Source organism: Eretmochelys imbricata, chromosome 1 (assembly GCF_965152235.1).
Source record: "Eretmochelys imbricata isolate rEreImb1 chromosome 1, rEreImb1.hap1, whole genome shotgun sequence".
Taxonomy (NCBI): Eukaryota; Metazoa; Chordata; order Testudines; family Cheloniidae; genus Eretmochelys; species Eretmochelys imbricata.
This window is the reverse complement of record NC_135572.1, coordinates 105115597-105187685: the sequence shown is the minus strand read 5'-3', so window position 1 is coordinate 105187685 and position 72089 is coordinate 105115597.

Below are 72089 nucleotides of genomic sequence, written 5' to 3'. Positions count from 1 at the left end.
GCTTAAACACTTTCCCTTGTTAAGGGGTTCCACTACTGAACCTAATGGATGATTAAGGCAATAAAGATAATAAAGTAACAGGATGCACCAATACAGCACTGAGTCAATGGACTGCAGACAGTGTCGTGAAAATCTGAGTGCTGCTGATCGGCCCCTTGTTGCCTGTGCAGGATACAGAGAGGAAGAGAGGAAACCTGCATCCACGGTATCTCATGCAACCCCCCAAATGGTGTCAAAAATAGTGCAATAAAGGAGAGAAAAAGAGAAATAGCAGCCCCATCATTCTGTTCCAGTTCATATTCACAGTACATGAGGCCAGCTGTCCAGAGGGGCCTTTGTATTTACAAAGAGGGACAGGTGGCCAACATTTTGGTAGATCCAAGCATGGTAGAATGTTAACTAGAGCTGAGCGAATCCTTCAAAAAACAATACAAATATTTGTTTGAATTTTGTAACAAGTTTGCATCAACTTTTCCCTTTCACTGAATTCTAGCAATGAGTTTACTGAGATAAATGTTCTTGGAAACAGGACTTTTATACAAATATTGGTGACTATTAGCATAGAAATGAATCAGATTAATAAATCTGAGTTTTTGCACCAAAGCCTGATTTGAAGAGAGATGTTTAGCCTATCAGAGAACAGGAAGGTATGAGGTAACATACCTCAAAACAAATCAAAACAGCTAAAATATTGTATATTATAAATGTTGTAAAATCAAAACAGTTGAAATGTTGCATATTGAACACTTACAATGCAATAAGATATGCAGGTTCAGAATTGTTTGTAGAAATATTCCACAAATAATTAATTTAGGAAAACCACTCATACTGCTTACATTTCATAATTTAAAAATAAAGAAGAAAGAAAAGAAAAGGAAAATATGAAATAATCACCTAAATCCGTCCCTGATTGAACCTTAGGCTGACCCAGTGCTTGAGGTTTTGTTATGATAGTGTCAAGGTTGCTCCTCCTAGCATCCACTTCATTCCTTCAACATCTTTTCTGACTGTGTTTTTAAACTAATGTTGCTCATATTTAAAATACTGCACAGGACTGGAAATCAGGAGACCTGGGTTGTATTCTTGGCTCTGCTACTAACCTACTGTATGACCTTGGGCAAGCTGAAAAGGAAGGGTGGTCCAATGTGTGACACTCTATACCTTGGTGGAGCATCCTGTAACCCCCATATTCCTTATTTATATATAATTGTGATATTGCACACAAAGCAGAACATGTGAGGTATCGGGGAAAGGTTATGATCTGCTGAAAGTCACTGTCCTATCGAAATATGTATATCATTAATGCATATGAAATTATGAGAATTGTGTTGTATAGTTGTCACTAAAACATGTTGTGGGTTTTGGAAGCGCCCAGATACTAGCTCTCCAGAGACAATGCCAAGGAAAGTAACCAACTCCTGGGTGGTTAACCATTAGCAGCCGTTGTCCAGCATCTGAGCCTAAAATGGGACTTAACTACCTAAATCACAAGCCTTGTAACACTGAACAGAGCAATGCCTAGATACCTTTTAAAATTTGGAGCTTTTATTTCTCATTGCCTCAGTTACCCATCTATAAAATCAGGATACTACTACTCCCTACCTTGAAGGGGTATTGAGAAGATAAATACATTAAAGATCATGGAATGCCGAGATACAACCACAATGGGGGGCACATACATACCATAAATCCTGGGTAAGTTATTTAATCTCTCCGTGTCAAGTTTTCCCATCTGCAAAATGGAGATAGTAAAGCTCATTGCTAGTGTTCAAAAAAGAACTAGATAAGGTAATGGAGGATAGGTCCATCAATGGCACATCATCCTCCTACTGTCCCCAGCCTCTATTTGCCAGAAGCTGGGAGTGGATGACAGCGGATAGATCACTCAATGATTGCCTGTTCTCTTCATTCCCTATGAAACATACTGGGCTAGATGGACCATTGGTCTGATTCAGTATGGCCATTCATATAGACTTTAAGGTCAGAAGGGACCATCATGGTCATCTAGTCTGACATCCTGCACATTGCAGGCCACAGAATCTCATCCACCCACTCCTGTAATAGATCCATAACCTCTGGATGAGTTACTGAAGTCCTCAAATCGTGATTTAAAAACTTCAAGTTACAGAGAATCTACCATTTACACTAGTTTGAACCTGAAAGTGATCCATATCCCATGCTGCAGAGGAAGGTGAAACCCCTACAGGGTGTGTGCCAATCTGACCTGTAGGAAAATTCCTTCGTAACCCCAAATATGGTGATCAGTTAGATCCTGAGCATGTGGGCAAGACCCCCCAGCCCCATCTCTAGCCGTTGTTCCATCTCTAGCCGTTGGCGATATTTGCTGCTAGCAGTTGCAGATGGGCCACATTCCATGGTAGGCAGTCTCATTATACCATCCCCTCCATAAACTTATCAAGATCAATCTTGAACCCAGTTAAGTTTTTTGTCCCCACTGCTCCCCTTGGAAGGCTATTCCAGAACTTCACTCTTCTGATGCTTAGAAACCTTTGCCTAATATGAAGCCTAATTTGTTGATGGCCAGTTAATATCCATTTGTTCTTGTGTCCACATTGGTGCTTAGCTTAAATTACTTCTCTTCCTCTCTGGTATTTATCCATCTGACGCATTTATAGAGAGCAATCATATCTTCCCTCAGCCTTCTTTTAGTTAGGCTAAACAAGCCAAACTCTTAATTCTTTGAAACATCCTAGTTGCCCTTCTCTTCGCCTTTTCCCATTTGAATGAATCTTTCTTAAACATGGGAAACCAGAACTGCACACAATATTCCACATGAAGCCTCACCAGTCCCTTGTATAATGTTATTAACACTCTACTGGAAATACATTGCCTGATGCATCCTAAAATGGGATTAGCCTTTTATATAGTCCTTAGGTTCTTATACCTATCTTTGTAAAGTGCTTTGTGATGTACAGATGAAAAGCACTATATAAGAGCATATTATTGCTTATTTTATATAGTTTTATTAATGTTTTATGTATTTAGCTCAGAGCAGAACCATGAGTAACTTGATGGAGCCATATTTAGAAATATGATAAAATTATTATTTTTGATCAAATAGTAAATTTACTTGTATATTTGGATTTTTCACTTAACTATATTTAAATTCCATGTTAAAACACATGAGGTAGAATACTCTTTCTAGAAGCCATGTTCAGGGTATCCATTTTATATATGGTGTCTGAAGAATAATACCTTAAAGATGTGTAGAAAATTCTGGAATTCCTCTGAAGAATAGGATTCTAACATTTACCAGTATCATTGAAAGAATCAACAATAAAAAACAAATAAAATGATCTTGAAGCCAGTGAGCCAAAGGACGCAAGATCAGATTTTAAGGGCCACATTTTCAGAAAATGGTGTTTCATTTTGTACACACAATTCTCTATATGTTGTCAGTTATCCTGCAAAATATAATGTGCATACAAATGATATTTGCATCTGCAAATCAGTTAAGGGAAAACAGTGCTCTTCAGAGAAGACCTGTACAGGTTTACACACAACTTAATTCCACTTAAGCCTTATCCACTTGATACTGCAGGCATACACACATCAGCGTTCTTATTAACTCTGTGAGTCCACTCACATAAAGGCTCCAGGATCAGGACCTTTGTCTTCTCCATGTGCAAAGGGTTGTCCATGCAAACTTGCGGATACATATTTAGAAGCCATTATTAAAAACTAGTAGCTGAAAGGCCATGCTGTCATGAAGCTGTGCAGAAAAAAAAGCCAAAAACGGATGAGAACTTTTAAAAAATGGATGGTAACAGACTGCAAATCCAAGTGATGACTGACCTTGGAGAACTGTTGCCAATGGGCCAAGTAATCCAATGTGGGGAAATTTAGGCATGGCGATGCTGAGGGAGCAACAGCTTCAACAGAAGAAACTGAATGAGTCCCACATTGCAATATCCCATAGCTGAGTTGTTAGGTCACTCACCTGTGAGGTAGCAATGCCCCATTTAAAACCCTTCTCCCACTCTGGTGGAGGGGGGACTTGAACTGGTGGTTTCCCACAATCTAACTATTGGGCAAAAAGTTATGAGGGATGGCCTCCTCCCATCACATCTGGCCATTTAGTGTAAGCTGACCTATAGGGGACCGATCTGGTAATCTGGTAGGCAATGTCTGAACATGCTTATCAGTTTGGGTTCCACAGGTGAGTTAGGCAGTGGAATGCCTATCTTCCCTGGCTCACCAATCTCTCTGGGGATTAGACATCCATACACCTCTCCTTGGGCTAGAATGTGCATGCTTAGAGGCAGAAGGTAGACAGCTACGGAATTTTCTCTGCAAGAATTTAAGCCCTTTGCAATTTTAGGCACCTACAGGGCTCAAGGACGTTAGTGTGGGTTTTGTGAATCCCAGTAGGGCTTAATTCTGGGATTTAGATGAATAAAGTAGCAGTTAGGTGCCTAAGTCCATTTGTGAGTCTAGCTCCATCTGTGAAGTTTCCCTTATACAAGCAATGGAATTGTATACAGCTGTAGAGTAAAGGTGATGACTGATTTTGTTACCTGTGATATCACAATGGGCTAGGACTCTTGGCATGGAATATATACACGTTTTAGAATCAGAGAATTAGAGAAGATTAGGGTTGGAAAAGACCTCAGGAGGTCATCTAGTCCAACCCCCTGCTCAAAGCAGGACCAACACCACTAAATCATCCCAGTATGGGATTTGTCAAGCTAGACCTTAAAAACCTCTAAGGATGGAGATTCCACCACCTCTCTAGGTAACCCATTCCAGTGCTTCATCACCCTCCTTGTGAAATAGTGTTTCCTAATATCCAACCTAGACCTCCCCCACTGCAACTTGAGACCATTGCTCCTTGTTCTGTCATCTGCCACCACTGAGAACAGCTGAGCTCCATCCTCTTTGGAATCCCCCTTCAGGTAACTGAAGGCTGCTATCAAATCTCCCCTCACTCTTCTCTTCTGCAGACTTAACAAGCCCAGTTCCCTCAGCCTCTCCTCATAAGTCATGTGCCCCAACCCCCTGATCATTTTCACTGCCCTCCGTGGAACTCTCTTCAATTTGTCCACATCCTTTCTGTAGTGGGTGACCCAAAACTGGATGCAATACTCCAGATGTGGCCTCACTAGTGCCGAATAGAAGGGAATAATCACTTCCCTCTATCTGCTGGCAATGCTCCTACTAATGCAGCCCAATATGCCGTTAGCCTTCTTGGCAACAAGGGCACACTGCTGACTCACATCCAGCTTCTCATCCACTGTAATCCCCAGGTCCTTTTCAGCTGCAGCTGAAATTCTGTGCAGTAGCTGGATGTAATTCATAAAGTCAACATGTCTGAGAACGTAAAAATTGGATGGTAACATGCTGTGAATCCCAATGAGGATTCAACCTGGTGACATTCTGAACAAAAAGAGCTCTCAGTCATACTTGTGGTTGTTTCCATTGCTTCACACAGACTCAACAGACATTCTGGGCTTCAGAGTGACACACAGACAGAATGATAATCCTGGAATTTTATTATTCATATTTGGCTAGACAAAGAGAATCTTAAACAACATTTTAGGACTGGACAGGAATATATGTGCTATGTTTTCTATTTTATTTGGTAGACGGTGTTTACCACCCTGCCTTTGTATTACTGAAATGGCCAGGATGTGAGCTCCAAAAGGTAGCACAGTGCAGCATGTCTGTTATTTTAATTGGCTATGAATTAGCTGCTGACCTGGTAGGATTTTGGTTTTCAGCCCTGAATTCTACCAGAAAAGATACTATTTGGTGAAGTAATTATAAAGATGAGGTTTTGGGGTTTTTTTTGGGGGGGGGTTGTTTTGTGGGTTTTTTTGTTTTGTTTTTGAGACAGGGTGTAATGCTGATTGCTATATTTAATGTTTTGAATGACTTATATGAGTGGATTCTGGCAGTGGGAGGAGATGGGGGAGGGAGGAGTGTGAAAAATTGCCATCTTTCACAGCTTTAAAATGTTGGCTCTGTTGTCTGGCATAATTAAGTCAACAGGCTGCTGGTCTGCTTCCAGGCACTTTGACAACTGTTCTCTGACTGCCACCAATAAATTAACAGAACTGTGCTTTTCCCAAGGGGCATTATATGCAGAACTAGCATTCTCTGTCCCTTGTTCTATGGCTAGTGAAGTGGTAATGGACAGTGGTGCTCAGTGACCAGAAGCTGCCAGGTCATATGCTGCACAATCACTGGACCATTTATGCTATCATAGTTAGTTGTGATAACACTTATACCCTTTATCATCACGGGTTGGTTATAACCCAACTGTTAACATTCTTTCTGAGGTAATCGACAACAGCTGGGGAGTGAATTTCTTTTTCCATAAAATTACGGGAGGAGGCAATCTCCTTGGCCGTTTCAAAGTTGTGAGTCAAAACGAGAGCTATGATACTAGGGTGTGACACCCAGCAGCGTTTCATGCAGCTCCACAGGGTTTCATAAACAACATTTTTATTTTGGTTTCAATTTGTGTGGCTTTGCATCCCCTGAGTTTTACTTTGAGCTTCAGGTTTAAAGGAACCCCAAATCCCTTCTTTTGCATGGACTCAAAATCAAACAAATGCTAGAGTTTCCCATTGTTTCAGGGGGATACTACACACCAGCTCAGATTTGCTTGAAAATGTAACAGTAACCCCAGGAGGCCATAGAAACTGACCTTGTCATGCAACAGGGAAATAACCTTTTGTAACCATAGTGACTGGGGCCAGGACTAGTACTCTGCTCTGTCCCAGTTTTATTACACAGCATCACCAGTAAATGAATTATTTAGCAAAAATGTAGCAAGTGAAGCCACATTACTGAATTCCTCCCTCTAGAATGGAAATTGGCAGACAACAGAAAGAGGCAGTTGCAGAGCTTCCAGATTTTCCTGGAGGCAGGTGGCATTAAAGAGAAATTCAAGAGGGCAGGCTCAGAGACACTGGAAAGCATGAAGAGCACTACAAACTGCTGGACAAAGTAATTAGGAAGTTTCAAGAATGCAGAGATTCATAGAAGAATGTGTTTTTCAGTTAACAAGAAACCAAGAGACCATTGACAATTATGTTACAGACCTACATTTTAAAGCTAAATCATGTGAATTTGAACACTTAGCAGATGGACTAATTGGGGCCCCTTATTATTTTTATACACCTGGGCAACCAGTCAGAGCTAGGTTAATGTGAGAAATAGACTTCACTCTGCAAAAAGCAGTGGCTATTGACCAAGATGAGTGTACTTCCCAAATGAAAGTATTAGCAAGTAGTGAAAGAACTGAAGAACATCTAATTAAAGCATTAAGATTCAATACATGGGTAGGTCTATTTCCTTTCAGTACCATGCTTTTCTACGAGTATTTTAAGTATATGTCAGTTAGTAAGTATTGTCCATTGTTATGTAATATTTATGTTCCAGTAGCATCCAGACACTCCATTCAGGACTTGGGAGTCCAATATGCTAGTTGCCACACAAACAATCCCTACCTTGAAGAGCTGACAAACTAGAAAGACAAGGAACTGACAGAGGCATGGGGAGCAGAATACAGTGTAAAAGCAAAGTGGACTAGATGATGATAAGCACAGGTCTGGTTATTTCTACCTTCTCCTACTCTCCAAAGAATGATGAGCATGCAGGAGAAAGGAAAACAACCAAAATACTCCATGTACAAATGTATATATTATATACGTTTATATACTCATTACCTGCCTCTTTATTTTTAAAAAAATAAATACATGTCAAATTAAGCGAGTCAACCGTTCAACCCCTTTGTAGTATTACTAATTTTATGCCTGTCACTCATTATGCACACAGAGAATGTTATGTAGTGGGAGCCAATGTAATCTGTGGATTTACTCCCTCATTGTAGTTAAATTTTGTGCTATACGTGTGGAATTTTTCATTTTAAGTGGAAAAATAATGTAAATGATGCAATATAGAAAACATCCTTTGTCTGATGGCACACACTGAATAAATGCTAAATAATTAATTGTTTTCTGTGTCTTGCTAAATACCGTTAGTGAAGGATAGATTATAATCCTTCATTTCAGATTTCTTAGATTTTGCAAGTTTGCGCCAGAATTGTACAGTAACTTAATTTGAATATGAAATACACATAGAAAATATAATAAATATGAAAATAAAGTTAGTTGTGAAGGCTGACACTTTCATGTGCATTATCAATTTCCTCAAGAATTATCCATCAGAACCTCCCTTTAGCCTCAAAACACTGCTGTAACTCTAATAAATATTGTAATAAAGATAAATAATCTGGAGAAAATGTTACAGTTCCATCTGAAAATCCTTTCTCTGCAAATGTATGCAAGGCTTTATCCTTTCTGCTAAGTACAAGTAAGCCGACATTCCACTCTTCTCTTCATGTCTCCCAAGTGAATTTGACCAAACCCCTCTTTTATTGTGAGCTTTGTTCAAATGTATATTAGTGCTGGCAGGGAGCCACTTTGTCTTCCAAACACACTGTAGAACTGAAGTCAAACATAAATGGGAATGGGGCTTACAGAATAACTAGTTTGGAACCACTCAGGAAGGCCTTATTTGCTTGGAGTCGGTGATATTTAGCTCTGCGTCATCAGAAGATACACTGAGGCCTCCAGATTTCCCTTCCTGCATTCATGTACGCAAATTAGGAGGCAATTCTGATGCAGGAATACTCAGAATAAGATCAGCAATCTGTGCTAATCACTCCTCATCCTCTACAAATGCCCTTCTGTACTGACTTTGAAGCATTCTTCTTACCCTGTTTCAGGAGGAAGAGGGTCTCTTGGTGCAGCTGGAGGCTTTCTTGTGCTGAGACTGATGCTCACACCCTCAGGAGTGAGCACATCCAGAGAAAACAACTCTGGTCTTGAAGGAGGAATGGGTTAAAACACAGGCACTGTATGCCAGTGCATACAGCTCGAGCCGCTGGAATTGCATGACGAGGTCATTTAAAAAAATAGCCCCAATTTCCCACTATATCTGAGCTGTGCTCAAGCATAGTGGAGACAGGGCCGCTCTTAGGATTTATGGGGACCTACACAGTATTATTAAACTGGTGCCCCACTGACTCCAGTCGAGGAGTTACAGCCACCACCTCTGCCTATGGACCCCCAGAAGAAACTCCTGCCCCCATTGCTGAGGTCCCAGAAGCCAAGTGGTGATTCTTGTCCCTGTGGGAAGAGAGAGGCCAGCTGGAGAAGTTGAGCGAACTTTGCCCGACTCACCCCCGGAGCTGGCCATGTCGTAGGGGTCTGCAGGGCCCCACGCCCCTCCCAGCTCACTGTATTCCACCTCTGCTCAGCCCTTCCAAGATGTTGTAGTCTCTTGTCTGCGTGGCCAAAACTGCTGCCGGCATCACAGTGAAGTGCGGCATCTCGGGGACCTGCAGCAGCTCCCGCCCTGCAGGGCTCCCCCCGGATCACTGCCAGCCGGGTGAGACGCACACCCCAGCCAGCTGCACATTCCAGCCCCGTGCGGTCATTTCCCCGCCGGGCCACCTGCTCTGCAAAGGGGGCTGCACTCAGAGCTGGGGAAGGGGACTCCATTGTTCAATGGGGGGCTCCACTTTGCAGAGGGGGAGGAGGAGAACTCAAAGGATACTATTGAGCCGGCGCTGCCTGTCCTGCCTCCCCTCATGGTGGTGGAGACAGTCACAAGTGAGTACCCCTTCCCTGCAGAACCCCAGCCATACCCCACTAATGCAAAATGTGCCGTGCCGGCTCATTTGGCTCTCTCTGACCCCTAAGGAGACTGCGCAGCACGCGGTCTTACCTGCTTGCTGTCCCAGCAGTGGTGCCCCAAATTTTCAGGTGCCCTACGCAGCCGCATGTGCTGCATATGCCTAAGGACGGCCCTGAGTGGAGAGCAGCAGCCTTAGGGCGCCAGCTGAGGCAACCTGAACCTGAGCTGCCCAACCCTCATAGAAACTAGAACAGCAGGAAGCCTCCTCGAATGTCTGCCACAGATGGAGGGTCAAATATACCGGAATTTGGCTCTAATATACTCCTTCTCTGCCTAACACAGCCCACCATGTTTCAGAGTAGCAGCTGTGTTCATCTGTATCCGCAAAAAGAACAGGAGTACTTGTGGCACCTCAGAGACTAACAAATTTATGAGAGCATAAGCTTTCGTGAGCTACAGCTCACTTCTATGCATCTGATGAAGTTAGTCAGAAGTCCTCCTGTTCTTTTAACAGCCCAGCATGTTCCTTACCCTTATTCTAGGGATAGTAGGGCAGCTAGTATAAGCCATTCAGCCACAGTATTTTCTGCGGGCCGAGATTTCCCCTAACCAAGAGTAATTCTCCTGTGGCATTTTGCTACCAGTTTAAGTTCTCTTTATGCTGCTTGTGCATACTTGGTGGCCTGGGGAATATGGTTTTATGTTGCTATCCCTCATGGATGCAAAGCAAAGCTTGAAGACCTAAACTAAGTGTACCCAAAGCCTGGCTGAGCACAGAGAGAACTTAAAACAGTAACTCTAAGAGGTGTGAACTGTGCCATCCATTTAAACTCTGAAATTTGCTGCTGTGCCAAAGGTGTGCAGCCATGGCATATGTTGGGGCCATCGGGCTCTTCATAATGGGCTATGATTTGGGCACCAGAGTACCTTAATGTCTGAGAGTCAACTGCGGATCCCATACATACAGAGACTATAGATACTTTTTTGGATCATTTATGATGCTTTCAGCCTCTCTCAGCTGCTGGATTTGGGGCAGACTAAGGATCAGGATGATAAGGGCTGTTATTTGGTTTCAGATGAACAAGAGGACTCTTCTGACACCAGGTATTTTTTCCACTATGGAGGAGCACTAATATAGTGACTCCACAGGAAGAACACTACTTTAGCCTAGTTTTCTGTAGAAGGTGCCCAAGACCACTGATTCTGAATTGAAACTTGCCAAGGAATCCACTAGATTCACAACTGAATAGAGAGGTACCTTGTCCAGGAACTCCAATGCAATTGGGTTGCCATAAATTACACCCTATATTGGACTAACTGATGAAGAAGGTGTGGCTGACCACTCAAACAACTGTCCAAGTCTCCAAGGTGGTCAAAGAAATTTATATCCTCCCTGCCAACGCTGCCAGCAACATCTCCCACTCTCCATACTAGAGTTTGATGGTAGAGGAGTGTTGTATTAATTTAGATGGAATATATGGGCCCAAAGAGTCAAAGATGATTACATAATCCAATCCCTGTCCAGCACTAAACAGTTCATACAAGGTTCAGGGTTTGATATACAGAAATATCAGCCTGCTTAGTACCATGGCAAACGCACCATTAATAATTCTTTTTAACTTATTATTAAAGATACAGAAAAGAGAAAATGGTTAAAGCATTTGAAATGTAAAGTATTAAGTAAGGCTTTCATTTTAATAACATCCTTTGTTCCCTTTCCCTCTAGCAGGAGAGAGATTTTAGAAGGTGTGGGGGGGGACCCTGTCTGACAATCTCTTAGATGGTATTAAAGTTGGTAATAACTGTCCTTTTGTGGGGGGGAGGGGGGTAAGAGAGGAAGTTAGCTGAGATGAACTGGAGTTTTTGTTATTTCTGTTCTTGTAAAAGTTTGATCCCATTTCCCAAAAGAGAAAACAAAGTGAACACATACAAAAGGGGAGAGAAAAGAACAGCAAAGAGACAAAATGCAGCTTCTGACTCTGGTGCTGACTTTCACTTGCAACCTCACTGCTGGACAAACTACAGGTATAGCACATGGTTTTTAGTTGCCTCTCTGGTCACAGGTTTACAGCAGTGTTGAAAAATATGAAGTCTTGGCCAGCTAAGCCAGACTTTAGACAGAGGGCAAAAGGAGAAGGATAGGAAAAAGAAGAAGTAAAGCAGGGAAGGAAAAGAATACACAAATGTCAGGGACAGAGGAGGAGAGAAAGACAAAGTTTCATATCAGAGGTAGTGTTCAAGATTTAGCTGGAGCTGGTGAGGGTGGTGATGTCATCTGATTCCTTCTTTCTGACTCAGTCTAAATCTCAGCATTAGGACAAAAAAGTCTTGGGGTCCCAGGAGATGATCTGGGTGGCAGCCATCATGGTGAAGTTCACTCCTGTAGGTAATTCCCCTCCCTCCAAAGTGTCTTTCTTTAAGGACCCAAAAAGGGAGTGATGGGTGCAATAGTCATACCCTCATTATATTATCCACCAATTAAGTCTAATTTCCAGTGCACCAATTTTTGTTAGTTGATTTCCAGTTTCAATTTTTTTTGTTTACCAAGTATGATCTCAAAACAGTTCTTGAGTTATATCAGTAGGCCTCTTTGTTTGGACTAATTCAGTCAGTCAGTCTGTCTGTCTGTCTCATTTTTGCATCTTTTCCCATTAGCATGTATTGTTATAGCATGTCATGAACTTACACTCACATTTTACAGCTGGGCTTACAATAGAAGGCAATGGCTGAAGAGAATGCAGCCCTTACTGTGCTAAGCTGCAGTGCTGGGATTCATTTAGGTTTCAGAGTAACAGCCGTGTTAGTCTGTATTTGCAAAAAGAAAAGGAGTACTTGTGGCACCTTAGAGACTAACCAATTTATTTAAGCATAAGCTTTTGTGAGCTACAGCTCACTTCATTGGATGCATACTGTGGAAAGTGTAGAAGATCTTTTTATACACACAAAGCATGAAAAAATACCTCCCCCCACCCCACTCTCCTGCTGGTAATAGCTTATCTAAAGTGATCACTCTCCTTACAATGTGTATGATAATCAAGGTGGGCCATTTCCAGCACAAATCCAGGGTTTAACAAGAACGTCTGGGGGGCGAGGGGGGTTGGAAAAAACAAGGGGAAATAGGTTACCTTACATAATGACTTAGCCACTCCCAGTCTCTATTCAAGCCTAAGTTAATTGTATCCAATTTGCAAATGAATTCCAATTCAGCAGTCTCTCGCTGGAGTCTGGATTTGAAGTTTTTTTGTTGTAATATCGCAACATTCATGTCTGTAATCGCGTGACCAGAGAGATTGAAGTGTTCTCTGACTGGTTTATGAATGTTATAATTCTTGACGTCTGATTTGTGTCCATTTATTCTTTTACGTAGAGACTGTCCAGTTTGACCAATGTACATGGCAGAGGGGCATTGCTGGCACATGATGGCATATATCACATTGGTGGATGTGCAGGTGAACGAGCCTCTGATAGTGTGGCTGATGTTATTAGGCCCTGTGATGGTGTCCCCTGAATAGATATGTGGACACAGTTGGCAACGGGCTTTGTTGCAAGGATAGGTTCCTGGGTTAGTGGTTCTGTTGTGTGGTATGTGGTTGCTGGTGAGTATTTGCTTCAGGTTGGGGGACTGTCTGTAGGCAAGGACTGGCCTGTCTCCCAAGATTTGTGAGAGTGTTGGGTCATCCTTCAGGATAGGTTGTAGATCCTTAATAATGCATTGGAGGGTTTTAGTTGGGGGTTGAAGGTGACAGCTAGTGGCGTTCTGTTATTTTCTTTGTTAGGCCTGTCCTGTAGTAGGTGACTTCTGGGAACTCTTCTGGCTCTATCAATCTGTTTCTTCACTTCCGCAGGTGGGTATTGTAGTTGTAAGAATGCTTGATAGAGATCTTGTAGGTGTTTGTCTCTGTCTGAGGGGTTGGAGCAAATGAGGTTGTAGACAATGGATCATGTGGTGTGGTCAGAGTGAAAGCTGGAGGCATGTAGGTAGGAATAGCGGTCAGTAGGTTTCTGGTATAGGGTGGTGTTTATGTGACCATCGTTTATTAGCTCTGTAGTGTCCAGGAAGTGGATCTCTTGTGTGGACTGGACCAGGCTGAGGTTGATGGTGGGATGGAAATTGTTGAAATCATGGTGGAATTCCCCAAGGGCTTCTTTTCCATGGGTCCAGATGATGAAGATGTCATCAATATAGCGCAAGTAGAGTAGGGGCGTTAGGGGACAAGAGCTGAGGAAGCGTTGTTCTAAGTCAGCCATAAAAATGTTGGCATACTGTGGGGCCATGCGGGTACCCATAGCAGTGCCGCTGATTTGAAGGTATACATTGTCCCCAAATGTAAAATAGTTATGGGTAAGGAGCTTTTTCTAGTTTGTGTTTACAAGGCCTACTAAGCCTACATTGCCAAAGATCAAGTGAACTGTGGATGAAAGCCACTCCCCGCCCACAATTCTCTTCCCCTTAAGAAAATGTAGGTGCTTAAACTACCTACAGGGATCTAGGGCTGTCCCAACATCATGATGGTTGCTCCATGCAAGTGAGATTATGGTAAGAGATGCTGCCTCAGGAGTGGATGCCCTATATGTATTCCCTTGGCTGCAGGCATCCAGAATCCACTAAGAGATCAGATAAGAATATCTGGAAAAATCATTTTATGGGAGCAGGAGAAGGCATCTTTGCATAAGGCAAAGACAACTGTGTCACAACCCTTGGGTCTCTAATTCAACATAGGGATGAGAGAGGCTCTACTTTGAATCTCTGTTTTCTCTTCAATCATTGACTGGTAGGGAGAAAAACTCCTCCCCACACAACTCCACATCAACAGAAGCCAAAGGCTGCTGATAGCAAGCACTAAAAACATAAAGGATTCGAAGAGCATTTAGACAGCTTATCAGCAGCAGCTGGTTGGAACTTTTCTGAGAGCTTTCACGCCATTTCTAAAGGAAGATGACTGGGTATCCTTTCAGTACCCTGTGGAGATATAGATACGTGCATATAAAGATACTTCCCAAGCACAAGAAGCATCAAGAGATCTATCTGTCCAATCAAAACTAACCAGCACAGCTTGAGTGTTGAATGAGCTTGAGTGTTGAATGTCAACTGCTTGCAGTGAACTACTCATGAGTGATTTACAGGCCAAAAATTATTTGCCAACATTATTCAGCAGATAATTATGAACGTGACTGCAAAAATTGTACACTACTCACTAACAATTTGTGAGCAGAAAAAGAGGTTATGTTTGTTAAATATGTTATTTGGTGTGAATTAATTGCCTAGCTCTACTTATAAGATGATTTTTGTGTGTGTTTTTGTGTGAAAATAGAAACAATATCCTTGATGTTTTTTCTTTATATTTTTTGGTATCCAGGGTCAAACTCTATTTTAAGCATATGTTGTAGAGAGTATGTATTTATAGAATTTTTTGTCTACTATTTTATACCAGAGTAATGTCTCTCTTCCTAGCATGGTCACACGAAGTTCAGTCTCTTAATTTGTATCCTGGTACTAAATTACCAAGCAGTTCTAGGTAAACCCTTTGTTAAATTCATAGAACTAGATTTAATAAGAAAAATGACAGAACTGAGTTTCCACTCTTGTTAAAACTGAGAAGGTGAGGAATGGGAGTGTTTTCAATCAGCTACATTTATTCATGTAGGGTCTGATCCACACCCCATTAAAGTCAATGGAAAGACTCCCATTCTTCAGTGGCCTTTAGATAGGCCCATTTAGCAGAATTCTGAAAGGAATAGAAATAGAAATATCTATTTTCTAAGGTCTGATTTACACTGACCAAATAAAAGACTTACAAAAACAAACAAACAAAAAACTGCACAACAGAATGAGTCAAGGATAGACAGTTCACTTTTCTTTTGGGCTCCCTGGCTTTCCTCAGTTTCAGCCATATCTATTTAAGCCTACATTTTAGTATGCATTTAATATGGAAAAAGGGCCTTAACAGCATTTCTATTATAAACTCCACTCTCAATAGGTTTGTCATGAGGCTGTTTTAATTGGCACACAACTCCAGCCCAGATGGAGTTAGTTTAGTTTCTAAGGGCCAGTTTATGTACTCTAGAGAAGCCTGTGGAGGGTGGGAATGCTGTGTAATTTTCACAGAAAATGGACCAAATTTTGTTAGGGACAGGGAGGCTGAGCCTAAGTGCTATCATATCCCCACTTCTCTGCATTTGTATCTCTGCAGTTCTGGAGTCATGGAAGGCCAGGGTATAAATCATGCTGAATAGAACTACTTTCTGGGGGATCATACTCCCTGAAACTTGCAGGGATTTTGAAGAGAAAGGTAATGATGATGATGGATTAGTTGTATTGTAGTAGTGCTTAGGACCAGGAATCCATTGTACTGGTGCTGTACAAACACAGAACGGCTACCTATGGTGACTCAATCATCATAATTATATCCACCTTTAGTGTTTGCATATTGAACTGTCTCTTCCACAGGGCAGGTTGAGGGGTGTCCTTGAGGGAGACATATTGCCATGTAGATTGTGGAAGCAGCAGAGGAATAATGCAGACATAATGAGTCTCCATGAACATGCTCCAGATTTGTTGGTTTGCAGTGTCAGGCTCCTTGCCTGCTCTGTGAAGCGGATTGAAATCACATGAGCCTTAAGCAAATAATTACACAGGAGCTCAGAGTTCAAATTTAAGGAATATCCTGGCCCTTCTACAGGATTTTCTGGGAGCTGGGAAGATTTGGTCTTGACTTTGGCCTACACAGGTTATGTCATTCTTTAAGATAAAAAGTGGTAAAAATATATATTTGTGGTGCCTTGGGGTAATACTCTTCTTACACCAAAATTCCCCCAAACCTACCAATGTAGACATAGGTGCTCCCATGGCTTCTCCAAATGGACTGCAGCACATTGTAGCAGATCTGAGTTAGAGAATAGGTGTAAAACGGAAATGATAGTTCCACAGTCAACTCCTCTCTCTCTCTCTCTCTTTCTCTCTCTCTAACGTCACAGAAGCTACTCTGTGAGAACTCGGCAAGCATTGAGATCCACCGGTGAGGAAAGAAATGGAGTAGAAACTTCTCCTGAGCTCATACCGAGCTCTTCTTCAGGTCACAGTTTGAGGTGCTATCCAGACAAGTAAGGGATTGTGTCACCACCTGCTCTGCAATCCTGGATGCTTTGCTGCTGTAGCTACCAACCTTGGATGCTCACAATCAGCCTACAAGCATGCAGGTTACACTGAATGTCCATGTGTTAAGACAGCCCCGGTTCAGCTGCTTTGACCCCAGCTGCCTGTCTACAGTCCCACAGCCTCACTCTGGCTTCCACCACCCTGGGTTACTACTTGCAAGGTGACCCCAACACCCTCCCAGCCCTGAGTCTTCCCAAAACCATGTGCTCTATCATGTTGAGCCCTCTGCTGGACAGTTCAGAGAAATAATAAGGGTAGTTTGTTCCTCTAAAGACACAAATGCACAGTTTATTAGCTGGGATAAATACACCTTTCCATGTAAGATTAGCACTGAGTTAGTTTATATTAATAGTAAAACAAGAAGAATTCTCTGTAAACTCAAAAGCTTGTCTCTTTCACTAACAGAACTTGATTAATAGAACATACTACCTCACCTACTTCATATGTAGATGAAAATGTTTAAAAATTATTTTTGTCAAAATTTCCCACAGAAACAAAGCCCTGTTTTCCAATCAGCTTTATTAAATGTCTCTAATGGTGCCACTCCCTGTTTTGGTACTCAAGTGCAGAGACCAGTATTCTATTGCTCATCTGTGAGTCTGTAATCTAAGGAAGGTCTTTGCAGACACCCGTGAGCATCTGTGCTGGATCCCTCACCTTCTAGCTCTAAGTACGGAAGCAAAAAAATTAGATGCATTCGTCAAGAGTGTCTCTGTTTTCCAGTTTCATTTTGGCAAGCATTCTTTTGAAAAATCTACTGGTAGGTGTTGCAATTTGGGCATAATTGTTGCCATGGATCTGAAAGAGTATAGTTAGAAAGGGCTATCAAGTATGCCAGCCATGATATTCAGTGCTCAGAGACTCAACATACCTGATGATTTAACGTACTATATAATTACAAAGTATTATAGCTAAACTACTCAGAGATAGAATTAATATTTTTCGCTTTTTGACCTGGATACCTTTGTGCAGAATTTCAGGCCTGAGGTGAACTCTCAGTGCTCTTACAGCTGGCAGGATGATAGGGATAGTGGCATCTCTGGTTTTTAACTCCTAAGTTAACTCTTCAAAGAGGTCAAGGATTTGAATGACAGTATGTGCCAGGTTCCACTGGCACTGAGTGAAAAAATAGTATTTAAGTCCTCAGAGCAGATTCCCATCAGAACCTGTTAGTTGTTCATCAGGCACTGTAACACGTAGGAGGTTGAATTCCAACAGGTCACAGTATCTTGGATTATAGCTAGTTCAGAGTAAAAAAAAAGTTCTATTTGCGAGCTGTGCAATTTGGCAACAGCAGAAAAGTAGTTTTTGAAATAGTCAAGCAGCTTCTGGCTAGCCATAAGTAGGCTGTCAATGGAGGGTTGTTTTAACTAAGGATTATTAATAAGAAATCATAGGAGGTGAGCAACTTGCCTTAAACTGTACACCATATACAGTCAATGAAAGCGTTCTCCATGTTGATGCTATTACCTCAGAGCACAGAAGTGATACTATATTTTGTAATCTGCCTTCTATTTATCAGGTGCAACAACCTTCAACACGATGCTCCTGTAGGACTGAACCCAGGACCTCTCTCACAAAACTACCATTAGAACAAAGCACATAACTTTTGTAGGCTCTTATGCTATACATGAACCAGCCTCTAGAGGGGGATATGACACACTCTGGTAATGTGTTACATGTGCTCAGAAAGGCATATGATATCATTGCTCCCATACGCATAATGGTTAAAATCGTCACAATGAAAAATCTCTAATCTGCTTTTGAAACTCTTGTATACAGTGGGCTGTAAGCCTGAGAAAAGACTGGGCCCTTCTCTCTCACTTGATAGTTCCATTAGAATGCCTACACTTAGGAGCTCACTCTTTAGCCATACCCTTTTCACTTATCTACTCTGCCAACCAGTCCACAAGAGTTCCCCTGGGAAAAGTACTCTAGATGCTCCATATCCAATACCAGTGCACAGGTGTGGTGAAGGCATGGACTCTGTGCTGGACAGCTGGGAATGGATGCGTGTTACAGGGACAGCCCTGAAGATACCATTACAGGACTATTTTTGGCTTCAGTGGTCACAAAGCCTGACCAGCCTGTGCACTTTTATTGTGCTCTGTACTGTGAAGACACCATCAAACTTCATTTGACCATGCATGCCTAGAAAATACCATACCCTTCACCTTTATGACCAAACATTTCCAGAAGATCAATTTATTTATTTTTTAGAAAAGACATTTCAGGTTGGCAAACTGATGTCCAAATGGGAGTCACTCATTGGTAGACACATACAATAGTTAATTTATCAATTGCTTGTAGATATTAAAACATTTGACATTATAATTGCAGTAAAATAACATCAAAATTCTGCCTCTTCCTGCTGCGGTAATGCAGCATCTGAGAGCAAGAAGGCCATGGGAATTTCTATATTTGAATATAAGATCCAATGCACAAAGAAAAGTAAATATATATTTTATAATCAAAAGGGATGTAGGGGGAAGGGATAGTGGCCCTTTCTCATGTAACATCTTCCTGAAATTAGACTTCGGCATACATTTGCTGGTAAAATAATAATTAACATATCATGCAAAGTACCCAGACTCTGCTAAGAAACTGAATTCTGTTTTTTTTTTTTTTAATATACCTATATACTATGCATGAGGCTTGAATTTGAACAGGCACTGAGAATATAGAACAGTAAGTCATGTCTAATGTCTAAAAGATACAGATACACACATTTATTTATTGACCTCCAGATAATTTGAGCAGATACTAGATACAAAGAAACATGAGTCATCTGAAAATTATGTGTCTCAAACACAACTCAGAAAGCATTGCTTGAAATTTACATAATCATTTTACGAAGCCAAATATTAGACAGACAGACAGATTAGATTAGATAATACTTACTTTGGAAAGGAAGTAGCTTTCACCTGAATTAAAATGATCAGAGCAGATTTAATTACATGTACGTGTTATAATTAAAGTCTTTTCTAGAGCTTTTTGTTGCTCATTAATGTAATATACAAAATTTATTTTAACTATGCAAATTAAGTGTGGTCGAATACAATCAATTTAAAATGTGACAAAAGAATCAGTGTTGTTTTCTTTTTACTCACTATCAAAGGTGTTTTCTTATTTGTTTGTTTTTGTTTGGGGTTTTTTTGGGGGGGATGGAAGCATAATAGAGATTATTCAAAGCATATCAATTTTCAAAACCCTGCACAAAAGTGCCCAGTTAGATTTTACAAGGTTTAGGCACAGCATAGACAGAAGGAAAATATAAAAATAGGTATTTTTGAAAAAAAATAATTCTGACAAAACATATGAAAGTACCAATTATATTAGAAATTCTGGTCAGTGGTTTTCAAAAGGTATGAAAAATAGCCTTGTCTACGGAGTTTAATATGGCCAGAAATTGGCCAGAATAAAGACAACTGAATGAATGGCCAAATTGTGGCATCCAAAACTCTAAGTATCTAAAAAAGATATGTGGAATATATATAAGGTTGGTTTTATGTTAGCTATATAATTTAAACAGAAATGCTGCTAGTGTCATCCCCATATTTTTCCAGTATTGTTCTAGGTGACAAATGGAAGCTGCTATATGACTGGAAAAAACAATAAGAACTTGACACAGTAGGCAGAATCCAGATTCTAGGCACGAGGAGCTACAAATTAGTCTGATTAAATGTAATTTGTGGAATTTTGTTTTTGTTTTTATTTGAATGAGCTTGCAGTATGTCAGTATCTGAGAATATATAATAATAATGTTCTCTTTTGAGTACCCTCTTTGTATTCATAAGTGCAAACATTGGGAATATTGTAAAATAGAACGATGGTCTATGATTAAGGCTACGTTTTAGTCACGGGTATTTTTAGTAAAAGTCATGGACAGGTCATGGACAGTAAACAAAAGTTCATGGCCCGTGACCTGTCCATGACTTGTACTATATACCCTTAACTAAAACTTGTACTGGGGGAGGGTGCGAGTGCTTGGGGAGGGGGAGTGGTCTGGGAGTGCTGTGGATGCTGGCTGGGATGGCCTGGGACCCCCGCTGGTGCTGAGGGGGAGGCGGGTGGCAGCGCGCAGCCTGGGACTCCTGCTGGTGTTGGGAGAGGGGGGCTGGGCAGCAGCACGTGGCCCTGGACCCTCTCTAGTGCTGGGGGGATCGGGGAGTGGCACGCAGCCCGGGTCCCCTGCTGGTCCTAAGAGGGGGGAAGGTTGGCAGGGCTGGCAAGCTCCTTACCCAGCTCCGCGCATCCCTGCACCCCTAAGGGGGAGGGAAGGCCGGGGGGCTCCACGCACTTTCCCTGCCACGAGCTCTGGCTCCGCAGCTACCATTGGCCAGGAACAGCAGCCAATGGGAGCTGTGGGGGCAGTGCCTTTGGGCAGGGGCAGCCCGCAGAGCTCCCTGGCCCCTCCACCTAGGAGCTGCAGGGATATGCCAGTCGCTTCCACCCCACACCCCAACCCCCTGCCCCAGCCCTGAGTCCCCTCCTGCCCCAAATGCAACTCCTGCCCCACCCAAACTGCCCCAACAGTGGCCGGTGCGCCTGTCCCAGGAGCTGCTTAATCTGCTCAGGCAGCCCCTGAGCCAGCCATACCAGCTGCTGCAGAAGTCACAGAGGTCACGGAAAGTCATGGAATCCGTGACTTCAGTGACCTCCATGACAGAAACGCAGCCTTATCTATGATTCCTCTACATCAGGGTGGCCAAACCATGGCTTGCAAGCCACATGCGGCTCTTTTACAATTAAAGTGTGGCTCACAGAGCCCTCCATTCTCCATCTACCAGACTGGGGTGGGTGGGAGCTCAGGGCTTCTGTCCTGCGGCAGGGTGGTGGGGTAGGGGCTTCTAACTTGAGGGGATGGGGGACTCAGGGCTTCAGACCCATGGGAGCCACCTGCCGGGAACAGGGTGAAGTCCCGAGCCTTGACAGGCGTGCCCAGCTCTCGAAATTCTGAACAATGTTGTATGAAACTTCGAGGGTCAGTAAGTTTGACCTACTTACTACTCTACTCTATGTGAATTTAAATAATCAAAGCCAAACATTGTTTAATTTTTCCTCTCTCCTGCCTTCTCTTCCTCATCAATATCAGATTTCCTGTGCTCCAATTGTTTTCCTCTCTCAACTTTCTCTCCTATCTCATGGTCTGCTTTCCATGTTTCTCCCTTCTCCACCCCACCATACCTTAGCAATACTAGAAGTCAACAGCACAGTGATGGCTCAAGTAATAAATACAATCATACAAAGATATATACTTCTACAATTTATTTTATCTTAAATTTGTTAACTCTTCTTCTCCTTTTAATCTTCTTACCATATTTTATGTTACTTATTATATTAAATCACTTAGTCCCTACTAACTAAAAGATTTTCCTCAGGCACTTAGTAACGCAAAGCTGCAGCCTGTCTCCACAGTGCCATGTACTGGAGAAGGTGAGCCAGGGAAGGTGTGGTCTTCATGCAATTGCTTTACTGTTAAAGCTTTGATTGTTCCTTTATCTTAGTGTTTATTTATCTAATCACTTTATAGTCTTGCTGTTGCCCATCGATTGCTAATTAATACCAAGACAACAGCAAGTTAAAAATCCAAGCTTGTAGGCATATTTTTAAAAGGTTAAAATGTGTTTTCTTTGGCTTAAAAAAATCATAACAAAGATTTAGTGGACTTCTTGCCACATTTTGACTAGAATCTGGCAAAACAGTCAAGATTTTTTTCATACTGGAAGTTATAATTAGATGCTAATTACATTCCACTAATTACATCTGAGTAGGCACCCAAGGATGATTCATATTTATTAATTCTGCAGGCATCCTCTCTATGACACATTTTTCCAGATTCTTTGTATACCACGGTCATTGTCACTAATATGCATAGCTGTCTTGAACATGAGCTGTTATAATTAATCATTGGACTAACATTTTTAGCAAGCTGGCTAAAATAGTCACAAATTGTTTCATTGTTCTTTTTTCTTCTTTTTTGTGGTTTCTATTTCTAATAATAGCACAATAAACAATACGAACAAAACCTGTACATTTTTACGTTGGCTTGTAGATCTTACAGTTGTACAGAATATAAAATGAATCTCGAACCATGCTGGCAAGTTAAAGACAAAACTTTGAACGAGATGATACAGTTCTGAAGGGTTCCGGCTCTATTGAAAGTTTTTATTTTCAAGTTTAAGCATTTGTGCGCCTCACATTTATTAATTTATTTGCTAAGTACAGAGAAATCCGAAAGAACTAATCAATGCTGTGATCCTTACTAAATCCGTACTGAGATAACTCCCACTCTAGCTTTTCTTTGAGTAAGGACTCATTATATATTTATGACTCAACCACTGAGGAAGGAAGAGGTGAGTACCAGTAGGTATTTTCCCTTAGAAAGAATCCCTTCCAGAGCTCCCAAACAAGCAAAGACAGTAACCTCACAGCATACAGCCCTTTTGTGGGATGCAATGTAGTAATTTAACATGGTTGCTTAGTTTTGTTGGACATGGCATAATGGTGATAGGTGGAGTTATGACTTTGCCTGCTCTTCACCTCTTTCTTCCACCACCTTTAGGAAGCCATGATCTATTGGATAAGGAGGGAGGAAGCAGCCACTGCAGTTCTGCCTGGCCTTTCTGATGGATTTTTTAAAGTACTGTTTTGAACTGCATCTTGAAATGAGTGGGGAGCCAATACAACTGTTGAGAACTGGGATGATGAAGCCATGCTTGTGTATTCCTCTGAGAAGGTTGGCATCCACATTCTGTACTGTCAAGGTTCCTCCCGCACTCTGAACTCTAGGGTACAGATGTGGGGACCTGCATGAAAAACCTCCTAAGCTTATCTTTACCAGCTTAGGTCAAAAACTTCCCCAAGGTACAAAATATTTCCCCCGTTGTCCTTGGACTGGCCGCTACCACCACCAAACTAATACTGGTTACTGGGGAAGAGCTGTTTGGATGCGTCCTTCCCCCCAAAATACTTCCCAAAACCTTGCACCCCACTTCCTGGACAAGGTTTGGTAAAAAGCCTCACCAGTTTGCCTAGGTGACTACAGACCCAGACCCTTGGATCTTAAGAACAATGAATAATCCTCCCAACACTTGCACCCCCCCTTTCCTGGGAAATGTTGGATAAAAAGCCTCACCAATTTGCATAGGTGACCACAGACCCAAACCCTTGGATCTGAGAACAATGAAAAAGCATTCAGTTTCTTACAAGAAGACTTTTAATAAAAATAGAAGTAAATAGAAATGAAGAAATCCCCCCTGTAAAATCAGGATGGTAGATATCTTACAGGGTAATTAGATTCAAAAACATAGAGAACCCCTCTAGGCAAAACCTTAAGTTACAAAAAAGATACACAGACAGAAATAGTTATTCTATTCAGCACAATTCTTTTCTCAGCCATTTAAAGAAATCATAATCTAACACATACCTAGCTAGATTACTTACTAAAAGTTCTAAGACTCCATTCCTGGTCTATCCCCGACCAAGACGACTACAGACAGACACAGACCCTTTGTTTCTCTCCCTCCTCCCAGCTTTTGAAATTATCTTGTCTCCTCATTGGTCATTTTGGTCAGGTGCCAGCGAGGTTACCTTTAGCTTCTTAACCCTTTACAGGTGAGAGGAGCTTTCCCCTGGCCAGGAGGGATTTCAAAGGGGTTTACCCTTCCCTTTATATTTATGACATGTACATACTGGAGTCTGGAGGGCTGGGACTTGTTTGAGGTAGTAGAATATCGTGCTGTTCTCTCTGGCACTAAATTCTGAAAGATAATTTGTGAAACTTGTATTCTTTATCAGTCTCTCTCTTTCCTCTTGTCTTTCTCTCTTGGCTTTAACTTCAAGCTTGAATTGAAATGGATAGTACATCTTCCACAAAACGGCCCCACCCTGATTCTCGTTCTGTACACTTAAAAAAAAAAGAGTAGTAGTGTAGATTCTTCCTGAGCGGGTCAAGTTCAGCTCTGTTAAGGAAGCAGGAATCAGTTTGCAAGAAGCACAGTGAGGGATTTGATTTTTTGAGAGGTGGGATGAAATCATAAATATTTGTGTATGTGTGGGAGGGAGTGAATCTGCACCTAGAAAGGGAAAAAGGGGAAGATAGTATTTACTTTTGCTGTACAATGTATATTGTTAATTGTGCTGACTCATAATGGAAACTAGGATGAAAATCTTCAACATAAAGAGGAATGGGGTTGAGGTGATCATTTTTATTTTCAGAAAGGCAACTGATTTTAGATTGAGAAAGGTATATGGAAGATAGTGTTGTGTCTGTTAAAAAATCAGAAGGAGTGCTAAACATCTACAGCTGGGAAGGAAGGGTTAAAGAGACAGAACTTTCGGTTTTAAACATTTGTGTTTATTTGGGTGCAGTTCAGTGATTTTGGACAAGATTCTACAATTATTGGTGTAAGAGAGAAGCTAAAATGAGAACCTTCCGTTACATTACAGTTGTAAATGCTTTCTGATAAATGTTTAACTGTTTTCATTGTAAAAGGTAGACTCATCAGAACTAAATATCAGCATATGGACTAAGAAATTTGTTGCAATGGGGCTGAATATTCTTTTTTACTGCTTTAGCTAGACCTAATATGCTGCATAGTTTATTCAGCAAACAGAACCGATTTTTGTGTTGCAAACTTTGTTTTTTTAACTTTACACTTAAGGAATCTCCCAAACAGAATTTGGATCTTGCTGGAAAAGAAAAATGCAAAAGATGTAACATTAAAACAATTCTCTCTTTTCTGTGAACCTGATCCTTTGAAAAAATGAGTGCTCACAACTCCCATCCAATGAAGTCAGTGGAAGTTAAGAGCCTTGACACCCTCCAAAATCAGGTACTATATCAGCACATTATAAGACAGCTGAAATATTTCAATGATAAGTACATTGTGTTACTGATTTGGGGTTAATTTAGTTATTTAATCACCAACAAGAAAAAAAGTGTAAACACAGTACTAATACTACTGTAGCTTTATTCTCCATTTCAGTCTTTGTAACTGGCTCTTTTCTTTGTGAGTTAGAGCCTGTAAATGTTAACAGGAAGTGTGGCACTGCATAGTTTCCTTGAGTATAAGTGACAACTTCACACTTCCTCTTGAAGTTCAGGAGGGCCTCACCCAAAGCTCATGGAAATTGAAAGAAAAACCCACCATTGACTTCAATGGGCTTTGGAGCTTTGGATCATATTAATAGTGCATGACAACGGAATTTCATAAATGGTCATTTGGGTGAAGTATAGTGGTAAAGTAATATGAAGTACTGAGTGCCCGAAACTCCAGCCTGAGTCATTGATACCTTGACAATCCGACCCATAGAATATATACTTCCCAGTTCTGTATATTAAAATTTAACACACATATTTTGATTAGATTTTTGTTAAGATAAAAACATGTATGTTAGGTTTTTCCCCCCCCCCCTTGACATAGATTGGTTGTAGAGGACAACCTTGGTTCGGGTGATCATGAGTTCATTCAGTTTAAACTAAATGGAAGGATAAACAAAAATAGATCTGCAACTAGGGTCCTTGATTTCAAAAGAGCTAACTTTAATAAATTAAGGGAATTAGTTAGGGAAGTGGACTGACCAAATAACTCTGAATGTGGAGGAGGCTTGGAATTTTTTTAAGTCACAGTTGCAGAAACTATGTGAAGCCTGCATCCCAACTCAGGGGAAAGAATTCATAGGAAAGGTTTGCAGACCAAGCATCTCAAACAGGTGATTAAGAGAAATCAGAAAGCCTACAAAAAATGAAAGATAGCGGAGGTCAGCAAGGGAACAGCTACATCTTGCAGGTCAGAATTTCTAGAAATAAAGTGAGAATTCCCAAAAGTGAAGCAGAGTTGGACTTTGTAAAGGGAATTAAAACCAGGAGTAAAAGGTTCTATAGCCTTATAAATAAGAAGAATAAAAGGAAAGAAGTGGGACCACTAACCACTGAGGATGGGGTGAAGATTAAAGATTATCTAGGCATGGCCCAACCCCCCTAACAAATACTTTGCCTCAGTTTTTAATGAGGCTAATGAAGATCTTAGGGGTAGTGACAGCGTGGCTCATGGCAATGAGGATTTGGAGGTAGAAATTGTGACATCCAAGGTGGAAGTCAAACTCAAACAGCTTAATGGAACTAAATTGGGAGGTGTCAAGGTTCCTCCCCCACTCTGAACTCTAGGGTACAGATGTGGGGACCTGCATGAAAAACCTCCTAAGCTTATCTTTACCAGCTTAGGTCAAAACTTCCCCAAGGTACAAAGTATTCCACCCGTTGTCCTTGGAATGGCTGCTACCACCACCAAACTAATACTGGTTACTGGGGAAGAGCTGTTTGGACGCGTCTTTCCCCCCAAAATACTTCCCAAAACCCTGCACCCCACTTCCTGGACAAGGTTTGGTAAAAAGCCTCACCAATTTGCCTAGGTGACTACAGACCCAGACCCTTGGATCTTAAGAACAATGAACAATCCTCCCAACACTTGCACCCCCCCTTTCCTGGGAAATGTTGGATAAAAAGCCTCACCAATTTGCATAGGTGACCACAGACCCAAACCCTTGGATCTGAGAACAATGAAAAAACATTCAGTTTTTTACAAGAAGACTTTTAATAGAAAATAGAAGTAAATAGAAATGAAGAAATCCCCCCTGTAAAATCAGGATGGTAGATATCTTACAGGGTAATTATGACAGGAGGCCTGCATAATCTCCATCCAAGGATATTAAAGGAACTGGCACATGAATTGCAAGCTGTCATAAATATAAAGGGAAGGGTAAACCCCTTTGAAATCCCTCCTGGCCAGGGGAAAGCTCCTCTCACCTGTAAAGGGTTAAGAAGCTAAAGGTAACCTCGCTGGCACCTGACCAAAATGACCAATGAGGAGACAAGATACTTTCAAAAGCTGGGAGGAGGGAGAGAAACAAAGGGTCTGTGTCTGTCTGTATGCTGGTCTTGGCCAGGGATAGACCAGGAATGGAGTCTTAGAACTTTTAGTAAGTAATCTAGCTAGGTACGTGTTAGATTATGATTTCTTTAAATGGCTGAGAAAAGAATTGTGCTGAATAGAATAACTATTTCTGTCTGTATCTTTTTTGTAACTTAAGGTTTTGCCTAGAGGGGTTCTCTATGTTTTTGAATCTATTTACCCTGTAAGATATCTACCATCCTGATTTTACAGGGGGGATTTCTTTATTTCTATTTACTTCTATTTTCTATTAAAAGTCTTCTTGTAAAAAACTGAATGCTTTTTCATTGTTCTCAGATCCAAGGGTTTGGGTCTGTGGTCACCTATGCAAATTGGTGAGGCTTTTTATCCAACATTTCCCAGGAAAGGGGGGGTGCAAGTGTTGGGAGGATTGTTCATTGTTCTTAAGATCCAAGGGTCTGGGTCTGTAGTCACCTAGGCAAATTGGTGAGGCTTTTTTACCAAACCTTGTCCAGGAAGTGGGGTGCAAGGTTTTGGGAAGTATTTTGGGGGGAAAGACGCGTCCAAACAGCTCTTCCCCAGTAACCAGTATTAGTTTGGTGGTGATAGCAGCCATTCCAAGGAGAACGGGTGGAATACTTTGTACCTTGGGGAAGTTTTGACCTAAGCTGGTAAAGATAAGCTTAGGAGGTTTTTCATGCAGGTCCCCACATCTGTACCCTAGAGTTCAGAGTGGGGGAGGAACCTTGACATGGTGGCATAGCGGTGGGATTAACCTGAAATCATTTTGAGATCCAGTTGAGATTTTTTGAACTAGAAATACAGATTTTAAAAAGAAATTATTTTTTCCTTTGGAAAGGAATTCCAGAAAGCAGTTGAAACTGAAAGCAGATTGTTTTTTTCTCTGCTTTGTGGCCAAGCAGAGACAAAAGGGGATTATCTTGTGAATTGCAGGTTTTCTTTGCCTGGAGGCAGGGTACTTAACTCCTGCAGGGAAATTCACAGTCTTCCAACCCAGAGGTTTTTTTTTCTTTTCTTCCTAAAAGTAAATAGGGGGTGTGTGTTCTACCCATTTGCTTTTTCTTTGGGCTGGGTAAGCAGGTTTCCAAGTAGTTGGAGGTTTTTTGCTTTAATTTGGGCCCAGAGCAGAGACAAGGGAATTGTCTTTTTCTGTAGGCTGACAATCACTATCAGAGAATAGGTATTCTATTCCAGCACAGCAAAATTTTACAGCCAAGTTTTGTTTGTTTATTTCTAAACCTCGGGTGTAAAGTTAGTTAAAAACAGAGAGGTTAGAATGACCAAATCCTCAGCTCGACTACAGCTGGAATTAGCCAAATTTCAGGCTGAGGAAAAACAAAGGGAACATGAAAGACAGATAGAACTCATGCGGCTGGAGAAGGAGGTACAGGAGGCTGCCCACAAGAGGGAAATGGAGGCAAGGAAGCATGTGGAGGAGGAGAAGGAAAAAGAGAGGAAGCATGTGGAGGAGGTGGAGAGGATAAAGGCCCAGCAGAATATACCAACAAACCCTAGCAATCCTTCTCCAGGTACCACTTCCCATCCCAGAAAGTTCCCCACCTACAAGGCAGGTGATGATACTGAGGCCTTCTTAGAAAACTTCGAAAGGGCCTGCCTTGGGTACAACATCCCTACTGAATACATGGTAGAGCTGAGGCCGCAGCTCAGTGGACCCTTAGCTGAGGTGGCAGCTGAAATGCCTAAAGAACACATGAACAAGTATGAACTATTTAAATCCAAGGCGAGAGTCAGAATGGGGATAACACCCGAGCAGTCTCGTCGGAGGTTCAGAGCCCTAAGGTGGAAACCAGACATGTCATTTACCCGACATGCCTACCACATTGTGAAACATTGGGATGCCTGGATATCAGGAGCAAGTGTTGAATCTCCAGTAAATTTGCCCTTCCTAATGCAAATGGAACAATTCTTAGAGGGTGTTCCTGAGGAAATAGAAAGATACATCCTAGATGGGAAACCCAAAACTGTAATCGAGGCGGGAGAGATTGGAGCCAGATGGGTGGAGGTGGCAGAGAAGAAGAAAACTGGTCGCAGTTGGAGCGGAGACCAGAAGGGACCACCCCAGACCACACCCTATTACCGGGGGCCGCCCAAGGCCCCACCTACCTCCCAAAGAACCCTCCAGACCCCTTATCGTCCTGCCACCCCGTTCTCCAGCAACCCTCCTCGCCCCAGTGACCCGTCAGCTGGACGATGTTTTAAATGTAACGAGCTGGGGCATGTAAAGGCCAACTGCCCCAAGAACCCCAACAGATTACAGTTCATTGCACCGGAATCACACCAGAGGTCCACAGGCCCAGATACCTCCCAGATACCCTTGGAGCGGAGGGAAACTGTGAGTGTGGGCGGGAAGAAGGTCACCGCGTGGAGGGACACCGGAGCACAAGTGTCAGCTATCCATGCTTCCTTAGTGGACCCCAATTTAATCAACCCAGAGATCCAAGTGACGATTCAACCCTTCAAGTCCAACTCTTTCAATTTGCCTACAGCCAAGTTGCCTGTCCAGTACAAGGGCTGGTCAGGAACATGGACTTTTGCAGTCTATGATGATTATCCCATCCCCAGGCTGTTGGGGGAAGACTTGGCCAATCACGTGAAGCAGGCCAAGAGGGTGGGAACGGTCACCCGCAGCCAGGCTAAACAAGCCGTGAAGCCTAGCTCTGTTCCGGAAACTTCTATCAGGACCCGGTCGGAGGTGATGGACCCGGACCCCAGGCCAATGTCTGCAACAGCAGTAGTGGATCCAGTCCCAGAGACCCAGACGGAACCAGTCCCAGAACCGGAACCAGCCGAACAACCAACACCAGACCCCGTGTCAGCACTGAATCCAGTACTTGCAACCTCAACACCAGAGGGCTCCACTGAACCTGAACTGGCAGCAGCCGATAACCCTACACAAGAGGCTCAGCCGGAGCCTGAATCCCAACATAGTGCACCAGCGGAGAGCGGTTCACAGTCAACAGAAACAGCTCCATCCCCTATATCGCTTCCAGAGGGACCAAGCCTAGGTCCACAATCCAATGAGGAACTGATGTCCCCAGCATCAAGGGAACAGTTCCAGACCGAACAGGAAGCAGATGAAAGCCTCCAGAGAGCTTGGACGGCGGCACGGAGCAACCCACCGCCTCTCAGCTCTTCTAATCGATCCAGGTTTGTTGTAGAAAGAGGACTTTTATACAAGGAAACTCTTTCTGGTGGACACCAGGAAGACTGGCATCCTCAGAGACAGTTGGTAGTTCCAACTAAATACCGGGCCAAGCTCTTGAGCTTAGCCCACGATCACCCTAGTGGCCATGCTGGGGTGAACAGGACCAAAGACCGTTTGGGGGGGTCATTCCACTGGGAGGGAATGGGCAAGGATGTTTCTACCTATGTCCAGTCTTGTGAGGTGTGCCAAAGAGTGGGAAAACCCCAAGACCAGGTCAAAGCCCCTCTCCAGCCACTCCCCATCATTGAAGTTCCATTTCAGCGAGTAGCTGTGGATATTCTGGGTCCTTTTCCGAAAAAGACACCCAGAGGAAAGCAGTACATACTGACTTTCATGGATTTTGCCACCCGATGGCCGGAAGCAGTAGCTCTAAGCAACACCAGGGCTAAAAGTGTGTGCCAGGCACTAGCAGACATATTTGCCAGGGTAGGTTGGCCCTCCGACATCCTCACAGATGCAGGGACTAATTTCCTGGCAGGAACTATGAAAAACCTTTGGGAAGCTCATGGGGTAAATCACTTGGTTGCCACTCCTTACCACCATCAAACAAATGGCATGGTGGAGAAGTTTAATGGAACTTTGGGGGCCATGATACGTAAATTCGTAAATGAGCACTCCAATGATTGGGACCTAGTGTTGCAGCAGTTGCTCTTTGCCTACAGAGCTGTACCACATCCCAGTTTAGGGTTTTCCCCATTTGAACTTGTATATGGCCGTGAGGTTAAGGGGCCATTGCAGTTGGTGAAGCAGCAATGGGAGGGATTTACACCTTCTCCCGGAACTAACATTCTGGACTTTGTAACCAACCTACAAAACACCCTCCGAACCTCTTTAGCCCTTGCTAGAGAAAACTTACAGGATGCTCAAAAAGAGCAAAAAGCCTGGTATGATAAACATGCCAGAGAGCGTTCCTTCAAAGTAGGAGACCAGGTCATGGTCTTAAGGGCGCTCCAGGCCCATAAAATGGAAGCATCGTGGGAAGGGCCATTCATGGTCCAGGAGCGCCTGGGAGCTGTTAATTATCTCATAGCATTCCCCACCTCCAACCGAAAGCCTAAGGTGTACCATATTAATTCTCTAAAGCCCTTTTATTCCAGAGAATTAAAGGTTTGTCAGTTTACAGCCCAGGGAGGAGACGACGCTGAGTGGCCTGAAGGTGTCTACTACGAAGGGAAATGTGCTGGTGGTGTGGAAGAGGTGAACCTCTCCACGACCCTTGGGCGTATGCAGCGACAGCAGATCCAGGAGCTGTGCACTAGCTACGCGCCAACGTTCTCAGCCACCCCAGGACTGACTGAACGGGCATACCACTCCATTGGCACAGGTAATGCTCACCCAATTAGGGTCCAACCTTACCAGGTGTCTCCTCAAGCTAAAACTGCTATAGAACGGGAGATCCAGGATATGTTACAGATGGGTGTAATCCGCCCCTCTGAAAGTGCATGGGCATCTCCAGTGGTTCTAGTTCCCAAACCAGATGGGGAGATACGTTTTTGCGTGGACTACCGTAAGCTAAATGCTGTAACTCGCCCAGACAACTATCCAATGCCACGCACAGATGAACTATTAGAGAAACTGGGACGGGCCCAGTTCATCTCTACCTTGGACTTAACCAAGGGGTACTGGCAGGTACCGCTAGATGAATCTGCCAAGGAAAGGTCAGCCTTCACCACACATCTCGGGCTGTATGAATTTAATGTACTCCCTTTCGGGCTGCGAAATGCACCCGCCACTTTCCAAAGACTTGTAGATGGTCTCCTAGCGGGATTAGGAGAATATGCAGTCGCCTACCTTGACGACGTGGCCATATTTTCGGATTCCTGGGCAGACCACCTGGAACATCTACAAAAAGTCCTTGAGCACATAAGGGAGGCAGGACTAACTGTTAAGGCTAAGAAGTGTCAAATAGGCCTAAACAGAGTGACTTACCTTGGACACCAGGTGGGTCAAGGAACTATCAGCCCCCTACAGGCCAAAGTGGATGCTATCCAAAAGTGGCCTGTCCCAAAGTCAAAGAAACAGGTTCAATCCTTCTTAGGCTTGGCCGGTTATTACAGACGATTTGTACCGCACTACAGCCAAATCGCTGCCCCACTGACAGACCTAACCAAAAAGAAACAGCCAAATGCTGTTCAGTGGACCGGAAAGTGTCAGAAGGCCTTTAACAAGCTTAAAGCGACACTCATGTCTGACCCTGTACTAAGGGCCCCAGACTTTGACAAACCGTTCCTAGTAACCACAGATGCATCCGAGCGTGGTGTGGGAGCAGTTTTAATGCAGAAAGGACCTGATCAAGAATTCCACCCTGTAGTGTTTCTCAGCAAAAAACTGTCTGAGAGGGAAAGCAACTGGTCAGTCACTGAAAAAGAATGTTATGCCATTGTCTACGCTCTGGAAAAGCTACGCCCATATGTTTGGGGACGGCGTTTCCACCTGCAAACCGACCATGCTGCACTGAAGTGGCTTCACACAGTCAAAGAAACTAACAAAAAACTTCTTCGGTGGAGTTTAGCTCTCCAAGATTTTGATTTCGACATCCAACACATCTCAGGAGCTTCTAACAAAGTGGCGGATGCACTCTCCCGTGAAAGTTTCCCAGAATCAACTGGTTAAAATCGTCCTTGAGATGTGGAAAATATTGTTAGTCGTTATGTACTTGGTAGTATATTTAGAGATGCATGTGTCTTATTAACTCTGTTTTTCCTAGAGCTCCAGGAAGAAATCCCAGCCAGTGTTTCACCCTAGCTGAGATTTGGGGGGCGTGTCATAAATATAAAGGGAAGGGTAAACCCCTTTGAAATCCCTCCTGGCCAGGGGAAAGCTCCTCTCACCTGTAAAGGGTTAAGAAGCTAAAGGTAACCTCGCTGGCACCTGACCAAAATGACCAATGAGGAGACAAGATACTTTCAAAAGCTGGGAGGAGGGAGAGAAACAAAGGGTCTGTGTCTGTCTGTATGCTGGTCTTGGCCAGGGATAGACCAGGAATGGAGTCTTAGAACTTTTAGTAAGTAATCTAGCTAGGTATGTGTTAGATTATGATTTCTTTAAATGGCTGAGAAAAGAATTGTGCTGAACAGAATAACTATTTCTGTCTGTGTATCTTTTTTGTAACTTAAGGTTTTGCCTAGAGGGGTTCTCTATGTTTTTGAATCTATTTACCCTGTAAGATATCTACCATCCTGATTTTACAGGGGGGATTTCTTTATTTCTATTTACTTCTATTTTCTATTAAAAGTCTTCTTGTAAAAAACTGAATGCTTTTTCATTGTTCTCAGATCCAAGGGTTTGGGTCTGTGGTCACCTATGCAAATTGGTGAGGCTTTTTATCCAACATTTCCCAGGAAAGGGGGGGTGCAAGTGTTGGGAGGATTGTTCATTGTTCTTAAGATCCAAGGGTCTGGGTCTGTAGTCACCTAGGCAAATTGGTGAGGCTTTTTTACCAAACCTTGTCCAGGAAGTGGGGTGCAAGGTTTTGGGAAGTATTTTGGGGGGAAAGACGCGTCCAAACAGCTCTTCCCCAGTAACCAGTATTAGTTTGGTGGTGGTAGCAGCCATTCCAAGGACAACGGGTGGAATACTTTGTACCTTGGGGAAGTTTTGACCTAAGCTGGTAAAGATAAGCTTAGGAGGTTTTTCATGCAGGTCCCCACATCTGTACCCTAGAGTTCAGAGTGGGGGAGGAACCTTGACACAAGCCCAACAGCAAGGATTTTTAATGAATCTGTAAACTCGGGGTGGGGAGCGGGGGTCATACCCTATAACTGGAGAACTGCTAATATAGTTCCTAATTTTAAGAAAGGGGAAAAAAAGTTTTCCAAGAAAGTATAGGCCTGTGAGTTTGACTTCAATTGTATGCAAGATTTTGGAACAAATTTTGAAAGAGAAAGTAGTTAAGGACACAGAGGTGAACAGTAATTGGAATAAAATACAACATAGTTTTACAAAATGTAGCTCATGCCAGACCAACCTGATCGCCTTCTTTGAGACAATTACTGTTTTTTTAGACAAAGAAAATGCAATAGATAGAAGCTACCTGGATTTCAGTAAGCATTTGAATAGTTCCACATGGGAAATTATGAGTTAAATTGGAGAAGCTGAGGATTAATATGAGAATTGAAAGGTGGGTAAGGAACCAGTTAAAGGGACAACCACAATGGATCATACTGAGAGGTGAACTGTCAGGCTGGAGGGAAGTTACTAGTGAGTACCTCAGAGATCGGTCTTGGGCCCAATCTTATTTAACATTTTTATTACTGACCTTCGCACAAAAAGAGAGAGTGTGCTAATAAAATTTGCAGATGACACAACATTGAGAGGTACTGCCAATATGGAGGAGGACCAGAATATCATAGAAGAAGATCTGGATGACTTTGTAAACTGCAGTAATAGAAATGGGATGAAATGTAGAAGTGCAAAGTCATACATTTAGGGACTAACAACAAGAATTTTTGCTATAGGCTGGGGACTTATCAATTTCAAGTGACAAAGGAGGAGAAAAACGTTGGTGGATTGGTTGATCACAGGATAACTATGAGCCGTAAATGTGATGCAGCCATGAAAAAAGTTAATGCAGTCCTAGGATGCATCAGGAGAGGCATTTCCAGTAGAGAAAGGGAAGTGTTAGCACCACTATACAAGGCACAGGGGAGACCTCATCTGGAATATTGTGTGCAATTCTGGTCTCTCATGGTTTAAGAAAGATGAATTCAAACGGGAGAGGTGCAGAGAAGGGCTACTAGGACGATCCAAGGAATGGAAAACCTACCTTATGAAAGGAGACTCAAAGAGCTTGGTTTGTTTAGCTTAACCAAAAGATGGCTGAGGGGAAATATGATTGCTGTCTATAAACAAATCAGGGGGATACATTCAAGGGAGAGAGAGGAGTTATTTGAATTAAGCATCAATGTGGACACAAGAATAAATGGCTATAAATTGTCCATCAACAAGTTTAGAATTAAACTTGAAATTAGATGAAGGTTTCTAACCATTAGAGGAGTGAAGTGGACCATTGACGGGAGGCGGGAGGGATAGCTCAGTGGTTTGAGCATTGGCCTGCTAAACCCAGGGTTGTGAGTTCAGCCCTTGAGGGGGCCATTTAGGGGGTTCTGGGGCAAAATTGGGGATTGGTCCTGCTTTGAGCAGGGGGCTGGACTAGATGACCTCCTGAGGTCCCTTCCAACTCTGATATTCTATGAATGGGATTGTTGTCAGCCTCTAGTGTACCTAGGTGCAGGTGAAGATTTTTTGGGGGGGGAGGGACAGCTCAGTGGTTTGAGCATTGGTCTGCTAAACCCAGGGTTGTGAGTTCAATCCTTGAGGGAGCCATTTAGTGATCTGGGGCAAAAATTGGGGATTGGTCTGGCTTTGAGCAGGGGGTTGGACTAGATGACCTCCTGAGGTCCCTTCCATTCCTGATATTCTATGATTCTAAGTTCTGGAACAGCCTTCCAAGGGGTGCAGTGGGGGTAAAAAAATCTAACAGGGTTCAAGACTGAGCTTGATAAGTTTATGGAGGGGATGGTATGATGAGACTGCCTACACTGGCATGTGGTCCATTGGTGACTGCCAGTAGCAAAAATACCCAACTACTGGAGACGGGACACTAGATGGGGAGTAGCTCTGAGTTAGTACAGGTAATTCTTTCCCAGGTATCTGCCTGGTGGGTCTTGCTCACATGATCAAGGTCTAACTGATCACCATATTTGGGGTCAGGCAGGAATTTTCCCCCAGGTTGGATTGGCTGAGACCCTGGGGGGTTTTCACCTTCTTCTGCAGCATGGGGCCTGGGTCACTTGAAGGTTTAAACTAGTATAAATGATGAATTTCTGTAACTTGAAGTATTTAAATCATGATTTGAGGACTTCAGTAGCTCAGCCAAAGGTTAGGGGTCTATTACAAGAGTGGGTGAGGTACTGTGTCCTGCAATGTGCAGGAGGTCAGACTAGATTATCATGATGGTCCCTTCTGACCTTAAAGTCTATGAGTCTATGAAGGCTTACTCTTCAAGGTAACAGGTTAGAATTCCCCCTTAAGACTGGTAGTGACTGAAAGTTGTAACACGTTGCTGGCTGTATTTAGTTCAAATCAAGATATGTAGCCTGTGGGATGAAGACCAAAGAATATAAATTCAATCAATTAGCATTTATTACAGACAGCCAGTGACTGCATAAATTTCCACTATGCATTAGACAAGTTAATATTTTTTCATCTTTCTTAATTGCTTCACCTTAATCCTGCTAAATCTAACTTTCTAAAATCTGATTATTATATTCTAAATATTTTATTCACTATTTAAACTGAGATTAGTAGCTCTATACATCTAATACATCCTAAAATAATTAGTTATGCGTCAGATCCTATAAACTCTTATTCATGTGAGTGGTGTCATTGAAGTCAATGAGGCCACTTATATGAATCAGGATTGGCAAGACCCAGTCACAGGTGAAGCAAGTCATTAGTTTTCAAATGATACCTCGCAAAGCACATTTTGTATAAAGATTATTACAATGGTATGTAGGATGTGAATTCTGGGATACTTTCAGTCACATCTAGGCAGGCACTTAACTGGAAAAACAGACAGCTAAGGAATTGGAAGTGGATCTGTTTTTATCATTTCTTTATTTAAATCCAGCAGAAAGTGAGAACAGGAAAAGAGGGAGAGGGTAAACTCTTTAAATACAAATGCCTAAAGAAGAATTGGAGCCTATCACCAAGAAAGATATAGCAATCAATTTCGGATCTTGGCTGTCAAACTGGAATTAGGTAGGTGTATGTAATTTTGCACTGACTCCGGAAAAAAATCATTTGTTTGCAAATGATCTTCGTATTGGGTACTCACATTATCTCTGAAAAATACTTTAGATAAACAGAAAAATCTGTTCTGTAAATGGGGAGAAAGGATATTACATATGAGGATGTAATGCCACAGGAGCTTCCGAAAACCATTTAAGTCATGTTTTTTAAAAAAAAAAATCACAAAAAATTACTGTAGAACTCAAATCACCAAAAGCCAAGATGACTTGACAGTATATATTTTTTATTTCCTCTAAGTCTAACAAAAAGGCATAGTTATCCATATCTCCCCACCTACCAGATCAGAAGAAGATGGTGAGAGGCATCGTCAAATTCTTGTATCCCTTGATGAAGCTAGCACTGCAATGAGTGCCCTACAGATCTGTAGAGCCCCAGGATCTGATGGCATTCCTACAGAAATACTCAAATATGGAGGCATGACTAAGATTCTAAGATCAGACTGCATGGACTATTTTTCCATATATGAAGTAGTGAAGATGTACCACAAGACTTCAAAGATACCACCATTATCACTGCAAACAAGAGGAAAGTTGAAAATCTGACTGGCAACTATCACAGTATCCCATTACTCTCCATTGCTGGAAAGGGTCTGGCCAGAGTACTTGTGACACTGCACCCCATAATCTTCATAGTGATATTATTATGATATAATTATAGCATAATTATGATGAATTTTATGCAAGATTAGTCATGTGAGGTGTCATTGGAAAAGTTATGATTTAATTAATATGATTATCCTATTTGTATGCATGTATCATTTTTGTACTTGAAGTTATGAATATTGACTATGTATCTATATTTCAAATGTAGTTACACCTGGGTAACGCCCACTAGACAAGATGCTTTCAGTCTAGATAGTGGGTGCGGAAGGGCTTATTCAGGGCAATGGACCATTAGGAAAAAGCAATAGGCCGTAGGAGAAGCTTATCTCCCACTTGGTGATAAGCCTTCCTGAGAACACTCCAAACAGCCTGTGAGTAATGGCTGCTGTGACTCTACAAGGACATGTGATCAGACAACATGATGCTGGATTCCTCTTGGGATGTCAGTGTCTTTCCACAGACTGGTCTGGGAACCAAGCTTTGAAACAAACGATTCCCGTCATATGCAAAAGGTATATAAGACAGGGAGTGCCATCATCTGTGGTTCTGCACTCCCCGCAGAAGAAAACTCCTGGAAACACTTGAGGAACAAAGACTGAACTGGGGGAAAGTGCTGGACCCAGGCTAAAGGGATTTCTAGCCTGTGAATGAAACACCTACGGATTCCAAACTGTAAAGCAAGTGCAGCTTGCCCCTTAAGAATCTGCAGCCTGCTGCTATCTTCTCTTAGGGTGAGAATCTGCTAATTCATATCCAATCGATTTAGTATATTAAGCTTAGTTTGTGTTTTTTGTTTATTTGCTAGGTAATCTGATTTGATATGTTTGCTAGCACTTATAATCACTTAAAATCTATCTTTTGTAGATAATAAATTTGCTTTTGCTTTATATAAACCAGTGAGTTTGAGTGATGTGTATGGGAATCATAGCTCAAGAAGCAAAGGCTGTTGCATATTCCTCTCCACTTTGAGGGAGGGGGTGAACTTTATGAGCTTACGCTGTACAGTTCCCCGTGTAGTGGATGACCCATTTCCTATCACTAGTGGCATTAAGCAGGGCTGCATAATTGGTCTAATACTGTTCAATTTCTTTGATTCAAAAGTGCTTGATGCTGCTGCAAGAGACTTGAATGCCAGTATGAGAAAATGTTTGTGATACTCTGGAAAATTATTCAATCTGAGCCATCTGCAGTCTTCCACAAAGGTCTTAACAATTCTTCATGAGCTTCTGTATACCCATGACTGAGAGACACATACTTCAGAAGAGATACAATTGATTAGGACAGATTTGCAGAATCTGCAAAAAGGTATAGGTTGACAAATTAATCTGAAAAAGACAGAAGTCATGTATCAACTTCTGCCAGGGAAACCCTACATGAAACCAAAAGCCACTAACAGCACCGCACAGCTGAACGCTGCTACAGACTTCTGCTATCTTAGCAGCACATTGTTGAATGATGCTACTATTGACAAGGAGCTGACATGTCGCATCAACAAAGCCAGTTCATCATTTGGCAGACTACCAGGCAGAGTATAGTAGCAACACGGTATTATGCTTCAAACAAAGTTAAAAGTCTATAAAGTGGTCGTGATGTCCAATTTGTTGTATAGGCACAAAATCTGGACCTGCTACAGGCATCACATCAAGCTTCTAGATAAGTTCCATTTACAACATCTGCATACCATACTCCACCTTAAATGGCAGCATAAAGTTACCAATAATGAGGTTCCAGAATACAGATGCTCCACAGGGATTGAATCCATGCTCATCACATCACAGGTAAATTGGATTGGTCATGTGTTAAGGATGGATGACACCAGGTTGCCAAATCAATTGGTGTATGGCGAACTGAGAGTGGGTAACTGCACACGGTGTGGCCAGAAGAAATGTTCCAAGGACACACTGAAGCATAACTTGAAGCAGTTCAATATTGACGTTGACAGCTGAGAGTCATCAGCAACAAATGGATCTCACTGGTGAGCTGCTATCAACAATGGGGTTACTCAGTTTGAGATTAATTGCTATATGGATCTTTGAGGCAAAGAGGCTGAGTTGTAAACAGTGGCAGATTCTGCAGGGACAGACTGTAATTCATTCCTCAATATTGAGCTACATAGCATTCAATGCTGAATGGACTCCCATTCTTCATGGGTCTTTTTAGCCACAATCATACTCACAAGATGTAATACTGTTCTCAGCTTCATCTTTGGTCATGAAGGACAACAAAATGTTGCATACTTGAACCAGCAGTCCCTCATGTATAGCAGACTTCAAAAGCCACAGCTCTTCCGTCAATCACTGGGACACTGCTGTAATTCTCCAGTTTTACTAGTACATTTCTAATTATAGAACACAGTCCTGTAAAGCTGTTCTGGAAAGTAAGAAGAGTATGTGATGTTCTAAGATGTGTGTTTGTGTAAAAGAATTTTAGGCTGGTTTAAATTTGCACAGCTCCACTGATTTCAACTGAGCTGTTCCAATTTATATCAGTGGAGAATTTGGCTCTCTAAGTTCACAGCCATCAACACAACTTGAATTATATGGTGTATATGGTTTTGTCTCACAAGCAATTGCATATTACATGTCCACTTCCCTCAGTTGCTTATATTGAACATACTGGAAGATATTCAGATAAATCTGAGGAACTTGTTTCAGTTGAAATTTGCATCTGGATAGATTGGTGCTAAGCATGTTCCCCCAGGAGGTTTGGTCCAGACAAAAATGAGGCAATACTAGTAACTGATGGTGTTCAGATCCAGGGCACAGCATTCTAAGAGGGGCATGATAAGCTATTCACCCCTTCCAGAAATAGATATTTGGAATCAGTTTGTCTGTCCAGAAACTTAACTTCATTCAGCACCTTAACAGAGAAGTATTTGCAGAAAGAACTGTTCATAAATTATTTAAAAAGTGTGGGGGAGAGGTAAAATAATGCAAAAATAACAACGTAACAAAGAATACATCTTCCATCAGCACAGGAGGGTGTTTACACTCTACTGGATCCTCCTAATGTGAGTCATTAAACTTTCACATTTGCTTCTGAATAAAACTTGTCAGATGTGTAAGCATATCGGTTCAAACTGCTGTCAGGTATACCAGTGTAAATCTGAAGTAAATCAGTAACTGCAATTGTACTCACTGGAGTTACTCCAAATTTCCATTGGTGTACAAAATTTGGATTAAGGTTGGGGTCAGGTTCACAAAGAAGGGAAAGTGCAAGGGGCCTTTTCCTTCTTACTTATGTAGAGGCCAGTGACAGTTATAGTCCATACTAGCACCTACATGGTTACAATCTACTTCAAAGGTAGCACCGTCCCTCTGCATTAACCATAGTAGCTGATTAAGCACAAGAAGGGAGCTTGCTGCACCATCCTAACGGATCTATCCAATCACTCATGAAATTGGTGTAATAGAGCTGGAACACCTTTTAAATAAACACGCATTTCCTTGGCCTGCAACATATTGATATGAAACAGGACATTTCAGGATTTGTCCTTTGAGCTAAGTCTCTTTTGCATGCATCATTCTTCTTGGAAGCACTTGGACATAAATCCCATAATTTTTTTTCTGTGTTGTTATTCAACATCTATTTGAACAGCATGCAGTGTAATTTATACTGATTGAGTTAACAAATTGGCCAAAGTGAACAAGGACAATGAAAGGATTTAACTTATGTTTGAATACAACTTTAATAAGATGTTTTGATTTCATTCACTGACACATTACAGAGAAAAATATCCTTTTCCAGAGAAATTCTTACTAATGTACAGGTGTTGGGGAAGGGGGGATCCTTCCCTTACTAAAGTCAATAGGAGTGTTGCCATTCGTTTCAGTGGAAGTAGAAGTGAGCCTCTATTCCCATCTATGATTATTATGATTTATTTATTGTTTCTGTCAGCATTCAAAAGAGTGTTGTGGATCTCCTAAAGCCTCAAGACTATGCCCACACCCAAGATGCTTTAAAACTAAATTACAGATGATGCAATGGGTGGGGAAACAAGACAATAGGCAGGGAGTTATGGGAGAGAAGATGGGAAAAAAATCCATACAATTATATGACAGGATATAGCAAAGAAGAAGGTGGGTTATTTTATTTCTCAGGCTCAATCTACATTACAAGCTACGGGTGTGATTCCAGGTTGCACACACATACTTGCTCTTGTCAAGAATAGTAGTATAGCTGTGATAGCACAGGATAGCTGTGCCAAGTACACACCCATAGGTTCAGCCAGATTTGTACTCGGCAAGGCCAACCTGTCCTGCTGCTGCTGCTATGCTACTGGAGGTACACTACTTACATTAGCTCTCACTAAAAATAGTATGTCTGTGTGAGCTGGGAATCACACCCCCAGTTTGCAGTGGAGACATAGCCCTAATGTACCTGCTGTTGAAGTGTTTAATGGCTCTTTAATTGCTACTTGAATTACCATATGGTCTATTTAGTCAAAGAGAAAGCATGAAGAAAATGTTGGCGGCACAAACACCAAACAATCAGGATTACATAAAAAGATGTGTTCAGGATTTTGACTATGGTCTCATCAGAAAATGTCAGTATATGAAGTATTTGGAAAAGGCTATATGGTTTATAATTTGAACACCTGAGTTATTCTTCTTGAGTAGCCTTAAATTAGGTGAAGGTGCAATTAAGGATATATATGTGCTTGTGGGATAGAAGGGTCTGCGCTTAGCTTTTTTAACTCAGTATGACCTCACTGAAATTACGTTCTTTTCCAAGATCTTATATTATACTGACACAGGCTAGTGTTGAAGTTAAGGGGCTGTTAGCCTTGCCATTATAAATGCTTATATTTAGGAGTTTATAACTCAGCTGTAAAAATTTCCTTCAGGCTCAAAGTTGGCAGTGAGGGCTATAAACCAGGACTGATTCCTCCCCTTCCCTCACCCCACACACCAGAAAACATTAAAAAGTGTGTTTGGACTAAATTCTAAGATATCAGAGTGACCAAAAATAGACCTTAAGTATTTTCTGAACCTTTTTATGACTCACTGTATAACTCAAGAACACCTTTTATCGCTTCATTTTATTTACTTTTTTTTATTGTAGTTGAATTTAATGCTCATAAAAGGAGCTGAATTGACAGGTGTCAAGAGTGAAGTCTTCAATTTTTTCACTAACAACAACAGTATAGGCAGTGGAAATTTGAGCTTCCCCTATAAACTGTCTTTAGCCGGCTCATGGATCATGCAGGTTAATTTTCATTAGCTATTTATTTTTTATTTTTATTATTATTATTATTATTTATTATTTCTACCAGGTCTATACAGAACATAATAAAACAGTTTCTAAAGTGTAGAGATTCTATGGGCCCAGTCCAAAAAAGCACTTTATTCCATGCTTATTTCTAAGCACATGAATATTCCTACTCACTCACAAGCATGTTCTTAAATGTTTTTCTTGAGTGTGGCCCAGGGTCTCAATCCTGCAGTTGGATCTGAGCAGGAGAAACATATACATGTGATTTCCCATCCTTGTTACCAGGAATAGGGTCTTAGATTAAATAAAAGGGAATAAAGAAGACAAAGAGTAGGGAGGGTTGGTATGGGGGAATGGAGATCAAGAGTTGAACAAAGGCAGAGAGTTGCTTGGTTTAACTCTAAATTCATTTTAAAACTTACTATTTTTTAACACAGTAGGAAATAAAATAATTAGTGATTTGTCTGGAGTGAGCAGTAAGCTACGAGTGGAGGAAGTGGGGAGATGAAATGGAGGGAAGGGCTAGTTTGTGTGAGTGGAAACTTGGGGTGATGACATGAGGGAAGGGAAGGGGATGGAGAAGAACTGGGTTCAACAAACTTGACCTATAAGAAAGTACTATGATAGTGTGTGCGTGCAGGTGCACGCATGTGTAGCCAGGATGGGCAGGGATGGTGTCCCTAGCCTCCGTTTGCCAGAAGCTGGGAATGGGTGACAGGAGATGGATCACTTTTCATTCCCTCTGAAGCACCTGGCGTTGGCCACTGTTGGAAGACCGAACACTGGGCTAGATGGACCTTTGGCCTGACCCAGTTTGGCCGTTCTTATACTCTTCTCATGTTCTTATGTATATAATGTGTATTGCCCCCAATGGAACTTTAAATAATTTGCAATTATGTTTCAAGTCTACAAAAGGTTTTGTGCAAGTTGTGGCACTGGTTACATGGTGTGGTATGGTATTCATTACGGATGTCCGGCATAAATCATTCTGAGCTTTGCTGTTTGCAAAAACTGCACCCATACCAAAAAAAACAAACAACACCTTTTTATCACACAGTCATATACTCACTGTCTCTGTCTGTATATTCATACACATGCACACACATGGATACACATACCATTTAGACTACTTTTTAAAATTGTCAGTGATTATCCAAAGAGATGCTGCACATGTTAAATTTATATTTCCATATTATGCAACTTTTTTTCAAAAATACTTTGAAAGATGAAAGAAAAATAAAACCTTCAAAAATATATTTAGATAATACTATGCACATGAATTTAACTAACAAAAAACAAGGATATCAAATGTTAAGACTAAGGGCTGAAGCCTATTTCACCTAATTTTGTCTAGCTATTATATAGATCTTTCATCGTCTTCAAGATGCAAGGAGGTGAGGCAACATAATCTTTCCACCTTACTGCTGAATTTCTTCATTGTGAGTAGAACACTGTTTAAATAGCTTTTGTGGAGCTTAATTTTATTACAGGTTAGTCTTTTTTTAATGCTAGAAACATGGGACTAAGAAAGGAATATTGCATTTAAAATGTTTCTGTAAAGAACTGAACAAAAACATTTTTGGATAATTCATGGAGAAAAAGGAAAACTTACTGAATTTCTGCAGAAATATTTTGTTATTCATGCGCAAAATCCTTTACATTGTTATAGAAATAGCTGAAGAAAGGAAATTAAACAAGATAACCTGAGGCAAACTAAACAGTTATTTAAACATGGTCAGTTTAAAGTTAATTAACAGACCTTTTAAAATAAATAAATAAAACAGAAACTTCCATTTCTAATTGGCTTACCATGTTTCAATATGGGAGACTTGCTGATTTATTGGTATAGAAATAAGCATGAGATTATTAAAGTTTTTAAGAAGAAAAGTTTTTATTTACTGAGTTTGTATAACAAGTGCAATGGGTCATACCCTGAAGTTCTTACTGAGCCATAACTCAGGCAAAATTTTCATTAACATCAGTTGACCAGTTTCTGACAGCAGCGTTATCCAAAAAGTAATTCAGTTTCTCAAAAAAAAAAAATCTGAGGTTTCAAAAATTGTTTTTATTGCGATACAGATTTAAAATGAGACCTTCTGAAATTTTTCTCATCAAAACTCGAGAGACCCACCTCAGACGAGTCTCCTACAATGTAAGTGAATGTCCTGGCCCCTCTCTCTCCATCCATCCCCCTCTCTCTCTCTCTCTCTCTCGCTCTCTCTCACACACACACACTCTTTCCTGTTGGAGCTGTTTCACTTTGTATAAATAATTAAATATTTGTTGGGCCAAAGAGAGAGACTGCCCCATATCCCTGAGTTCTGGGCACTCAAGTAAGCAGGCTATTGGCTATTTTGGGGTTTCTCCCCACTATCCAAGAAATTCCATCCTGAATCTGAGAAAATGTGGATGAAACAGAAAAAAAAATTATGAAATGTTTAATTGAAAAGTTTCCAACCAGCTGTGATAGCGAACATGACTGGCTCCTAGTGTATCTATTATGTTAAGATTGAAAGGGGTTAGTCTCACATGAGCAGCTGTATTTAAATATCATAGCATTAATTAAAACAACTCTGATGTGACAAAATGAGATGGCGAGGTATGCTAACGGGGAACAAAAGTTTGAGACTTTATAGGAAATATGTGAATTGGTGAGAGGTCTTGGAAACATTACCATCAGCAAGTATCGCTCTAAGAAAACTGCATAATTTGAAATACATTAAGGGTAATTTATACACATTGGCCCTGATTCTCCTCTGACTTGCACCAATGTAAATGAGGGGTAACTCCTTCGCAGCAAATAGTGTTACAACATTCCCTCATGAAATCAATGAAAGTAAGAAGGCCCATTGACTATTAAATAGATAAACAATCGAAAAAACTAAGTCTGCATGAAGCTTCTGGATTTTGTTTCTTGAAATTGTTGTGGTATAACTGAAAAATATAAAAGTGCATGAATTTTATGCAACAAAACTTAATGGACTGTATGAACTAATGTCTCCCTTTCCCCAGAGATTCCACAACTGGCGAGGTCAGCTGGGGCCATTGAGCTAACAATCCCAAATTCAAATCCATATACCCTCCTCAGTGCACTCAGACAGTATGGCCTAAGATGTGATACAAGTATAGATCTAAGCGATGCAATCTGTGCCCATGAACATAAAGAGGGCTGGCCCTTAATAAATCACCCTATAATGCAAGGTGAGGCACAGGGGAACAAAACACCACTCCATGTGATGCCAAACAATTGTGTCCCCCTCCTCTTTAGGCGAGTTGCCACTTGTTGAGTTTCTGCACTTATTACAAACTTTGAGATTGGTTGGTGGAGAGCTGGGATGATCCTTATGATGATGGCTCTAGGCAGAACCAGTCCTCTCTTGCTATAGAATCATAGAATATGAGGGTTGGAAGGGACCTCAGGAGGTCATATAGTCCAACCTCCTGCTCAAAGCAGGACCAATCCCCAAGTAAAACATCCCAGCCAGGGCTTTGTCAAGCCTGACCTTAAAAACTTCTAAGGAAGGAGATTCCACCACCTCCCTAGATAACACATTCCAGTGTTTTACCATCCTCCTAGTGAAAAAGTTTTTCCTAATATCCAACCTAAACCTCTTCCACTGCAACTTGAGACCATTACTCCTCGTTCTGTCATCTGCTACCACTGAGAACAGTCTAGATCCATCCTCTTTGGAACCCCCTTTCAGGTAGCTGAAAGCAGCTATCAAATCCCCCCTCATTCTTCTCTTCCTCAGACTAAACAATCCCAGTTCCCTCAGCCTCTCCTCATAAGTCATGTGTTCCAGTCCCCTAATAATTTTTGTTGCCCTCCGCTGGACTCTTTCCAATTTTTCCACATCCTTCTTGTAGTGTGGGGCCCAAAACTGGACACAGTACTCCAGATGAGGCCTCACCAATGTTGAATAGAGGGGAACGATCACGTCCCTCAATCTGCTGGCAATGCCCCTATGTATACATCCCAAAATGCCACTGGCCTTCTTGGCAACAAGGGCACACTGTTGACTCATATCCAGCTTCTCGTCCACTGTAACCCCTAGGTCCTTTTCTGCAGAACTGCTCCCTAGAAGTTCTTAACTTAATCAGGGCTATGCTCTCTACTAATCTCTACTGCTTCCGGGACCAGCTGTCTTTAAGAGATATCTTATTTAAGTTAATATTTTAATAAATTTGCAACCATTTGGACAAAAGGCTATAATTCTTATCTCCATCTTTACTGACCCCAGACCATATGCAGTTACTGTGCCAAAATCTTTAGCAGCAATTTTTTTTATTTTGACTTCCACTGTGTTGAAAAGTTTTTGTTTTGTTTTTTTCCCCGCAATGCCAAAACTATCTCTTGTTTATTGCAAAAATAGATTAGCCAGGAAAAACTTTTCTCCATCACCTTTTCAGAAAACCACCTAGAAGTTAAATTTGCTGATATTGCTTTATGTGCTACGCTTTGTGCATAGCTTTAATAACATCCATCTAATTCATACAATGCTTTCACAGTCCTAGCTTCATTTTTTCCACATTAAGCAGTAACAATGAGATGCATTTTCTACATCTGACAACTAAAATTAGATTTTTAAAGTTGAGTACCAAAATACATTCAAGTGCCCCACTGTAAATTTTCGCCGGCAAAAACCATCAACACCATGCCTTCTAAACATATGTAGCTGTACTGTACTCTGACTTCCAGTATAATAAGTGCAACTGGTTAAGGAACATGTTATTTCACAACTATTTCACTTTGATAGTCCAACTAAACCCAGACCAGATGTCAGTTTTGGAAATGCTTATTGAAATAACTGTGGATGTCAGAAACAATTATTTTTTCTTTGTCCTTTGTCACTTTTTTTACAACAATTCTGTTCAGAAATGGTTCATGTAATGGTTCATTCATATAGGTATATTAATTAATTCTGGTAGAAAAACATTGTCTATGGAATTGGCCACATATTTCTTAACTTAACCAAGGAAAACCCTCATTTTCTCTTTGTTGTCACATTCAAAGCTAAGAGAACCATACACCTGCTATAAGAGCATAAACATTGAAAATTTTGATTATGTCAGCCTTCAAATTCTTCTCAGAGATCCAGAAAACTATCAGGATATCGGATTATCTGAAAAAATAGAATTACTCATTGGCTGGGCATTAGAGTAACTGTTAATCCTTTGCTTATAAAAAAATCAGATCATATTTTTTTCAAAGTGAAAATGTAGAGGATTTTTATTTAAGTTTGGATTGGTTTTAAAAATGAAAATGGGGAGATGTTATGCACTATATACATAGCTAAAAAAATAGGATGGAGGAAGGATTGCAACAAGTGGTCAAGATCCATTACCTTATAAAGAAATGCAGAGCTTTTCTGTTGTATAACTCAGTTAACAAGCATTAGAAGTCTGCAAAAGATGCTGAGTGAACTCTGTTAAAGTGGTGTTAACTACATCAAGATATAGGCTGAGTGTGTGTGACTTTCTGATTAGAGGGACCTAAGAGCAGAGATAGAAAGTCCTGCAGGAAACTCTAGAAACAGCCAACCTTGGGAGAAATTCTGGCTAAGGTTTAAGGTCTGTTGTTCGAAGTTGGCAGTAAAGTGAAGCTCCAAAGATGGGAAAAACAATGAGATTTCAGGCTCAGTGTGTAAATACAAAATAAAAGCATTCCAATCTTTTGGCTTTCCTTGAACATTCTTGCAAAGCAATAATAATAAAAAAATAATCACTCACGAGATCATTATCCAAAAATGAATGAAAAGGGTTACAGGTATCACCTAAGCAAATTTGCCATTTTTATTTAAATGAATGATTGCAAATACTCTTTGTTAAAATATTTATCAGTCTCTAATTATGAGAGCAAATGATACTGGAAAAAATACTGGCATCTGATCGGAACTGCAAGAAGGGTTTTTTTCTTGTCTTTTTTCCAAGGAGATATCATGTCCCTCAGTCTTTATAATTTGAACAGTGCAGTTTTAACTTAATAACTATTGTAAATATTGGGATGCTAAGCTGATGTTGACATTGTAGGAAGTTCTCTGAAGAGTATAATTTTAAGTTCTGTGAGGTTTTAGAATGAGAAACTGAGCTTTAAAGATGGATTTTTATCAGAAACCAGTAAGTGGGAGAGACTATCCTCCTGTGTTTGTTGTGGAGCATAGTGTAATGAGGCCATTGTATTTATATGGCTGCTTTCTATTGGATAGAATTATAACAGCTCAACAGTTTGACATAGGTGCTATACTGATAACATCTACAGGATTTTTTCTTTACCTCAAGTGTTAGGCCTTTTACATTTCGTGCATGAAGACATGAGTTTAAGTTCTGCTTTCAGAGTACCAACTAGTCATAGTGTGGACAATTCGAAACTCCTAGGTGGTCACATTTCTTGCACTAGTATCAGAAACAAGATCTGAACTTCTGATACTACTGAACAAGATTTGTCTAATTAGGGGAGTATAGGAAGGAAAGACCAAAATATGTGCGTTTCACAGCCCTCTAGTGGATAGAATCAGAATTGCCAAGCTTTATAATTTTGCTATTGTGATTCTCCTTTGTCACCAAAGTGGCAAGGCCAGTTCTTTTGGATCAGAAGGATAAAACATCTATCCCCACTCTCCATGTGAGGTTATATTTGGCCTTTGTGTCATCAAGATGTCTTCTGAATAAGCATGGATTTTTACAATAGTGTAGTGCCCCCTCTCCACCTGGTTACCTCCTTTAATGCCAATCCGCTAACAGGTCTCGGTTCTTTTGGATCCTGCCACCAACTCACCAGGGTATCTTTTTTCTTTTTTCCTATGAAATTATTTGGCGGTGCCTCCACCCCCCTCGTTCCTTCCTGGCAGGGTCACTAGGGCAGCTTGGGCAGAAAATTCTAACTACAGGGTAATCCCCACTTACTTGCCAGACAGTTGGAGACTTCCAAGAAATAACACAAACACATACAATATATTCAACACAATAATTATATTAAACAGAAGAAAAATACAACATAACAGGGTAAAACACTATTTTTAGGGTCACCGGTGCCCACACTGAAAATACCCGTGTCTTGATGTAGCAAATGTAAAATTAGTGTCCCGCTGGTACGCATACTTTGCTGGGTCCCTTCATGACCTATAACCACAAAATTCTTCTTTACAGTGGTTTAGGAGTGTGGCTGACTGGCTTCAGTACAGCCCAAAGGACTCACAAGTGGGAGAAGGTGGTAAATCCCTTCACAGGTGTAATTTGCAGCAGGTTATAAAATCCTCAAATGCGTATTCCCTGGCTTGAGGACACAGTTCAGGGAGTGGGGGTCCCCAAAACAAATTCTCTGACTAACTAACCAAACGATGGTGCACTCACAAACTCCATGAATGATCCTCAGGTTTGAAGATGACTCAGGACTCCTCAGTCACTACAGAGGGGCTGCTCTCTGCTGGCAGGGATCCTCCTCAGGCAGGAATCAGGCTACATTGGTCCCAGGATTTCCCCTCACCACAGAGGGGTGCAGGGCTCAAGGTGTAGGTTACACAACTACACTAACATCCAAACTGTAGCCTCCTAGCCCAGCCTCCAGACACACACTCTGCAGGCCACTTCCCTGGACTAGCAGCCAGAGCAGAGCTGACCATGTGGTCACTGGTCTCACCTAGGGAGCCGGAGGGCGAACTCAGCCTGGCTGGGGAAGTTTCCCAGCAAACGCTACAAATAGGGAATCATCAGTGGAGAGGGAAAGGCCCAGCTGAGGGACCTGCTGTCAGGTCCCTAGAGGCCTGTTCTCAGGGGGAACCCTGCAGGCAGGCCTGGGACTCACCAGGTCCCCACACAGCCAGTCCTGCCCTTTCCCTCGCTGGCTCCAGAGTGACTCCAAAATGGCTTCTCCCTTTTTCTCAACTCCCTGGGAGGGCCTCTCACTCCCTATTGGTTGCTGGGCGGACTCTGAGTCTGCCTTGGCTCCTCCTCCCTACCGGGGACAGTGTGCCTCTCCCTCAGCTGCCAGCAAACAGGGTCCCAGGAATCTATGTAATCTCCCTGCAGGTTACAATAGTAAATTTATTTCTGAGTACACAGAATCTCTTAGAAGGCGCTAGAGACCCTTGAATAGCTGGATAGTTTGTAAAGGCTACCTGTCTTCTTAATAACCTCTCTTGGCAATAATTTCTCTCCTCACCAATAATCCCTGCTCCACCACAAGTAGTGTAACCAGACAGCAAGTGTGAAAAATCAGGACGGCGGTGGGGGTGATAGGCGCCTATATAAGATGAAGCCCCAAATATCGGGACAGTCCCTATAAATTTGGGACAGCTGGTCACCCTAAGCACAAGCCACGTCTCTTGTTCTCACATTCATTTTTATTTATCTTAATTCAACGTTTCTTGGGTAGAAGTTTGTAAATGTAGTTACTGTATCTCTTTAGCTTTATAACTTGCTGTGGGTGATCGATCAGATTTATTGCTTATGAGAGAAAGCAATGACTAGAGTAATATGTACTGTAACATAATGCTCTGCCAATTTTTCTCAACTTTGACTTGCTTTTCCAGTCCTGGGCCTTAGCTAGGTAAAGACAGCCAATCATACTACATTGTGCAATATGTTATGTACTATAGCTTAATGCAACACATCTTGCAGGACCAGGTCAAAATAATCAAATAGTGAAATAGTGGCGAAAGGGAAATAAAGCAAGAGACTTCATTAAAAAGAGCAATTTATAAATCATCTGTAATCCTCAGCACCTTTCCATTTGATCTTGACCAAAGAATGCGCAGATCTATATTTTTTCTTTTGCTCTTTTATGTATAAATGCACACCCATGCAAATATTTCTAAAACTGGGTAAATAACAGATGCAGATGAGATTCCTATGATGATAAATTATGTGAAAAATAAAACAATGTGGGTGTTTATGTGTGGATGAAACATTGTGCATTTATGTGTGTGAGAGAATAATTGAGTGGCAGGCTGTGTGGCATGGACCAACCAGTGGAAGTGGTGGGAATTGCAATTTGACATGGATGCCACCTCTAACCAAGGAAAAAAAAAGAGATACTGAAACTTTAGACACAAACTCTCAACAAGACATAGGAAATAAGAAAGAAATTGTGAAAGATCATTGTTATTGGAGTTACGAAGAAACAAAATATTACACACACAATCTTTTTCCTTGAGAAGGATCATCATGGTGACAAATGTTAGTCACACTGCTTAATGAATCATTGGAAGGTGCTCAGATATAACAGTAATGGCCATGGTAAAAGTGCCTAAGTAAAATAGATAAATTTCAAATGACTGCACGCTACCCATTTTCAAAACGCATATCCTTGGGCAGATCTACACTACCATTTAAGTCAATATAACTTACATCATTCAGGGGTGTGAAAAAGACCCCGTCCCCAAGTAACATAAGTTATATCGACTTAAGCACTGTCCATACCAGCACTATGTTGGTGGGAGAATCTCTCCCGCTGACATAGCTTCCACCTCTCATGGAGATGGAGTAATTATGCCAATAGGAGAACCCTCAGCATAGCGCGTCTTCACCAGACATGCTACATCAGTGCAGCTTAGCGCTTTAGTGTAGACTTGCCCCCAGATGTCTAACTTGTAGCCACCCATCTCAACATTTGTGAATGTAGCCCATTTAATTTTGCAGGTGTCCCAATTTTGTACTTGCCTCTGGTTCTATATGATCCATGAAAGGACGATGAGCTTTTATCTACTTGAGGAGAATTATCACCTTTAGCAAGTGAGAGTATCAGACCTCACAACTATGGCATTAAAGGCACTGGTAAGTGAAAGATAAGCAAAAGTAAATGTGCCATTTAGCCTTAAAAAAAAACATAAAAGTATTTGTTCTTAAAATAAAAGTTAATTTGTATTTATCCTTTCCTGCACCTAGATATCTGTTTGTATGTTTATCTTTGGTTATTTTGTCTACTGTATTCCATGATTTGCATTTTGTTTTTGTTTGGAAATTTTTTACTTTTTGTCTCTATTAAAATTCTGCACTCATTTACCTGTACACAGGCACCACTGGAAGCAGAAAGGAGGACAGATTAGATGAGAGATAGTTGTTTGAAGGGAATTATATGAGCGGAGAGAGTGTACCGGCATGAAGTATTTAATTATTTATTTATATTTTTCTGTCTCTTCTGCGGGAAGTCCTGTCGATACTCCTGTCCACGCTCCTTTTCAGCAGTAGTTGTTACTTCCACATACAAAAAGACTCAATCGCTTCTCCCTGTGTCCCTTTGCCACCTCCATAATTTCTTTTTTCCTTCATTATCACAGTCTCCGTATCAAGTGATTGTTAAATAGACCAAGTGTCGATATTGTCTGAAGACACAGGCTGAAAAAAAAAATGCCTTGCAGCTTCTCATTATTTTCTCTGAGGTGACAATGCCAGCACTGACTCCCACTCTAGCTGCCTATCAAGCACAGGACCTGGCTGGGTGGCTAGTAAGGGGTAAGTCAGTGCAGGCTAACACCTCTCTTTCCTTCTTCAGAAGATCGTAACTAAAAAGCAAAGTCTAGGAGGAGCTTAGCAAAGAAAAGTAGGAGTCAGCACTCTCTGTCTGGAATGAGTATTCCTGCTTGACTGACAGAATAAGAAGCACACCCACTTTCCAAAGGTAAGAGAAATTCAAATATATATGAAATTTCATTTGTATTATACCTCTTGGAAACTTTAAATGGAAATCACTTTCCTTGCATTTTTTTCTCCATCTCACACACACACACATTGGTTTGTTATTGTAGTCATAGGTGCTGGAACTAGCGGTGCCGCTGCACCCCCTGGCTTGAAGTAGTTATAATAACCCATATACAGGGTTTCTGCCTTCAGCACCCCACTATAAACACTGTTCCAGCACCGCTGATCATAGTCATAAATGGTAAGCAGCTGGTCTTTATTTTTAGGGGATAAAAACAGCATGTGAATATTTGATTTGAAGAACAGATTCACAAGCGTTCCAAAACATGTTAGGAAAAAACTGGAGGTCACATTAGAAAACTACCAATGTTGACCTTGTTTCTTGAAAAGAAGTTTTTACGCGTAAAGGGCTTGGGTCACCAGAGATTTTTAAATATAGCAAAGCAAAATGCTTTATTCTTGCCCTTGCTCAGAACCTATCTGGATGCCAAGTTCCACCAGAATGAAATATTATGACTGAACATAAACTCCTTCAAATAGCAGTTTATAATGGGAAATACCAACACAGACCCCAGACAATAGGAGCTGAACCATTGCTTCCCAAATAAAATAAGTAATATAATAAAAATGTCAGGGAAATTCCTATTCCATCAGACCTACCCTACTTTGTTCAATATGGACAAGTATTCATTTTGAAGTTAAGCTATACACATAATTGTTAGATATTGTATCCGAAATATGAAAGGTGAACTAGGAAGTGTTGAAAAATAAGTACAGTAAATATTGAATGTACTTGTATGTGCAAATGTGGTTTAATTTTATAGATTTGTAATTATTATTATTAATTAGTTGTATTACAGTAGCATCTAGAAGCCCCCGCTAGATCAGGGTCCCATTGTGCTAGGCATTCTACAAATACACACAAGAACCATCAAAAAAGCCTGACATTTCACTGAAATTCTACAAACTTTGATAAAATGTACTCATATTTTCCCAAATAAGTATAAAAGACAGATTTTTAAAACGTTGTGCTAGTTGTTGTGTTTGTCTGTTTTTAAAAAAATAACATATTTTGAGGCTTAGACCCTCACCTGTCATATTCTGATCTTAGTTAGACAAGTGTAAATGAGACAAGAATTTTCCATTATATTTTGATAAAGTGGAGTGCTATGTGGAACTCCTAGGATACCCAACGGAGATCTACCCAGGGACTAAAGGCAATATACAATATTAATAATACTGCTGCCTTTGGGTTAATTTGAAGTCTATGGCAAAACTCTCATTGACTTAAATGGTGCAGGATTTGGCCTTTGTCATTTTCATCCACTAACAAATGAAAGTATTATTTCATGCCACACCTTGCACAGCCTCACAAAATACTCAAATAGATCACACAGCTGGTACACTGTCCCGGAACCCTGGGAACTGTTTTGAGGAATCGTACTGTCTATCACCCAATTCTCAGTGCCTACCAAGCACAGTGGAGTACTTGTGGCACCTTAGAGACTAGCAAATTTATTAGAGCATAAGCTTTCGTGAGCTACAGCCAGAGGTGAAAGTAAGCCGGTACTCCCCGGTACGCCGTACCGGCAAGAACACTGGGGTGGTTCAGCTTCCCCAGGTGGCAATTTAAAGGGCCTAGGGCTCCTAGCAGCAGCTGGAGCCCCAGGCCCTTTAAATTGCCGCCAGAGCCCTGCTGCCAGAGCCCTGGGGAAGTAGTGGCGGGGCTCGGGTGGCGATTTAAAGGGCCCAGGGCTCCTGCTGCAGCTACCGACCCAGGCCGTTTAAATAGCCAATGGAGTGGCAGCAGGGCTCTGGCGACAATTTAAAGAGTCCTGGGCTCCAGTAGCCGCTACCACCCTGGGTCCTTTAAATCATCCCTGGAGCCTGCCGGAGCCCTGGGGTAGAGATGGGGGGGGGGCTCTGGCAGCTATTTAAAGGGCCCAGGATGGTAATGGCGGCCGGAGCCCCGGGCCCCTTAAATCGCTGCCCGAGCCCTGCTGCTGGAGCCCTGGGGGTCTTGGCGGCAATTTAAAAGGCCCGGGGCTCCACTGCGGTAGCAGCGGCTGGGAGCTCCTGGCTCTTTAAATTGCCACCTGAGCCCCGCTGCTGGAGTCCTGGGGTAGCGGCAGCGGGGCTCTGGCGGTGATTTAAAGGGCCTGGGGCTCCTGGCTGCCGCTACTGCGGTGGAGCCCCGGGCCCTTTAAATCTCTGCCAGAGCCCGGGGCCCCGGGATAGCAGTGGCAGCCGGGAGCCCGTAGGGCTCTGATGGTTATTGAAAGGGCCTGGGGCTGGGACTGTAGTAGCAGCAGCTGGAGCCCCAGGCCCTTTAAATCAGCCCTGAGCCCCGGGGCTCCCAGCTGCCTCTGCAGCTGGTAGCTCTGGGGTGATTTAGAGGGCCCGAGGCTGCCAGCTGCTGCTACCACAGTCCCAGCGCCAGGCCCTTTAAATCTTGATTTCTAGGGCCCAGGGATGTAAAGTTCCCGCCTCTTCCGGTAGAGGCCCCACCCCCTCCTAAGGACTCCGGAGTACTGGTAAGTCCTTTAAGTTACTTTCACCCCTGGCTACAGCCCACTTCATCGGATGCATAGAATGGAACATATAGTAAGAAGATATGTATATATACATACAGAGAAGTTGGAAGGTTCCATACAAACTGTAAGAGGCTAATTAGTTAAGATGAGCTATTATCAGCGGGTGGGGGGGAAGCAAACAAAAAAAACTTTTGTAGTGATAATCAAGATGACAAGTTGACATTGTAGACAACTGTCTATCCCATTTAGACAGTTGACAAGAAGGTGTGAGGATACTTAACTTAGGGAAATAGATTCAATATGTGTAATGTCCCAGCCACTCCCAGTCTCTATATTCAAACCCAAGTTAATGGTATCTAGTTTGCATATTAATTCAAGCTCAGCAGTTTCTCCTTGAAGTCTGTTTTTGAAGCTTTTCTGTTGCAAAATTGCCACCCTTAAATCTTTTACTGAATGGCCAGAGAGGTTGAAGTGTTCTCCTACCGGTTTTTGAATGTTATGATTCCTGATGTCAGATTTGTGTCCATTACAGGAAGTCTAAAGAATTTATTAGAAAATGTTAACCTTGTATAGATGTTTTGAATTTTCCCATGGAATTATATTCTCTCTATACAATGGATTAGAAGGAAAGAAAATACAGAGAGGATAACATTCATTCTCTATTAAATTCTACAAACTATAGGATGGGGGAATGCCAATAGTGGTCATGTGACCTATTTTAAACAATCTGACTGATTATAAAACTCTAAGAGGATGAAAAAAACTCATATGCTTATGCTGTACTGTGCATTTGCATATACATTTCATATAATATATATGGAGAAAGAGAGAGTGAGAGTTTGTGTGTGTGTGTGTGTGTGTTAGAAAAGTTTCCCAATTCATATTTTAACTAATTGATTAACTAATTAATAAGGTTAATTTGTTGCCCTAGTTGCCATGTTGAATAGCCCAACTATTTGAGTTGAGATTGGAGGAGGGCTGAGGTTGCTGAGGATGGGATTTCTGCTTCAGTGGCAAGGTGTGATGGGGAGTTGATCACATAACTGGTGATCAAATTATGTATAGTAGGGTAGAAGAGAAAATGGGTTGATGATTTGATCAATATTTACTTTCTATCCCATTTTCACAGATTTTTAAAAAAAGTATGTCAAGCATGCCCAGAGCTTTGGATTGGAACTTTTGGTGCGGAATCTGTGTAAGAACACAATCTAAATAGGTACATTAATATTTATATATCTGCTGCAGTATGCTCTGATAGATTTCAATAATATCAAGAAATATTTCACAGCTGTTATCAATGTTTGCATTCTTTTTTCTTCATTCAGATCTTTGTAAATAGGGTTTTAAAAAGCTGTAAAGTCTTTTATCTAAGACATTCATAATGAAAATCTCAAAGATAATATAAGAAGTGAAATACTAGGAAGGTATAAGATTTAAGATATTGTGTTCAGAAATATTAATTTGAACAATCTGAACACTAGAAGTTTGAATTCATAATCTGCAGAAATAAACATATATTGTAGAACATTGCTATGATATTTCAGTGTGATTTGAAACACATCCAGTTTATTTACTCTTATCTCTATCATTTAGACTTTCTGTGTGCTGAACTCAGTAGGAAGACAGATGTCTTATTTTAATTCAGGCTACCACCTTTAATCAGGAAACAGGATCTGATATACAGCATTGTACGTCCTTTATGTTATCTACCAGACTAGATAGATTAACCTAACCTACCATGAGTGAATTCAGTGGAACCAGGAATAATTCTCCTTTTAGTGGCTCCCAATCTAACACATAGAAATGGGAAAATACAACACTGTCTAAATATTAAACACACAGCCAACTGGAGACAGTTGTGTGCTTGTGTATGTCTTCTTTCCAGGGGGAGAAATACACAATACATCTTCAATGAAGATATCAGCATGCATGGTGAGGTTTACAAAGCAATAAGAAAGATTGCTCCCTCCAGAAGATACATTTTACAATGGCTTTAGTTATATGTCAGTATTAAAGAGGTCTCATTACAGAGGAAGCCATTAACTTGCAGAGCTCATCCCACAACAACTATCTAGACCTTCACTAGATTCTTCAGTGTGCATTCATTAAACTTCAGACAAAATGATCCTGGGCAAGGAAGATCTGTCTTTCCTATTCTTCTTGTCATGCTTCTCTGTCGTGTGTGTGTGTGTGCGTGTGTTTTTGTGTGTTCCCCCTAGTCTGTATTGCTCTTCCGCTACAGAACACCAGGTAGAAACATACTACCAGGCACGTTCCATAAAGCAGTAGATCAATATAAAGAAGCAATGAGAGGGAAAGAGACATTTTTTACCTGTAGGCTTGATTTCTCTTCCTTTCTCTGTACATTAATCTAACTAAACTTCTTGTTATTATCCTCTTTCTGTTCATAATTCAAAGGAAAATTTGTATAGTCTCGGTACTCAAGAAATATGAGATTGTATTGGTGTCTCTGTGGTTCACTGGCACTGAAGAACTTGCCTTGATAAAGGAAATGTATATTCTCACAAGAAAAACTCTGTTATAGTAGCATTAAAGTTGTGAGTACATATCAGTAGCATAAGGTAAAAAGAACATATTGTAGTTATAAAAAATTACTCATTAGAAATGCTAGTCCTAAACACAGCCCCCATGCATATGCATGTGCATGCACATATACACAGAGAAATATCCACGGGACAAGAAGTGGAGGAGGAAACAGAGTGCTGGCGAGGATCACCTCACAGAGCGTCTTACAAATCATTCTATGGAAATGAGGCTTATTAGGATTTTCCCTCCCACCTCCCTGGAACAGGCAGTGCTTCTGTCTCCAAAATCATTCGTATCTCAGCAGTTCAAGAGAAAGACAGTGCCGTATATGAGGCCTCAGGCCTCCAAGTCCACTGCCACTAGCTCCTCCTGGTCCTAAAAACAACTGGTGAAGGCGGCTGAGGGGGGTGAGGTATTATTGGACTGTGATTTTTCTGCAGGTTTTGTTTTATTTTGTTTTTCAAATCACTGTGGGACATCTCACTTTTCTTTCTTTCTCTCTTTCTTTCTACTCTGCCAGCCATTTGGCAAACTTTAAAAGTGAGCGGGAAACTAAGGGACTATCCTATAGACATTCTTAGTGTATCAATAAATAGCTTCCCAAATAGGAATTTTTACCATCTCATAACTGGACCCATGCATTAGATCGTGGCAAAACTTTTGGGTTGAGCTGTCATCCACACTGGCTGTGGAGGGACTTATCAGATTTGTCTGTTCACACTGAGCTCTATCTAATGCCCACTGAAGTCAATAGAGGTCTTTCCTTCGAACTTTTGAAAGTTAGATAGAGCCCTTGAGGTGGCATCATTGTCTATTTATCTGTTCTATCTCTGATTTCTCTGGTTCTGTGGATATTGTTGATATTTTGAAACTGATTATGCCTCTGGGCATTGCATCAGGGAAAGAAACTACTGGAGCACCTTATCCAATATTATATAAAACAAAAAACAAGTCATAACACCAAACCCAATGGTGCCCTCTCATTGTCACACAGAGGGCACCCTCTGCATGACCCCATTCCAGGAAGAAGATGGGCCCAGGAATCTTCATGGGAGGGTGATTATAGGTAAAGGCTGGCTAGGGTAGAATGATTAATCTGGAGTGTTGCCAAACGATGCATATCATCCTCCATTGAGCCCTACAGATGTCAAGTGGAAAGGTAATCCATCCACAGGCTATATTATCCACTGCACCTTCCCTCTACCCATAAAGGGAGGTCCCAGAGGTTATTGCTTGCTTGGAAAGCACTAGTCCTAGCAGTGTGGCTGAAGTACAACCATGCTGCCGCATCTTGGGGGGAAGAAGGAGAGTTGGAGAGCTAAGGGGGCATAATGAAGAGTCATGAAACTCCATATGGATGTTCTTGGCCATGCAGATCCAGGGGGATGTTTGGGATTAGTTCATTGACTACTAGCTACATAAGACTTCAAACAAATGCCTCTGATATTGGAGGTCCCCAAAATACACATTTTTTCTTTCCACTCATTACAGACAGGTGCTTAAGGAGTATCTGATTCTGTTCTCCAGTTTTATTCAGTGGTCTGTAGTAGACCCTCACCTCCTCAAACCTTTAAATTTGCAAAAGGTATAGAATGCACTCATATAACACAGACATACTACTACAAGGGGAAGTATTTTTAATAATAAAAATATCTAAATTTGATTAAAAGTTGTTTCAAGCTTAATGTTTTACTTTACTTGAAATATTACAGCAATTGCCTTGGGTTCTATATTTCTTTATAATAGCCTTATATTTCCAACCTTGAAGCTGCAAGATTAAAAATGTGGTTTTTTTTTTTTTTAAATCAGACCATATTTATTTCACTGTTTGTCAAAACAAATAAAAATAGAACTTTTAATATTTTCATATATATTTTCATAAAATATCTGCTAGTATACTATTTGAGTTTTCATATCTGACCAAAATTGTTGGTTATTCAACGAGCTTTAAACAAGGATTTGGAAAATCTTAATTGTCTCCTTCTAAATCAATTGTGTCCCTTTATAAAGTGCAATATTAAACCATTTGCATAATTCATTTAAATATCTATATCCATGATATAATAGCAGTAGTACTGAATGTCATTAGAGAGTTAGAGCCATATTCTTCCCTCACCTATGTACTACTAATTATTGAAGTAATGGTTCATCTACACTGCAATAAAAAACCTGTTTCACTGAGGCTCAGAGACTCGGTCAATTGACTTGGACTCAGGAGGCTTGGGCTGTGGGGCTAAAAATTGCAGGAATCCTCAGGCTGGAGCCCTGGGCAGCATCTCAGAGCCCAGGCTTCAGCCCAAGCCAGAACATCAACTCTGCTAATTTATAGCCCCACAGCCGAAGCTCTGTAAATCCGAGTCAGCTGACCTAGGCCAGCCACCTATGTGTTGTGGGGTTTTTTTAATTGTATTGTAGACATATCCTAAGATTTCTACATATTATACATGACTGAGTTCCTCATGGTCATCCTGGAAGTTATATAAAGACAACACTCTGATCTTCTAAAGCAGGGTTTCTCAAGCTATCATAATATAGACTATAATTTAGTAGAGATGTTGCCTTGCCTTCTTTCTTATTTCCATTGCAGACACCACCTTTCTTTCATGATCACATGATATCTTGGTTGCAACTCTAGTCATGGCTTGCATGGGTAAGTAATATTAAGAATGTATTAAATGTATTTGTAACTGTCTCTTAATGTGATGAAACAGATGGCAGATGGAACAAGGAGCAATCAGCATCATGGCCCAGATTCACAATGACATGTGGATGCCTAAGGCTATGTCTACACTACAAAATTATATCAACCTAACTTGGCATACAGCCATGGCAGTTATTAAATCGCCTGTGTGTATGCACACTTGGCTTCTTGTGCTAGCGGTGCGCATCCTCACCAAGCACATTTGTATCAATTGTATAGCCACTGTGGGGCATCATGAGACTGCTGTGAAAGCCAGTAACAATGTAGTGTCTACACTGACACTGCATTGGCCTAATTTCATTGACCATGAGTCTATGCCACTCAGGGAAGTGGTATTACTAAATTGGTGTAGAAAGGCACTTATGTCAGCAGGAGCCAAATTTAAGTGAAGCTACTTCCACAGCTAGATCAATGCTAAGCAGCTTATGTCGACCTAGTAATGTAATGTAAACCAGGCCTAATGCTCATATATCTGGGGCAAATGCCATACTGGGTATAAACTGGACTCTATATTCACTGAGGAATCAGAGTAGACTGCAAAATACTGGGTGCTGTGTTCACAACAGTGACCTGTATTGATAAGCAGATGGGTGGCTATATTTACTTATATTTACTTCTTGTAAATTTAGAGATTTGTATACTTGATTGATGCTTTTTCAGAGAATGTGGCTCATTTCCCAGATTGGAGTCACAGTAGTCAACCCTGGAGATTATTAATACGTAGGTCTCCCCTGACAGATTTATAACTATAGACTGGGGTGCTACTTTCTAGCCTTTCAAACAAAAATGGGTACGGTTTTGCTGCTGTGACTGTTTTGTTTCCAAAAGCAGTGGGGCTGCTGTGGGCTGCTTTAACAATCTGACGGCAGAAGCCCTCAGAGGACAGGCTGTTGTGAAGCAGACAAGCACTTCCCTCCTACTGGCATCATCTCAGTCTTGTCTGGCAGGTCTGAGATTTCGTCAGATGTTCTTCATTAAGGTACTAAGCTCAGGTAGGCAATGGAAAAGCTGGGACATGGGCCCAGATCCTGAAAGATATTTAGGTGCCAAGCTCCCATTGGGGAATATCTTTGAGGATTTGCACCATAATGCTGTTGACTTTCAATGTAAAGGGGATGTAGGGCTGGTAGTCATTGCATACAATTGGCGCTTCAGCTCATATTGTCTCATCAGCTTTCCCAATGTCTGTATAGAGATGTGTGGGAGATGACTGAGCCGTGTGGGGATGCCACAAACAAGGGCTCTGGAAATGGAGGAATAGTTGCCCACAACATTCTCTGAGATCAGTCTAAGATGAAGGACCGTAGCTATTTCTGTAAGTTTCCATTCACCCCAGGTCCCTCTTGAAGTCAGGATAGGAATATATGGTGATCAGAATATAAGGAGGTCAGCGAAAGACAGAGGACCAGCAGGTTGAATGTTAATGTATGCCCCAGTCAACGGACAGTGGGAATTCACTCACCAGAGCAATATGTCATTGCCATTCCCTCCCCATTGCGGGTCATCTTATTGATTTACGATCTGCACATGTGGTTCCCCTCTGCCTTCATCCTACACTTCTTCTGCTTCACTTTCCATCTGCAACATCTTTTCAGTGCTTTGGGTCTCACTGAGCACTCGGTATATCTCTGATCATTCAAGATGGAAGAAATGTATTCAGTGACCCTACAGTGCTATGTTACTAATTCTTCTCAATTTTCCTCCTTGTAAACATCTGTAGGTTCTTCATGTTTCAGTTGTTTGTGCCAGCGACATTCAAGTCTGCTGAAAGTAATTTATTCCCTGAGTGCAGCTGAGCTTACTGCCAGAAAAAAAAAAAACAGAATTCCTTAAAAAATTGTCACAATTTGTCCAAGTTCATGCCACATTTGTGTTCACATGGCTAAGTTTTATCTGAAGGATTGTTTGCAGAAAATACATTTTAAGCTCAAATGCTTGAGTTGACATACCCAACAGAGTCTATTTAATAGGGGTAGTGGCAGGGGTCATGGGTCTCAAATCCAGATCTGTGAGTCCCCAGACAGTCATCAGACTATAGCCACCATGCACCAGCTTTCTGTAATGATGTGAATGTGAGCTGGTGGACTAGTTCACCAGAAGCACTGCCCACAAAGTTCTCAATTGGAGATGTTTGGCCTCACCAGTTGGCTCAGACTCACTACTAAGCAGCACAGGAAGTTGTTGAGCAACTAGATGAAATCTTGGATGGCTGCTACATTTTATTCTGCCTTTTTGCCTGTCTCCTGAGCCCTGCCTTCCTGTGCTGTTCCTGGTTCCTGCCCTTCTGCCCTGTTCCAGAACCCAACTTCTATGGCCCAGCCCTTGTTACTAACTCTGGTTCTGACCCTTACCTTGTCTTCTGACTTGGTCTCTGTCTCTGACCTCCGGTTCCTGGTTCCTGATTCTTGTTTTGACTATTAGATCTGACAGCCTATGCCCTGGTCTATGACAGGTGCATATTGAGAAAAATAATATAATATTCAGTAGGTCCAGTGTGCTTTAACAGCAGCCATGGGAACCTCAAGTTGTGGACTACAAACTGCAGCATGTTGGGAAAACTTCCTGGTTCATGCCAGCATGTACCCTCTGTCCTCCCAGAAGGAGGTCTCAGCACTGACTGAGCTGGGAGCACATAGCAGGCAAGCAGAAAGGAGGCTGCTGGACTGTAATTCTGTTCTATGTTCTTTATGGAATAAAGCCTCATTCCCGGTGGTTTGTCTGAGTGGGTTTTTTCTAATGCTGACACACAATGCAGAGCACACAGAGGAGCCTCAGGCCCAGTTCCCCAAAGCTGTGTAAAAAGACACAAGGCAGGCGTCCCATATCTTGAACAACCTCATACTGGGCCAATAAAAAGGAGGTGGAGCTACATATGTATATAGTGCTTTTCATCTAATAGTACACCAGAGGGTCACACACTTAATCGCTTATGTAGACTGAAGTGTACACCCAAGTGGGCCCCTCACCCCACACAGCTGGACTCCTGGCTGTTCTACACTTATGATCTGAGTTCCCATTTGGTCACTCAGGATACAGGGGTGGGAGAAGGAGAGTGAAGATCCTGAATTAATGGGGTCAGGCTAGACTAGGGGATGAGGGGCCCATCTAATGGGCCTGGCTGGAGTGCGAGGTTGAGGGCATGACTGGGGAGGGACTGAAGGAGTGGGCGGGGGACAAGGGGCCCTGCCTGAAGGAAGTGTTAGCTGGAATGTGGAGGGAAAGAGGTTTCTAGGAGCCTGATTTCCATGAAAATCAGACCCACAGAGTGCTCATTTGGTCCTGGAGGCAGAAGAAGTTCTCTGGTGCCCTAACCCTCATCATCACCTTGAGGTCATTACCTCACCCCCGAATCAAGAGTGACTTTGCTCCCCTGCCATGGGTCTTTGCAAGGTCACAGTCTTACCACAGTGTCCTAAATTACCAAGGGGACACTCTGTGAGCCTGAATAGTGGAAATGGGGTTTTCAGGTTTTCTGATTTTCACTGAAATCAGTGTTTCTCGCTGTTGATACCAAGACAATTCTCTGAAATTTTGGACTTGATTGGATGTGTTTTTCAAAAGCTATCACATGGCAGACAGGTAGACAAACAAAGAGATGCCACTGAGTTGAGAGCTTGGCTTTCAATAACCTCATTGTATGGAACACAATTATAGTGCACACAGCATTAAACATACACCCTGCAGTCTCCTGCTGTCCAGGAGAAAGAGGCAAGACAGGCTGTGGGAGAGAAAGAGTTTGCAGATTAAAGGGAAACTCTTGTGCAAAAGTCACAAGATGAATGAATATCTGTTTTCTACTGACACTGTATCAGATACATTCCACTGACCACTGGAATGCCATATGTATTTCTAGTGGCAGATGAAAGGAGAACAGCATGGAGCTTAAATGGTAGTACCAGGGTGTTAACATTAGCTTGTTGGACTACTACTTCTTTAATACCCCTTTTAATTCCCCTCTTTCTCCCACACTTCCTCAGGACTATGGAAGTGGTCAAGCTCACTTATTAGACTCTTGGGAAATAGTAGCCAGCCCAATATCTTCTCTGCTGTGATGAATCGTGAAGATAATTCCTAATACCTCAGGTACTTTGACATGGAGGCAACTAAATATACCAGAGAAATATTTGACAGCACCCTTTGAACTAAAAGAATGGCTACAAGTAACTTAGTGTTTACTTAGTGTTAATGATTGCAGTGATGACAGAAAATTACAGAGCAGTAAATGCAATACACTTGGTATATTTTTCTTGGAATGAGATACTGCTTGATACAGCATCACCAAAACCTGGCACAAAAGCAAATAATTGAGCCATATGAGAATCTGACTTCACCCTTCACAACCAGTGCCATGTTCACAATAATTTTGTGTGACTGTGACAATAGAAAATTAAATTTAAACTTTTCAGTCAGTCAGTAAATCTTGCAGTCATCTACTTTCTATAGCAGTAACACCTCAGACAAGGTCTGTGTTAACACAAAGAAAAGTGCTTACAGTGTTCTAAAATTCCTTAATCTAATACCACTGCTTAAACTACTCGCTCTCTCAGGGCCTCAAAGGCTCAGTGGCCTATAATCCCTTCTGATTATATGAGTTCTTCTTATCCAGTCAGGGTTCAGAGAGATTACCATGTGACTTTCATGACCAATCACCACTAAACAGCAATATTTGAAATTTGAATACTGAGTATCAAGTATTCAAAGGGAACTGTTTATGATCATATATCTTGGGGAAAACAATGATAAGAATTTGAATAATGAAGACATTAAAGGAAACAATGATTTGTTTGAAGACCTGCGAGCAGAAAAAGAGGCTAATTTTATAAAATGATTTGCTGTGAATTACTCACTAAATTGTGTATCCAATTCAGCAGACCATTTTTTAGATTATTTCTGGTCGAGGGAGGACTTTCAGATGAAAGGATATTTAAGAAAAAGCAAATCAAACCCAGGATAGTTGAGTTGGCAAGGAAGAATAATGTGGGAGAGCTATATAAAATAATTATACCACTGCAGTTAGTGGGATTCAACTGGACAGAGTTTGCTCCTTTATGTTTAAATCAGAAGTAGAAGAAATTTGTGCCCTTCCAGATAATGATATTTTTCATTATTGTATACAAACAAAATCTTTAGCTCCTGTGCAGGCTCCTTCTCATTAACACAGTATGAAGGGCTCGTTTGCTTTTGGAATATCTGAAATTACAGCAATTAATTATAACACAAGACTGGAATGATCTTGCCATCATTGCCTGCTTTGAAGGGGAATATTAAAAATGTGTGAACTTTGGGAACATGGCAGTTTTAATTCTCACTTCAGCCACCTACTGTGTCTCCTCAGAGTTTAGCATAGTTCGTTTAACAATGTTTCAGCCTAATTTTTCCATAATAGTAGAATAAGTGATGTGCCTGTTTTAATAGAGCAATCTAGAGAGATACATGGGGGGTGGGCATAAAGTATGTGTCACCTTTCCTGTTCAGTAATTCTGTTAGGAAAAAAAAAAAACTTGTAAGGAATTAATGAAAGTTTTATACAATTTCACAGCTTATTTGTTAGCGTCTGTTTAAAAATAAAAAAGCACGAGAGAGTTGTTTGCATATTCCTGCTGGAAATGTGACAATGTTCTGTCTCTGTTTTGTGCTTGCTGGTTGTGTCTTACGCTAAATAACACAGTATTGATTTTTGCCTCTTGTAAAGTATTTTTGGATTTAATTTAATTTCTTCTATTCATTAGCTACTGTCTACTTTAGTATTGTTCATTAATTTAATTTAATTTAATTTGATGTATTTGGATGTATACAAAAAATAAAAATAGGCAGCTCTCCAAAGCTCCAGCCATCCCTGGTGCAAGTTACAAAAGAAAATGTAAATAGTGGTTGTAAATCCCCTTCTCAATGCCCACCAGCTTGTAGAATGCAATCCCCAACAAAACATACACCTTCTCTCCCTACACAGATCTGCTGGTGCCCCATTGCAGCTGCCCATGCTATCAGTGACACTTTGAATGTGTCCTGAGGTCTATGGTCCTGGGCTGTTTTGAATGGGGACTGGGGTGAACCTTGTTCCAGAGCTGTGAGTTCCTCAGGGAGAACATTCCGTCCCCAGCCCCCACATCACTGAAATAAGGGAACTCCAGTCTGAGCAATGTCACTGATTGCAGCTGTGGCAGTATGATACAGGGAGAGAGACAGTCTCTGAAGTAGGTGAGTCCCAAGCTATTTAAGGCCCAGAACCTCAAATGTATTGATTTCAGTGGGAGTAAAGTGCCTAAATACCTTTGAGGATCTGGGCTTTAAGGCATCAAAGGTCACAAACCAGCAGTTTCAATTGTTTTACTTATTTATTTTATTTTAAAATTATTATTATGCATTCACATTGTGGCAGCATCTAGAGCACGAATTGGCAACCTTTGGCACATGGCACATCAGGGAAAACCGCTAGCGCGCCAGGACAGTTTGTTTACCTGCAGCGTCCGCAGATTCGGCCGATTGCAGCTCCCACAGGCCGCGGTTTGCCGTTCCAGGCCAATGGGGGCTGTGGGAAGCAGTGCTGGCCAAAACCTGCAGACCCTGCAGGTAAACAAACCATCCTGGCCTGCCAGCGGCTTTCCCTGGCAGGCCGCTGGCCAAAGGTTGCCGATCCCTGATCTAGAGGCCACAATTAAGGATCAGGGCCTCATCATACTAGACACCCTATAAACAAGTGTAAAAAGTCAGTCCTTGGCCCTGGGAGCTTCACAGATTCATAGATACTAAGGTCAGAAGGGACCATTATGATCATAGAATCATAGAATCATAGAATATCAGGGTTGGAAGGGACCTCAGGAGGTCATCTAGTCCAACACCCTGCTCAAAGCAAGACCAATCCCCAACTAAATCATCCCAGCCAGGGCTTTGTCAAGCCTGACCTTAAAAATATCTAAGGAAGGAGATTCCACCACCTCCCTAGGTATTGCATTCCAATGTTTCACCACCCTCCTAGTGAAAAAGTTTTTCCTATGATCATCTAGTCCGACCTCTTGCACAATGCAGGCCACAGAATCTCACCCACCCACTCCTGCGAAAAACCTCTCACCTATGTCTGAGCTACTGAAGTCCTCAAATCGTGGTTTAAAGACTTCAAGGAGCAGAGAATCCTCCAGCAAGTGACCCGTGCCCCATGATACAGAGGAAGGAGAAAAACCTCCAGGGCTTCTTCCAATCTGCCCTGGAGGAAAATTCCTTCCTGACCCCAAATATGGCGATCAGCTAAACCCTGAGCATATGCGCAAGATTCACCAGCCAGATACCCAGGAAAGAATTTTCTGTAGTAACTCAGATCCCTTCTTATGTGCTAGGACAGGACCAACAAAGAAAATAACAGAACACCACTAGCCATCACCTTCAGCCCCCAACTAAAACCTCTCCAACGCATCAAGGATCTACAACCTATCCTGAAGGACGACCCATCACTCTCACAGATCTTGGGAGACAGGCCAGTCCTTGATTACAGACAGCCCCCCCAATCTGAAGCAAATACTCACCAGCAACCACACACCACACAACAGAACCACTAACCCACGACACTATCCTTGCAACAAAGCCCATTGCCAACTGTGTCCACATATCTATTCAGGGGACACCATCACAGGGCCTATAATCACATCAGCCACACTATCAGAGGCTCATTCATCTGCACATCTACCAATGTGATATATGCCACCATGTGCCAGCAATGCCCCTCTGCCATGTACATTGGCCAAACTGGACAGTCTCTACATAAAAGAATAAATGGACACAAATCAGACATCAAGAATTATAACATTCAAAAACCAGTTGGAGAACACTTCAATCTCTTTGGTCACTGAATTACAGACCTAAAAGTTGAAATTCTTCCACAAAAAAACTTCAAAAACAGACTCCAATGAGAGCCTGCTGAATTGGAATTAATTTGCAAACTGGATACAATTAACTTAGGCTTGAATAAAGACTGGGACTGGATGTGTCATTACACAAAGCAAAACTATTTCCCCATGTTTATTTCCCCCCCTGCCTCACTGTTTCTCACACATTCTTGTCAACTGCTGGAAATGACCCACCTTGACTATCACTACAAAAGGTTTTTCCCCCACACTCTCCTGCTGGTAAGAGCTCACCTTACCTGATCACTCTCGTTACAGTGTCTATGGTAACACCCATTGTTTCATGTTCTCTGTGTATATAAATCTCCCCACTGTATTTTCCACTGAATGCACCCGATGAAGTGAGCTGTAGCTCACGAAAGCTTATGCTCAAATAAATTTGTTAGTCTCTAAGGTGCCACAAGTACTCCTTTTCTTTTTTCTAAGAAGTCTGTGAGTGTTTCTGTATTTTTCATAACTCATTTGGATCTGTTGAAGGTCATATAAACATCAGTGGCAGTTAACAGCAGTTAACAACAAAACGTTTTTTAAAGTTGAACTTTTTCATCTGAAGAAGGTGAGACTGCAAACACACTGAGCTTCAATGTTCACAAGGAAACACCTTATTTAGTCACACTAAAAATATATTTAGAAATTTCCTTCTACTGCAAAATGTTTGAGGAGGATTCAACTGTCCAATCCCCAACGGGGAAACCACTTACCCTACTCTGTCACCATTTTTCACCAGCAAAAGCTACTTTATGAATTAATACTAGTTTTCCTAGCTGAAAATAAGTGTGCACCATTTTATATTTCAGCTGGAAGTGGCATTGAATCATGGTCAACCTCTCCCTAGTGTTATGTTGTAAATTACAGAATTCTCTGCCCTCTTTGTGGCATGCTGATGTGACACAATTAAATTATAAAAGTCAAGTTCCTACAGAATAGTTAAAGTGATACACACTAATGTTCGTCTAGGAAGTTACTCTTAACCCATGCTCTGTGTGAGCTTTCCCAGGTAAGAGAGGTAGTTAACATTAGTAGCGGAGAGCAGCCTTTCTCCCAGCTCTTTTTGAAAATTCAGGTTAATTTTTTAAACTTGCTTTCTTTTTATGTGTCTTTTGCAACTGGGAGTCCCAGGTATTGGAGTGCTCTGACTCCCTTAATTTGTCATTTTATCTCTGAAGGAAAATGCTAAGGGGATCCTCACTAAAATCCTGACAGAGAAACACTGGTCAGTTCCTTTGAGTTCCTTTGATTTACACCTACCACTGTCCATACCTATTGCTTCATTTTGTGTTGCTATTTTTTTACCATTTTTGTCTATGTATCAACAGTCAGCAAGCCTGATGGTCCATTGCAAGCTCCCTTGGACGTAAAGACTCCACAAGAAGTAAGAGTCAGGGAGTATGTATGACAAGAGTAGTCAGAAAGGTAGGGAATCAGGAGATATCATGTAAATGAGGAAGAGTCCATGAGAACCTGTCAAGAATTATACGAGTAAAAAAAAAATCAAGTTAGCATACCTAGCAAGAATTGTCACAGAATGATTCCTTATTCTGTCTACACTATGCAGCATCTCACTTCAGTTTCTAAATGCCCATTGCTAGTACATAGTGGTGACAGCAACAAAAAACTGAGTTTGCTGGATTCATCCTAGTTATCACTAATAAATTTTAGTGCTCATTATAAAACAGCAGAGAACTTAACACTTTTCAGAGTTTCTGCCCAGAAGAAGCCTGAGCATTTGCAAGTCAGGATGGAGATGCATTAGTAGAGCTGTATAAGGAAACCTGAACAAAACATCTATCTGCTTATCTTTAGCCAATACCACTAGTTTGTCATTTCAAAGGTTATTCATCTATTATAAGGCCAGAAGAGACCACTGTGATAATCTAGTCTGACCTTCTGTATAAGAGGCCATTTGGCTTCCCTGAATTAATTCCTGTTTCAGCGAGCAGGAAGTGCACACAAAATACAAAACAAAGCAGTGAGGCCAGTCTTGTTTGTAACAGAGACATTAGAGCCACAGAGGCACTGAGCTCGCATATGGAGCAGTCGAAGGGGAGGTGGGGCTGAGCCACATTCCTGCATCCCCCACTCCTGGAGACAGATGCCTGAACCATTCCCCCATGTGAGTTAGAACAGCACAAGGTTCCTCTAACTTGCTCCAGCTAC